General features: G+C 48.5%; 1 protein-coding gene across 1 annotated transcript; it reads left to right on the plus strand.

The window, feature by feature from the left end:
• Positions 1-40,995: 40,995 nt before the first annotated feature.
• On the plus strand, positions 40,996-46,442 carry LOC113425838 (heparan sulfate glucosamine 3-O-sulfotransferase 2). The gene is made up of 2 exons (XM_026688116.2): positions 40,996-41,550; positions 45,432-46,442. The coding sequence occupies exons 1-2, from the start codon at positions 41,081-41,083 to the stop codon at positions 46,048-46,050; spliced, it is 1,089 nt and encodes a 362-aa protein (XP_026543901.2). The 5' UTR covers positions 40,996-41,080; the 3' UTR covers positions 46,051-46,442.
• Positions 46,443-71,040: the final 24,598 nt, after the last annotated feature.

The raw sequence follows: 71,040 nt of genomic DNA on the forward strand, positions 1-71,040 counted from the left end.
TATAAAACACTACAAGAAGCGTTGAACCTTCCATTGCTAGAAGTTATGAATGAAGTTATTAAAGAAGAAGATACCCCAATCATGGTCAGAAGCCTACATCACACTTATTCCAAAAGAAGAGGCTGATCCATTGAATATTAAGAACTACCGTATTTGCCGGCGTATAAGACGACTGGGCGTATAAGACGACCCCAACATTTCCACTCAAAATATAGAGTTTGTTATATACTTGCCGTATAAGACGACCCCCCACTTGGGGCGGTGCGAGCGGAGGCCGGCCTCTTAGGAAGTACTTTTGTTGCATGCCCAGATATGGTGCTGCCTGCGTTGGTGGGGCACTTCATATCGGGAGACCTTCCACCGTTGCTTTCCCTTCTCCCTTGCTGCCGCCCGTCTTCCCTTTGCTTTGAAGGTAAAGCGAATTATTTTACAAAGCCTCCCCTGCCCGAGAGGGCAGCCCAATAACGTGGGAAGCTAATTTCCCGGGGCCTCTTCCATTCCTCCCGACCTCCCTACACTGCGCCTCTGACGCGCCGGTCCCTTCAGCCCAGCGACCTTTTCCACCTCAAAGAAAGGCCAGGCGGGGAGCCGCCGCAGCGGAACAGCCACCACCCTTAGCCCGGACGGGGAGAAGCGGGCGAGGTTAGCGCCCGCCAGCCCGTCCTTCCTGCCTTTGGAGGCACCTGCATGGAGCGCCTCGCGGCTCGGTTTCCCCACCGGCGGGCCCTCCTTTCGTGCGGAGGGCTGCGGGGAAGGCGCTCGCCTGAGAGGATCTCTCCCTCTCTCTCTCCCAAGGTCAACATCTGCGCTGCAGAGGAGGGGCTGCAGCCGGTTCCTCCTGCTTGCTGAGTGGTGGGGAAGCCGCGGCCCGCCCGTGCGAGATTTGGCAACGAGGGGCAGGAGGAGGCACGCACACACCCGCGGCTCACTTTCCCAGCTCTGCCCAACCCTTATGGCTCTGGCGCGGCCCTGGCGGGCAGCGCGAGCACCTCCCGCTGGACCCTCCGCTCATCCTGCCAGGGCCGCGCCAGAGCCATAAGGGTTGGGCAGAGCTGGGAAAGTGAGCGCGGGTGTGTGCGTGCCTCCTCCTGCCCCTCGCGTTGCCAAATCTCGCACGGGCGGGCGCGGCTTCCCCACCACTCAGCAAGCAGGAGAAACTGCTGCAGCCTCTCCTCTGCAGCGCAGATGTTGACCTTGCGGGGAGAGAGGGAGAGATCCTTTCGGGCGAGCGCCTTCCCCGCAGCCCCGCACGAAAGGAGGACCCGCCGGTAGGGGAAACCGAGCCACGGAGGCGCTCCGTGCAGGTGCCTCCAAAGGCAGGAAGGACGGGCTGGCGGCGCTAACCTCGCCCGTTCTCCCGCGTCGGGCTAAGGGTGGTGGCTGTTTCCGCTGGAGCGGCCCCGCCTGGCCTTTCTTTGAGGTGGAAAAGGTCGCTGGGCTGAAGGGACCGGCGCCAGAGGCGCGCAGTGTAGGGAGGTCGGGAGGAATGGAAGAGGCCCCGGGAAATTAGCTTCCCACGTTGGTTGGGCTGCCCTCTCGGGCAGGGGAGGCTTTGTAAAATAATTCGCTTTACCTTCAAAGCAAAGGGAAGACGGAGCGCCTGAAGCCAAGTGTCTCCTCAGGGCTCCGGTTGCAGGGAGGAGCCCTGACTGGCCGCATGCGTGCGACCCGGCGTATAAGACGACCCCCAGTTGGAGGCATGATTTTAGGGCAAAAGTCGTCTTATACGCCGGCAAATCACAATGTATAGACCTATTTCCCTACTAAATGCAGATTATAAAATTTTTGCTTCAATATTGGCAGAAAGACTTAAAAATATCTAAATAACTTTATTCATTCTGATCAAAATGGATTTCTGCCAAAGAGACAAATCAAAGATAATATGAGAGTAATTTTGGATACCTTGAAATACTATGGGGCACAAAGCCATATACTACAAGCAAACGGCGAAGGTAATGATAGAGGGAGAATTGACAGACTCTATCAATATAAGAAAAGGAACAAGACAAGGGTGCCCACTATCACCTTTGCTATTTGTGTTAACTTTGGAAGTGCTAAATAGAAATATTAGAGACGAAAAGAGTATAAAAGGAATGAAAATTAAAAAGGAAGAATTTAAATTGCAAGCCTTTGCGGATGACTTGGTTTTTATCTTAGAAGATCCTTTAGAAACAGCACCAAAATTATTGGAAAAGATAGAGGTATATGGCAAGGTGGATGGTTTGAAAATAAACAAAGATAAGACAAAGATTTTGACACAGAATATGTTATCAAGACAAAAGGAAGAATTGGCAGATCTATTGAAAATTCAAGTTACGAATAAGATTAAGTATCTGGGGATACATCTGACAGCAAGATGTAGTACATTAAAAGAGAACAATTATATTAAACTTAAGCAGCAGATAGCACTAGACTTGGCGAAATGGGAAAATCTACAATTGTCATTAATAGGGAGAATTTCAACAATCAAGATGAATATATTACCCAGAATTTTATATTTGTTCCAAACAATTCCAATTAGGCTTGGAAAAGACTATTTTGAAGATTTAAATAAAATTGTGTTGAAATATATATGGCAAGGTAAGAAAGCGAGAATAAAGTTAAAACTTTTGCAAGACGCTAGAATTAGAGGAGGATTTGGTTTGCCTAATTGGGAGTTGTATTACCAAGCTACAAACTTGATGTGGGCCAAGGAATGGATAACATTAAGAAATACTAGATTGCTGACATTAGAAGGACATGACTTGTTGTTGGGGTGGCACGCTTTTTTATGGTACAAGGAAACTAAAATACAGGGATATTTTAGAAGACATCATATACGGGAGTCTTTGTGGTTAAATTGGGAGAAGACTAAAAGACAATGTTATCTGAAAATTCCAGTCTGGTTATCGACTATTGAAGCATTTTCTTATCCTATAATATACAAGAAGGAACAAACAGTTAGATATGGGGAAATATTGAATGAAAAGGGTGAACTTAAATCGATGCAAAATCTAGAGGAACAAGATATTAAAGATGAATTGGTTTTCATATGCGCAAATACATTCAAGGTATGATAAAGATCTTAAAACAGAAGGATTCTATGATAAATTGACTGATTTAGATAAGATTTTGACAGGTACTGATGAAAAGGTGATTAAAAAACTGTATGGATATTTATTAGAAATTAAACCAGAAGAAGAACAAGTTAAAGAAACTATGATTGCTTGGGGGAAGAATTTTGGATATGGGATCGATTTAGAGAAAGGGCAAAAATTGTGGTCTCAAAATTATAAAATGACAATGTCAACAGCATATAAAGAAAATCTGTATAAGATGTTTTACAGGTGGCATTTCCCCCCAACAAGAATAGCAAGAATGTTAAAGAACAAATCCGAAAAATGTTGGAAATGTCATCAGACACCTGGCTCATATTACCATATGTGGTGGACCTGTGCGGACGCTAGAAAATACTGGACTAAAATCCACATGTGGTTGGAAAAAATGACAAAAAAACATATAGATTTGAAACCAGAGATATTTTTATTGGGAATTTTACCTGATACATATAGCAAAGTTTTGAAATACCTGATTGTAAATGTATTAACAGCGGCTAGGATTGTATTTGCTAAAAACTGGAAAAATGAGAAAATACCATCGCAGGAGGAAATCATTAAGAAAATATTGGAATGTGCTGAAATGAGTAGATTGACATTTGAAATTAGAGAACAAGAGGATAAACAATTTTATAAAATTTGGGACCTTTTCTATCAATGGTTAGATAATAAAGTACAATAATGAAATATGTAGAATTTTAGAAAATAATAAATATATAAGGATGTTTTTTTTCTACAAAATGTTTTTAGGATAGATTTGGGAGGATTATATGAATTGTTACAAAATAATACTAAGTAAATTATAGTTATCTCGCAAAATATGAATGAATAAAATTATTGTCAAATGATTGATTAATAATGATACTAGGGTATTCAACTTCTGATTGATAATATGAGCTATTATGCAATTTAACTGTAATTTAAGACTATGAAATGGATGCACAAAAAAATTTGTAAACCAACTGGCACACTGCTTGTATACTTATGGAAGAAAGGTTGATGTTTTTATGTTTTGTTTGTTTATGTTTGTCTTTAAAAACCAATAAAAATTTACAAAAAAAAAAAGAAATGTGGGGGAGGGAAGAATAATTGGACTTCATGGGGGGGGGAAGAGGGCTGGAAGTTTGAGTTGGTGACATGTAAAAAACTGGGGATCTTTCTTAACTATTCTTACTTGCTTACTGCGCAGATGTAGCCTGTTATCTCTCTAGGCCAAGGCCAACCATCTTGGCGTACCAGATGTGTGAAACGCCGCCTGAAGATGTAACCCACATGACATTATACACACCTCAGATTGGATGGCCAGTTTGAACTACTGGGGATGGGAACATGGGATAACTTTCTGTATGTGATTTTCGCGCCTATTGCCTCAGATCTTGTATTCTTTTGATGCTACCACTTCAATTTTCAGTAAAAGTCCTTTTCTCTATAACCATGGCGTCTGAGGTTTTCTTTCTTGGATTTTGAACGGAGCCCCACCTGACAGGAAGAGATTGGATGGGTTCTGTCCAAGGGCCCTCAGCCCTCGCCGTCTTCTTCCGTGGCTTATTGATCTTGGAGTCTGCGGCTTGTCTTGCAGAGCCTCGAGTGTCAGGAAAGAGCCCAGCAGAGGAAGATGCAGCTCCGCAGGGAACCTGTGTCAAGGCCAGTTCCAAGGGCAGGTGATTGGCTGCGTGCCAATCCCCAGGTCCAACACAGACTTGATATTTGGGGGAAGCCCACACCTCCTGATGAACCACGGACAAAAAGCGTGTTTAGCACTGAGTCCGTTAGGTGAGACGGGAGCCATGAAACACTTCTGCATCTCCCGGGAACTCTCCTGACTGAAAGAAGTCGTCTAGCTTCTTTTCAGACTTGCAAGATGCTTTTTAAAATATGTTTTAAATTTAAAGTAAAAGTATTAAATTTATATTTGGGTTTCACTTTATTTGAAATAGGTCTTTTTCAATGTTCTTTTAATTAAACTACAATTAACAAACATTATCGTGCAAATAAATATAAACCCAAGATGCACAGAGGGGAAAAAGAGAAAATATATAAAAAACCTCCTAAAAAGTAAGTAAAAAGACAGATGCTGTTCCCGTACAAATTTATGGATATGCTAATTATTACCATATTATGGTCTATTGCTACTGCCGTAAACCATAACATCCATCCAGATCTGACAGAATTCTGCTTTCTGCATCTGATGCCTCATTATTTTGTGATCTTTTATTAAATCTTTCCCTGTCTTTCTACAATAATTTCCCCAATATTCTCATAAAACACAAACAAACACAAACAAACATAAAAAAATCTTTTAGTAAAGTACCTTGGCCCCAGTTACCTCTCTTTGCATGGGCTAAATATAATAGCACATATCACTCTTCACAATTCTATCTTATTTAATCCATCTTAATTAAATCATTAAATTTGTATCTTTTGCCCATTCATTATCCCTCTATCTCTTCTTATAATAAAAAGAATTTCTCCTGAAATCACTAATCAGAGTATGATGCCTTTCTATCCTCCCCCTAAGTTAGTAAAATTAAGATTCAACATAACAAATACCCAATTTGGTTCTGCTTGGTACATTCTATCCACCAAAAATGTTTAAATACATTGTATCCTCCTTTCCTTCGATATTTTATTACATTTCAAAAATCAATCATTATTAAATCAATCATTATTAAAAACTTCAACATTTCAATTTTAAACTTCAACATTTTAATTTCTTATTAAATCTTAAACCATTCTAATTTACTATTTCAAATATAAATGTTACAATACCATCTTCTGTACCTTAGCAGAATCTTTCTTACAGAAATTTATATTTCATCCTTTGTCTCTAAAAATCCCTCTTCTCCCATCCAATTTTAAAGCTTTGAGGCTTTTCTCCGCTTTCCCCTTTCTTTCTTCCCCCACCAAATCTTCCTACCCCCTTCTTCTTCTAACCTCTGCCTTGCTGGGATCCCTTCTCTGTTGTGTTCCTTTTTCTCTTGTTTGTTATCATTATATTTACTTTGCATCATATTTTTCTCTTTCTCAAATGTTTTTTTAAATCTTAAGTCCTTCATTTTCCTTGCTCTCTTCCTTCCTTCTTCCTTAGATAAGTTTTGGGATTCAATGAAGATGGCGTCTTCGTCTCTTCCTTGTTGTTCTTCTTCCGTTTCCATCTGTTCCATTGTCTGTTGGTAATTGACCAGCGCCATTTCTAGAAATAGAAAAGCTTTTTCCATGCCATCTTTACAGGCTGCTTTTGTTTGCTCATATTCATCCCTCAGGTCTTCAAAAAGGAAAGCCATTATAAATAAATCTTTTCTTTTCTTTATTCCTCTTCCTTCTTACACCAACCAAATATTCCGAGAGAAAGGCAAAACAATCCCAAAATCCACAATCCTCAATAAATCCAAGCAAGCCAAAATTCCCCCTTCCTCTTCCAGGGGTGGTATCAAACAAATAAAAAAAAGAGTCCAAATCTATATTTTAAAGCCTTATTAAGATTATATTTCTGTCCTCAAGTCTTCAAGGCATCTCCTCCAACAAAATCCAAATTTATATATTTTCTTTATCCTCTCCCTTCCGGCTTAATTCGTCGGAGGAGAGTAAACTTTCCCTTCAGCACCTCAAAATAGCCGCTTTTTTTCTCTTGTGGAAAAAATCATCAAAAAACCATCTTTTCCAGGAATTAAATTAGATAAATCTCAAAGCCCTGGGTCAACCAAGAAGAACTTTCACTTTCAATAACTTTCTCTTCTTCCTCCTGCGCATACTTGCCCGGCTGTCAACTTCTTTGTGGCGGCCATTACGGACCGCCGCTGCACTGGCCCTGGTAAAAGGGGGTTCAGCCGGCCAGGGAGGGGGTCTGCAACACCCCCAAACCCTTCCTCCGGATCCCCTTACCTTCAGCTGCCCCTGCAGGGCAGCCTTGCTCCGCACCCGACCGGATCGGAGCCCCAAAACGGCTAGCGCGGCAGGGATCGCGCAGCTTCGCGAATCCCTACCGCTCGCGAAGCCGACAAACCGGAAACCCGTACAAATTTATGGATATGCTAATTATTACCATATTATGGTCTATTGCTACTGCCGTAAACCATAACATCCATCCAGATCTGACAGAATTCTGCTTTCTGCATCTGATGCCTCATTATTTTGTGATCTTTTTTCTAATGTGGCAATTTAAGAGGCCTTGTTAATTCATACCTCAGTTGTTATGGCATCTAAAGTTATCATCGACCTAGTTATTATGTTATCTATTACCCAATGTGGGGCAATGATTATTTTAGCTTCTAAAACTGAATAGCTAGTTAAGTTCCTTATTTTTAAGCTTGAAGTTCGGTCCTGGAAATAAATGGAGAAAGCCCACCTCTGGGGGCATTTAGTTTTTGTTTAGTAATGCTACTAATCTTCTCCAAAAATGTTTGCCCGAAGGGTACAACACAAAATGGAAGAACGGCTTTTATTCCAAGCTCCACCCCAACATTTAGAAGAATCATTTTGATATGTATGTGCCAGTGGTGGGATTCAAATTTTTTTACTACCGGTTCGGTGGGCATGGCTTGGTGGGCGTGGCGGGGGAAGGAGACTGTAAAATCTCCAGTCAGGGGTGGGATTTGCCGGTTCTGCAAACTAGTCAAAATTTCTGCTACCGGTTCTCCAGAACTGGTCAGAACCTGCTTAATACCCACCTCTGGTATGTGCCAATCTGACAGTGACAGGTGCCGGCAATGGAGAATCGCCCTCTGTGGTTGCACTGGAGCTGAACATACATCAGAGTTGGAAGGGACCTTGGAGGTCTTCTAGTCTAACCTCTGGCTCAAGCAGGAGACCTATACCATTTCAGAGAAATGACTATCCAGTCTCTTCTTGAAAGCTGCCAGTGATGGAGCACCCACAATTTCTGGAGGCAAGTAGTTCCACTGGTTGGTTGTTCTCACTGTCAGGAAACTTATCCTCCTCTCCTTGATTAGTTTCCATCCATTGTTTCTTGTTTTGCTTTGGAGAAGAGGTTGCCCCCGCTTCTTTGTGGCAGCGCCTCAAATACTGGAACAGTGCTGTCATATCTCCCTTTGTCCAGAGGTGGCATTCAGACGGTTCTGACCAGTTCTGGAGAACCGGTAGCAGACATTTTGAGTAATTGGGAGAACTGGCCAATCCCACCTCTGATTGGCCCCGCCCTATCTATTCTCCGCCTCCCATCGAGACCCAGCTGATTGGCTGGGTCTCCTTTGGTTGCCCTGCACAGGAGAAGGGAGCTGGAAAGCAGGTTAGGGGGGTGGGGAAGGAATGGAGAATTTGCAGTATATCCTTCCCCTGCCACACCCACCAAGCCACACCCACAGAACCGGTAGTAAAAAAATTTGAATCCCACTACTACTTTAGTCCTGCTATAGTTGCTATAAACACCTATAAGTTTTGAGAGTGTTCCTTTTGGTTGGTCTCAGTCATTCAATGTTAAATGGTATAATATTCCTTCTGCCCTGAAGAGATTTCATCCCAGAAGAACCCCAGTAACTGATCACCCAGATTTTTTTTACTGAGAGGTTCCCTATTGCTTAAAAAAATATTTTAGATTATAAAGATTGTAGGCGCTCAAAAATTGCAATGTTTTTTTCCACAAAAAAGTATTTTTCTAGAATACAAAGGGTGAAAATAAGTTCATTAAAATGATGTTTCAGGTTTGGAAGAATAAAGATGCACTTTTGCTAAAGGATAATTGAACTCCATTATTAACACACCTATGGGTAATGCTCAACTTACAACTCACAATTGAGCCGCTAATGTAGATAGTTGTGAGTTTTGCCCCATTTTATGACCTTTCTTGGCACTGTTGTTAAGTGAATCACTGTAAGGTGTTAAGATAGTAACACCATCGTAAAGGGAATCCAGCTGCCCCATTGATTCTGTTTGTCAGAAGGTCGCAAAAGGGGATCACGTGACCCCCAGGCCACTGTGACCGTCGTAAATGTGAACCAGTTGCCAAGCGTTTGAATTCTGACCATGTGACTGTTGGGCTGCTGAAAAACAGTCATTAGTCACTTCTTTCAGTGCCATTGTAACTTCGAACAGTCGCTCAATGAAAGGTTGTAGTCAAGGATTATCTGTATATCAGGACCATCCTCACTGTGGTTTGGCTAAAACTTCTAAATCTTTTTACCTTCTTTTTACCTGAGGTGATCTTCAGGAGCAAGTCTAACCCCCACGGCTGGGCTGCATTTTGTACCGGTTGAAGATTCTGGATACTTTTCAAGGGTAGCCCCATGCAGAACATGTGTGATGTCCCTGTTGGAGACTGACTCTGAGGGAGAGGAGGAACAGCCGACAGGGAGTGGAAGTGTTGTGGAGGAGGCTGGGGAAGGGCAGAGGCCGGCTGGGCAGTCAGAGGAAGACCCAGGCCCATCCCCTCTCCGTCCTAGGGCACACAGGGAGGAGAGGATAAGGGAGAGACATGAATGGTGTGGTCTATGGAGGAGGAAAGGGCCTTGATCCTCTTCATGGGCTGCAGCCGTGAGAACTGGTTAAAAGGACGGACATGCGTATGGGCCAGTGCTGGAAACAAAGCATGGAAATATCTCTAGTCTGTCGTTCCTCTCTGAGTTTGGCGTCCTTCCCAGTGTGTGTTCCGATATCTGTGCACATCTTCAAGCCCTTATCTTGCCTGGTTCCCTTAATTGTTTCAGTGTGGTTTGTGTTGTTTTTACTCTTATAATTTATAGGCATTTTTAGTTTAAATAGCATTTCCTCCTTTTTGTAACTGCTTGTGGGGGAGTTTTTTGTCCCCAGTCAAGGATATTTGGAGCTTTGAAGCAAAGTGAAGGAACAGGAGCTTCACCTGTTTTTGTGACTGTGTTTATTTTGTATCCCACCCTGGGTCATCACAACATGTTGCAGGACCCCAAACATTGGGGTCAGTTGGCATCAGCTCTGAAATCTCCTAAATTGCCCAAGTGAGACCTTTGGTGGGTCGGCCACAAGTGAAATGTAGCAGTGACGTAATGAGGATTGTGGCACCTCGAGTGGAAGTGCCTCTGCAGGTGGATTGCTGTGGGATGCTTCCTAGAAATGGCAAATATTTTAGGGAACTCTTTTTGCTTTGCTTTGTAGATTAAGTAATCAGACCCATCAAGGCATCTCCGTTTTTATTCCTCTCAATTCTTTCTTTCCTTTGATGCCTTCAAGCCAGTGTGGATTCTGGCAATTGGCTGTGCTAGTCATTGCAGTTTTGGGTCAATCTCTTCCAGCATCATGTGGAAACAACCCTTGCTTCTTGTGATGACCCGAGGTGTGGCACAAAGGCAACACAGTCAGATAATCAATAGGAGTTTCTTTATTAGCTCCAACTTTGTCCCCAATGTCCAGGTTACCTTCTGGCTGGAGAAAAACTTTCCCAGGAACAGCCTTTGGCTGAAGAGAATCAAGTCCAAAATGAGGTCAACGCAAACTGTAACTGTAAGTCCAATCAAGGCAAAATGAGGTAATTAGTCCAGCAGAGCAGGAGAAGGAATTCCAGGCGTGAAGGAATGATAGTAATTCAACATGGTTGGGAAGATGCCAGAAACACAGATAACTAAAGTCAACACAAGATTAACTCATGTTTGCTCACAGCAGCTGCCGCACTCATCATGCATCACTTTTAAACTCTCATTCCCAGCTGTGGCTAATGAAGGGAATCAGGGCCCTTTTCTTCCCGTAAGCCATGCAACCCACGTTGCTCTCTTCTCTGTTCCTCCCTGCATGCCCTAGGATGAAGAGGGGGTGGGCCTGGGTCTTCCTCTGAACTCCCTCTCCCTTGTTCTACCTCTTCCCTGCTCTGCCCAGCCAGACTTTGCCCTTCCCCAGTTTCTTCCACAGCCAACGAAGCCACACTCCGCTCCCTGTCGTCTTCCTCCTCGGATTCAGACTCTGACAGGGGCATGACACTTCTAGCGTGTATTCTCTGCTCTTGGCTTCCATCTTCCTTCCTGCTCTGAAGTCAACCCAGCAGAGCCAACCAAGAGGCTGTGAAGAGGCTCTTCCTAGAAGGCAAAGGATGAGGATGGATCCGGACACCCCGCAATGCCCAGATCCAGCTTCAACCCTTGTCTTGGTGCAAAGAGGCCCCATCAGTTATTGTATGATCTCCTTCCCAGGTTTAACAGGGGCCTCTGAGTGACATGGATAATCTCCAGATTCCTTCAGGATCATTGTATTGTTGTATTTATTTACCCGAATTTTATGTGACCACTTTAAGGTTTGCACTATTCTGATTGCTGCTCTTAGCCCCTTTCCTCTGCGCATGGGAAGCTGAAGGATCAGAATTCTTTTCCATGTTTCTCCTGGCTATTCTGATATTGCCACTTCAGCTCCAGCTATTTGCCTATTGATTTCCTTCATGCTGGTTAATGAGTGCAATGAAGCCTTTCGCTTCGCCTCTTAAGGCCCAGTCATTGCATCGCATCGCGTCTCTATCTCTAGAGCTGCCCCATCCTTCTGTAGTGGGCTCTCTGGGGCTCTCTCTTGGTCAGGCAGCATGGCCCATCCTGGCCACTTTGAGAAGGACTTCAGGAAGCCAAAATCAGCCCCAAGATGGCCGAACGGAAGTAAGTCCCATGCAGAGGGGAGAACTGGGATATTTGCCTCGAAGAGACTCAGCAGGAGCTGGCAGACCCCGTCCAAACTGCCTCTCTTGGTGGTGAACAGAAGATGGGACTAGACAGTGGTTCCAGGAGGTGCATTTTGGCTGCGTATTAGGGGAATAACTGAAGGGCCGGAGGAGTTTGATAGTGAGTCCACGGATCCAGGCTGGCCTTTAAGCCACTGGAGAATCCAGGACAGGCTCCCTTCTGCCCTGCATTCGCTTTCGGCTCCTGCAGGCCCTGTGCATGTCTGAAAGGGCCCATTCAGTTTGCGTTCCTTGTTGTGCTGCAACTGACCTAGGCTTTGGCTTAGCATTGGCTGAAATATGGGGCAGGGATTGTCTAGAACAAATCCACCCAATTAAACAATTTCATTTAGGTGTGAATTTGGTGCCAATCGACAGACAACGTGAGAAATGCTTTTCATGCCTGTTAAGCAGGATGTTATCACTCCTGCATTGCCCTCCCTTTCTCCTTTCTTTGCCTGAAGCAGGTATCAGCTGCAGCATTAAGCACCCCCTCGTATCACTTGGCGGAGTGACCCAGGGGTCGTCCACAAGGTGCGATCCAAAAATCTGAGATGGCAGCCGTGATGGTGTGGTTGAACCCCCACAATGTACACATTAAAAAAGCCGACAAACCTTTGGTTCCCTCATGAAACTTTGGACCATACGTTGTGCCTCTCTCTCTCTCTCTCTCTCTCCTGGGTGCCCGGCTGCCCCAGACAGGAAGTGGATGCTGAGCGGCAGCAGCCGAAGGAGAGTGCCCAGCTGGCAGGGATGGCCAAGGGAAGAGGAAGCCCACCTATTTCTCCCCTTGAGGCCAACCCGGTGGGGGTGGGGAGTGGGGAATCCTGTGGTCATGTGCTGGAGGCTTCCAAATAAACACAAACAGCTGCAAACAATGTCCTGGGGAAAGTATGTTATTTCTGGATGTAGAGCACGGGGAGGTCTTACTTGCCCTGGGCCAGTGGTGGGATTAAAAAATTTTTTACTATCAATTCTGTGGGAGCGGCTTGGTAGGCGTGGCTTGGTGGGCGTGGCAAAGGAAAGATACTGCAAAATCCCCATTCCCTCCCCACCCCACTAACCTGCTTTCCAGCTCCGTTCTCCTGTGCAGGGCAACCAAAGGAGACCCAGCCGATCAGCTGGGATTCGATGGGAGGCAGAGAAGAGATGAGGTTGGTGGGGCCAGTCAGAGATGAGATTAGCCAGTTCTCCGGAACTACTCAAAATTTCCGCTACTGGTTCTCCAGAACTGGTCAGACCTGCTAAATCCCACCTCTGCCCTGGATGCAGTAACAGGGGTGCCAGGCAGGCTTTCCTTGGTGCAGCCACAGCCAAATGGCAGCTCCTTCCAGCTCTGCCTAAGCTTTCCAGACCATAATAATGGAAAGCCAGCAAGCAAACAGGCCTCCCATCCCAGAGTCAGGCTGCCTGCCAGATACATTTATTGGAATTCAGTTTGTTTCTGGAAAAAAAAGAGCAACTGCTATCTCTTTAGTGTGCTTTTTATTCAGCCTCAAGAAAAATATGTTAATTGATGTTAATCAGAAACTTGCTGCAGTTCCAGGAACTTATTTGGGGATCATTAATGCCCATTTTCCTCTCCTTTTAAGAGCTATTACTGTATAATGGTTCTATACTCTCTCCTTTATTCCCAAAAGGAGCACAAGCCTGGATTCCCAGCTGCTCAGGAAGCCGTTGTGATCCGATCCTCAAGACTAAGGACCAAATTCCTCTGGTTTTGTTGTTGGCAAGTGAATTATTAGCCTGTGATGCTAACTTTTCTTATGCTTTTGCTAAGATGCCCAGGTTTCAGCTCCCCTCAACACCTGTCCCCTGTCCGCAGGGCGGGTCTTCCTTGACAGGTAAGGTTTCCTCTCGAGCCCTCAGAAGCCTCGTGGTGCAGCCGCACTTGAGCATCTCAGCAGGGAGCATGTGTGGTTTACACATGGTTTCCACCACAATTGCAAGTTTTGCTTGTTGCCTTTCTTCTAAAAATAACGTTCATTAAAGATCTGCAGATGTGCTGATCTGTGCTAAATTATTTATTTAATTATTATTTAGCGCTACTTGTGTAAATGTTCACAGTTGTGTGTGCACACTAGAAATAGCTATTTTGAGAAAAATCACAAATTTTCTGTCCATAAATCTTCCCTCCCCCACCCACCCACCCAAAGTGAGCTTGGAAGTAGCACCTTTTCTTTCAGAAATACAGTATTATCGGGCGTATAACACGCACTTTTTTCCCCTGAAAATAGGGGGCAAATGATGTATGTGTGTTATACGCCGATATAATGTTAAGAAGCCAGCGGAGGCCGGGCGGTGCGAGCAGAGGGCATTATTTTGCATTATTTACCTCAGGGGTCCTCAACCACCGGGCCGCGGACCGGTACCGGGCCGTGGAGCACTCTCTACCGGGCCGCAAAGAATTTTTTTAAAAAAAATGGCGGCTTTCTTCACCTTCGTGAATGCTGCTGGGATCGGGATCAAGGACACAAATGAAAGAAGGGGAGGGAGGAAGCAACCGAAGCCTGTCCTTCTCTTTGGGTCAGCTCTCTCAGTCGCTCTCTCGCTCCTCCACCAGCCCAGGAAGAAACTGCTTCAAAGAAGCGGGGGGCTTTTCCTGTCGCCGCAGCTTCCTGAAGCGCCCGTTTCTCCCCACCCCCACCCCGTCCGCCCGCCCGCCCGCCCGCAGTGCTCCGTTCTGCCTGCCTGCCTGCCTTCGTTAATGGTTGAATCGGAACAGCTTCGGCTGAGTAAAAGAGGCGAATAGTTATTATTCTCAGCCGAAGCTGCTCCCAAACAACCAGAAACTAAGGCAGGCAGGCAGGCAGGCAGAACGGGACACTGTGGATTGAAGGCGCGCGCGGGTGGGAGTGGGGGTGAAACGGGCGCTCGGAATAGCTGCGGCGACAGGAAAAGCTCCCCTCGCTTCTTTGAAGCAGTTTCTTCCTTGGATGATGGAGCAGCGAGAGAGCGAAGCCTCCTTCTCTTCTCTTCCCCCCCGGTCCTTGCAAAATTTTCTGCTTGAAACCGGTCCCTGGTACAAAAAGGTTGGGGACCACTGATTTACCTTATAAGTGGTAATAATATTAATAAAAAAAAAAGTTCTGAGCTACCCTTATTTTGCTTCAAAGTTTTTATTTAGAAATTTATTTATTTTTCCTGAAATTTCCTCTTAAAATGAAGATGCGTGTTATACGCCTGTGCGTGTTATACGCCGATAAATACGGTAAACATTTTGCTGGCCCCAATAATGCAGGTTGGTTTGCTTTCGTCCCATCAAATGGCTTTCCTGCTGCCCCTTTCACTCTCACTGTGGCTGCCAGAACTATTCTGGGCTCCCTTCCTCTCTCTTCCACCTCTGGGTGCCTTGAGCCCCTCCCAGAAAATGCAGAATTAGAGCTATCTGCAATTAGCACGGAGAAGCCCCAGCTTCCCAAAAGAACAAGCCTAAAGCAGGTTGGGGAGCTTGGCAGGAGAAGAACCTCTGAAGGGAACGGGCCAGGCGTCCTTGGGTAATTCAGGTGCCAGGGCATCATCTGGCTGGCACAAGCCTTTGCTTCCCTTTGTTGGAGAGTCTTTTTCTACTTGGATCTTGACCTCTTTCTCTGATTCCCAGGAACGTCCTTACTCACCGGTTGGCTGTGATAATTTTCGAGCGTGATTCCAGAATGTTTTTGCAGTTTGGTCTCTTTCTTGCGCACTGTAATTTGCAATTAATTTTCCTCACTTTTCACCGGATAGATATGGCACACAAAATAGGCTAAAATCCAGGTACAGAAAATAACCCAGTCCCAGCCGGAACATCTTGTATGAATCTTGCCAAAGTGTTCAGTGTTTCTCAGCCACAGCAATAGAAGAGGCATGGAGATTGAATTCCCTATCCAGCAGGCCAGGTTAAAGTCGGCGCCTCTTAAGGTTCTGAGGTTGAGAAACACTGTTCTAGTTTACCTGACCATAACAGTTTGGTACACAAGCCACAGCTGTTTCACTAAACTTGGTTAGGGTTAGTGTGCTTTGTGAATACAAGCTTCCTTTTTCTGCTCAGGGGCAGTGGTCATGCAATGGACTTAAACTATGTCAGTGAAAGAGCTGACAACAGCACTGGCATGACATGCTAAACTGGGTTAGTTTTCATCTTGGTTCATTTTTTTATACCTTTGCACTTCATGCAAATCTGCCCTTTTGCTTGTTTATGATTAAATATATTGTGTGACTTCAGGAAGGACACATTCACACAAACATAAAGATGAATCTTGTTATATATACTGTAGGTGTTTCCTCTTGTTGGATCTAAATATCCATCTGGTTCAGTTCCAAGCTGGGAGAAAGACACCAGAAACATGGAGGCTAATTGAAAAGATGGTTTATTGATGAAACAGAATCACAACCACATGTCATTCTGGACAGCTGACAAAATGGAATTGAGAGTGGGTGGGTTTTTATACCTTCCCTTTCCTTTAATATTCTTTTGGCTGTTGTCAGATTCCTATGGGGTCATGTAGGGGTCATAGCTGGCTCTATAGGCAAACGTGGAAATACAAATCCTAGGTGCATGTCTGAGCTAATCTGGTCAACCTCTGGCTAATTGTTTATCTGAGCTCCCAGGTTTCTGTGCCTTTGAAGTTTGGATTGCAATGGGATTGCTTGTGTTCTGAAAGGCTGTTGGGCAATTCCTATTGTGGCTAATGGCTTTCGTCCTGTGTTGGATCTTGGGTTGCTTTCTAATCCTACCCTTCTGCCAAGGAGTTTTGAAATATCCTGTCTTGAATAGATTTCTGCCTGTAGTATTTGCTTTGCTTATGAATAGAGCTATCTAGCTACTTCTTCCTCTTTCAATAATCTCTTTATCTCTTAAGTTCTGGCATCTGCTGTGGGCTATTAAGAAAGACTTGGGGGCTGCTTTCTGTCTTAAAGAGTATTCTGACCAAGGCTTTCTGAGACATCAACAAACACACGTTAAATCCAAAACCCTTTTATTTTAGTTCAACGGCTATGAATTATCATCATTCACAGCCCGTAATGAGTCTCAAGCAGTTATAAATAGTCCCATGGAAGTCTGCCAAAGTTCTTCGGGAGAAGTCTGATAAGAACACACCTTTATCTTTCTTGAAGTGCTACCAACCACTAAAGTACCAATTAGTCTTTCAAAACCAAATGGGACACAAATTAACCACAGAGCTTTCAGGTTCCAAACTGACCAGAGCAAACAATGTTGCTTCCTGCAAAGGTTCCTGTCCCTTTGCACTTCCTTTATACCTTATGGGAGGGGCAATCCCCTCCCAGCCTTACTCCCAAGTCACCCCTTTTGTCTTAGCTGCTTTTGCCTTCCAGCAGCTCTGCGTGCACACACACTGGTAACAGGCTCCCCTTGTTCCTCTGTCTCGCTGCTGCCAGATTCCGGAGGCTCCTAAGTCAGCACCCCACTCCCAGATGGTCCTGGCCCCATCCCTGCATCGGATGCAGGACCCTCGTCCGAGTCCTCCCCAGACTCCCAGACTGGTCCCTGTTCTTTCCCACTGACCGATTCTGCTGCCGTCTGCACAGGCTGCCGCCGAACCACAACAAAGAGTATGTTTCTCCATTTCTCCTTTGGGGAAATATAATATTCTGCCTTTTAAATATTTCCCAAAGTATTTCATTCTTCTAGGAGTAGCGAGGGGGCTTCCCAAATTCTGAGTAAGAAAAATGGACTTCAGCCACGCTCACAACACTTCCCGCTCTGTAGTGATTCTGCAAGAGACACAAAATAAACTGTAAAAGCTCAGACACCCAAAACCTTTTCCTACAGATAATGAAGTGTGGTCTGCATTTTCTAGCCACCGATAGGTAAATCTATGAATACTAAGTCTCTGGATAATGAAGGGAACCGAATATAAATAAACTGGAATGGCAATTTCAACCTTTTTCTTTATCCCAGATCATAAAATTGCTAAATCAAAACCCCCATGACTCAACCGGGCTGGAACCGGTTACTAATTCCCCGTTTTTCAAGTCAAAAGGGAAAGTCACCGAACAGAAGACATTAACGTGTCTTTGCAGCTGAAATAAACTTTGGGTCCCCCCTGTGGGCTTGCGGGGGGGGGGGGGAATTACAGCCTTCCCAGTTCAACACAGCCGTTTTCATGCCCTCGGCCTTTATAAGGACCCAGGCAAGTGGGTACAAAGGGGCACTACAGGTGAGAACCCCCCATTGGCTGGTGGGCACCCACTGACACACGCAGGACGACGGTCTCTGTGGGATCTCAAAGAAAGTGCCCACCCACAGCATATTTCATTTCATACTCATTTGTTTGTGTGTTCGTTTACTTAATTTATATCCTGCCCGTCTTCCTAATAAGCAACTCTGAGCAGCTCACAAAGAGTAAAAGGATAAATATGAAAACAGCTCTAACATTGTACAAGCTATGTCAAATATATTTAGGGGTGATCCCCTTTTTAGAACTGAATGAGCCAGGCCTGCAAGGAAGGAGTCAACGGGTTGCTGGCCCGGCCAACGCCGGGTTCTGCAATTGGAGCCCATGGTCGTGCCGAGAGGGGAAAGGGAGGCTCAGCGCTGTATTTCTGCACCCAACGAAAGAGAGGGGCACTTGTGACCCACATGCAAATCAAGGGTCACTGCTGGTGTTCAACAAGATGGTTTTTTTATGCCATAAAACCACACAGGCACATCGGAATTTCCCGTCATCCCTTCTTCCAGATTTATTGAAGACATGCACAGTTCGGGTTCACATCCAGGGAGGGACGGGGGGTTCGCAGGGGTTTGGGAGAGCCCCAAGCTAAGATTCTAACCCCCAACTCCCATTCCTGGATGGCCCCACCCACCCCATCCTTCCCCTCCCAGGACTCCCACGTGGCCCGTGGGGAGGGCAAAACGGCAGGCCTCCCGGAAGTTCGAGAAGGCCGGAAATGGGCCCATTTCCAGCTTCCACAGAGCCTTCAGAGCCCGTGGAGGGAAATAATGCCCCCCCGCCAGCATGGTGCAGGAAGCCGACTAAGCCACACCCACCATGGCCACGCCCACCCAGTAACCAGGCAGAGAACCCGTTGCTAAAATTTTTGAAGCCCACCCATGTTAACATCCCATAATAGGGGTGCCCTTCTTTAGCTAACCTTCTACCTCTGGGAGTGTTTTCTTGGCATGCTCGTGTTGAGCTTTTCGCCTCCCGACCTTTGCCTGGGCAGTCTTGACCACAGCTTCAGCAAAGGGCCACCTTCCTTTCCTTGTTCCAGGACTTCATCCCAGTCACAAAGCCACAAAGCTGGACTCGAACTCCCTGTCACGGAAGCATTTGGGGTCAGCCTCTTTCAGGGTCCAGGTGTGTCTGCTGATCCCAAACATAAGCATCACCTGAGTGAATCAGGTGGACTAGCTCTGGGCGGAGCAAATTCAAGGCTCCCCTGCCAAAGCCCTTAAGAGTTGGCTAAGGGGCCTTCAAGGTCTTGGCTGCAAGAACAGCGCCCCGACTCCCAGAATTCTCCAACACACACACACACACACACACACACACACACCAGTCAGCTTCCCTGTCCCGGGGAGAGACGTGGCTGTGACTGCACTCTTCCGTGGCCTCCAGTTCTTGGCTGCTCCTGGCAAACCTTCGGTGCCCAGCTGCAGTTCCTATGGGGTGGGGTCTGCCTGGCAGTAGCCACCATTTGCAGGAGAAGCAGCTGCCTTAGCTTTGCCCCGGTGCCACTCTGGGTGCCCTGCAACCATCAACCACTGGCTCTGAAGCAAAGCTGAGGGTCTGTTGTTTTGCTTTTGAGGACTTGCCAGAAGATCAGCCCCCCCCCCCAATCCCCTTCAGGTGACAAAGGGATCAGTGGCCACCACATAAATCTAGAGCTAATCCCCACGATCAATATTTTTCATTAAGAGCCTGCGTGAGTCAGGCCGTCGGAGGAAGAAAATCTGTTTAGGGTGACATCTTGATGAAGTTATTCAGCGCGGGGCATTTAAGTGACTGAACAGTAAACAAGAGGGCTCAGTGGGGAGATTGGAGGTCGCTGGGCTGGGGGGGATTCACACAAGGAGGGGGCTGCCAGCTGGATTTCCCCCAGGTGGGGTGGCCACGATCCCCACAGAAGCTGAACAGATTTCTCTTGGGGACAGAGCCCTCCTGTGCCACGCAGAGCCCCCTCCGGCAGCGCTCCGTGTCTCTGCCCTGGCTGGCATCCCTTTTCCTCAGCGTGGCTCTTAATGTTCAGCCCAGCTCAGGACCTTTCTGGATGCTCTTTCTGTCTTCTGCAAGGCCCTCCCTCCCCCCTCAGTCCCTTCTGACCCCTCTGCCCCCCTTGGGCAGCCCCCTCTGACCCTCCCCACCCTGAACTTCATGAAAGGGCCTGGCCAGAATTGTTTGTGGGAAAAGAAGCTTCCTGGAGGGAATCCTGGCTTTTTTTAATGTCCGGCTACTCTGGAGGTTCTGCAATGGATCGTGTGTCATTGCTCCTCATCATGCTCAGCTGGTCAGACAAGCCCACACAGCTCGGAGTTGTGTGTGCAGCAGGTTGTCCTTCTTCGTCAATTCCTCCTCTGCATTGGGGAGAGGGATGTTCTGACCCAGGATTCCTGAGACCGTAATTAAGCACACGCATGGTCCAAACAACTCTTGTTTTATTTCAACACTGGGAATTATGTTCATTCCCAGCCTGTAATGAGTCCCAAACAGTCCCTCGAGATAAGCACCCACCTTTCTCTCCTTTGAATTCCTGCCAACAACTAAAGTGCCAAATTAACTTGAAAAAACAAAAACAAATGAAGAACAAAGTCCACACAGAGCTTCGATGTTTAATCCGAACAGAGTGAACAACTTTGCTTCCTGCCAAGGTTTTCCTACCTTTGTACTTCCTTTATCCCTTATGGGAGGGGCAATCACCTTCCAGCCTTACTCCTGAGTCGCCCCTTTTGTCTCAGCTGCTCTTGCCTTCTGGCAGCTCTGAGCATGCACGCACTGGGAACAGGCTCCCCTGGTTCCTCTGCCTCGCTGCTGCCAGACTCTGGAGGCTCCGGAGTCAGCACCCCACTCCCAGATGGTCCTGGCCCCGTTTCTGTGTCAGGCGCAGGACCCTCGTCCTCCCCAGACTCCCTGACTGGTCCATGTCCTTCCCCACTGCCTGATTCCGCTGCTGTCTCGGCAGGCCGCCAGCGAGCCACAGGGGAGGCCTTCAGGGCCATGCAGGGAGCGCTCCTTCAGAGAGCCACAGTGATGGGCCCCTGTTCCTTGCAAGGGAGATTGGCTGCCTCCCTCCTCCCCTCTGCTGCAAACCGAGTCATGCCTGGCAGCTCAGGGGAGCCAGCAAACAGCCTTCCCTTCCTCTCTCCCCTCCAGCTTCTCCGGAGAGCCATTAGGACGGATTCCTTTGGGGCAGATAAGCTCCTTCAGGCACTTCACTCTCCCCCCCGTTTCTCCCTGTTGGTGCTGATAGTACGACACCCCAGACAATCAGACCAATCTTCACGAATCTGCGCACAGCCTAACAATCGTGGTGGAAGACAGGCTCCCAAAGACCCACAGATCCTACACAAGTGTGGCAGCCTGGCAGGAAGCAAACTCCCAAGAGGGCAGAGCTCAGCCTGGCTCAGTTTACCTGAATGAAACTGCCGTCCACGCATGATGTGGAAGGAAGGTTCTGGCTTGCAATGGGAAAGCTGCCTGTTGCCCGCTGGCCTGGCTCTCCCCTCGCCTGCTCAGGGAGGCTGAGGCTGGCCTGACCTCGGGGAAGGGGAAGGGCAGGGCTGGCTATTGCCTGCTCTCCACAGTCCTGAAACCTTCCCCGGCTTGCAGCTGAAGCGGATAAATAGAAACCGGCTGCTGTTGGGTCTGCAGCCCCCCCCCTCCCCCCACCCCCTTGCCAAGCCCTGCCAGGGGCAGCTGATGGCTGTCGCTGAAGGCAGCTCCATCAATAATGGATGCTTGCAAACCAAGGAAGTGCGAAAATTCTCTCTCCCCCATGAATTATAAATGCAGCACGGCTCGGCTGGGCTCCATCTCCCTTTCCATTTCTTTGTGTATTAAGAGGGCGGGGGGAGAATCATGTTTCCAATTAACACGTTCCATCCTTAGGTGACACAAGAGCAGTTCTCCAGCGATGTGCAGATGCCATCTCTATCCCTGCCAAGCTGCAGATGAGGGGGGGAGCAGCAGAGCCAGCTGCAGTGGGCACCTGGGTCCCCAGGCCTCTCCGGGGTCCAAACATTCAGAGCCACGAAGGGAGAGGCAACTTCACTTTTGCGTCAATGGCTTTGCACTAAAGGTAAGCCGGGCGTGTGGTTGCAATTGTGTGTCCCCAGACTGTTTTGTAGATGCCCTGCTTTGGGGATGAGGTCCCAGCAAGGCAACGACAGGCTCAGCCCCCGACAAGCAAGGGATGCTCTCTCAGGAGCCCAGGGTGGCAGGCACGGCCAGCTCTGCCCCATCTCCTGGGCCCTAAGATCAGGGCAGCAGCACCTCCTTCCGGTCTCCCTGGGCCGTCCCGTCTCTGCTCAGGTGTGCGGTGGAACCGAGAGAGAGAGAGAGAGAGAGAGAGAGAGAGAGAGAGAGAGACGAGCCTAAAGGATGAAGAAAGGACGAACATGTGGGGAGGGCAAAGTATCTATACTCTCCTACTTAACCTGGTTTGGGCATCAGCTGCCTAAAGTCCCTCCTGCATTCCCACCAGTGGGAGCTTCTGCTGTGGAGGTCCTGCTGGCTTCCTCCTTCCCTCTTGCTCCTGGTCGTCTGGGGGCCCGGGGGCCCAGGGCCACTGCTGCACGTCAGGCGCCAGGGAAAAGTGAGCGGCAGGGATGGCCAGAGAGCCCTTGGGGGTTTCAGATGAAGGGCTCCAATCCTCGCCTTGTCCAGGACAGCAGATAGTGTGGCTTGACCAGGTGCCCTAAACACGTCACATCTCAGGCTTCGGTGTCATTGGCGCGTACCCTGTAATTGCCTTCTCTTGTACTGAATAGCCATTTCCAAGAATATGGTGCAGATCCACAGGGAACCAAAACGGTGGTACATTTCGTAATTAGGCCTAAAGAAAAGATGAAAGGCTTTTGCAAAATTGCCCATAATTGTCGGTGACTTTTGCTTTTTCCTAAGAAAACAGTTCTGGAAACAGCAGGACATGATGGCAGGCAAAGAAAAGGCTTACCCTGAGCTGCCGAGAGGCAGAGGCAGGACTGAAATGGTGGGCCATCCACGGCTTTCCATGGGGAGCTTCCCCAGCTCTGGGTCCCTTTGTGGCAATCCTGAGCCCACTTAGTTCTCCACCCAGCGAGAAGAGCAAAACTCCAGAAAGCCAAGGGGAGGAAGTAAAGGCTCTTGGGACAATCCTGCCTTGGACCCACATCCAAACCCGGGTCCGAAGTACGCAAGGTCCCAGAGATTTCCCTCAATCCCATGCAGCAGAGGAACAAGCCCCACAGTTCCCCCCCCCTCCACCTTCCCAGCTGCACATCCACACTCTTCAAGTGTGGAGGGAGAGCTGGACACGCGGCCATCTGGAGAGCCAAGAATGGTTCAGAAAAGGAGCCAGCAGAACGACTGTGCTGCTGTGCCTGCCTTCTCTTCTTGCCCTTGCCCACTGCCCTGCCCATCTTCCACGGGGACAGAGCCATTTCTTCCGTTATTATTGTAACCTCCTTAGTAGTTCATCCGAAAGTCAGGCCTGGCCCGGTGAGGAGCAACCGCTGTGGGTTTCCCATCTGCCTCCTTCCCTCGCTGCTTATTCTAGTTGCGTTCCTGGCTCGCTACACATCCCGCCCATCAAAAAGGTGCAGCCTGACTGGCAAGATTTGTTTTTTGACAAATTCGAGCTTCTTCTTGTATTGCATCCGTCCTGGAGGGAGCTCGAGGCCTTCCCAGATGGTGACCTCCTCCATATTTCCAGCCACTGGGTGAGGAGAGAAAGCACAATAAGAGGGACAGCAGAACTGCGGTTTAACCGATTAGCAGATTAATAGAGTTGGAAGGGACCTTGTAGGTCATCTAGTCCAACCCCTCCACCCAAGCAGGAGACCCTACACCATTTCTGACAGAAGGGTAGTCCAGCCTCTTCTTGAAAGCCTCCAGGGATGAAGCTCCCACCACTTCCGAAGGCAACTGCTGTTCCACGGGTTGATGGTTCCCACTGTCAGCAAAGTCCTCCTTATTTCTCCTTATTGGTTCTGGATCCAGGGCCCGGGGTGTGTGGATGATGGGCATGTGGGCACAAGATGGCTGACCTCTCAGGAAGACCGCAAAACTATGCTTGGCCAGAGCATGGCAAACAGCATCAGAAGAGCTTTCAGCTGGGAGATAAAAGCCCTGAAGGAAATAGAGACTTGCACGCTATAGAAGGAAATGTGGCTGTAATCGAGACTACTAAATCATTCAGTAAAAAGCAGGAGTAACATTGGCTCATAAAGTTGTGGTTTCCATTGTCTACAAGTTAATGCTCAGATGTGCCTGAACTTCTAATGCAGGAAATGAAATATGATTTGATTGATATAATGGAGACCCAGTGAAATTACCCCACATTTGAGAATTCCATTTATTCAAAAGATATCAAAACAAGAGGGAGAATCCTGTGCTCTGATTAACATCCGTTCAGGAGTCCGAATGAATTAAATGGCCTTTTCCTGCTGCTTGCACAGAAGTGTTCTCTACCTTAACCTTAAGCTGTCATGAAACTTTCTGTCCTCGATCCCTTGGTCCTTTCCTGACTTTATTATCTTCCTTCCAAATCACTCCCAGTTCCTGATCTCCTTTTCAGGTAAACAGGTGACAAATTCTAACAGAACATGAACACCTTTGTGCTGCCCTAGGACAGGGGTCCCCAAACTTGGCAACTTTTAAGACTCAGCCAGCTAGAATTCTGGGAGTTGAAGTCCACAAGTCTTAAAGTGGCCAAGTTTGGAGACCTCTGTCATAGGACAATGTCAGAATAAGGGGGAAGCTTCTTTTAATAGGAGGAGAGTCAAAAAAAATGGGAGGGGCTCATCAAAGCAGCTGCCACTTCATAAAACGTACCTCTCCCGCTACACTCCCTCTGGCTTTTGACTTGAATGCCAGCAGAAACATCTTCTCTTCTCTTGGAATGACTGAAAGAGAACTAGCTAGGGCTTCGTTAGCTTCACTGATGGTAGAAGAAAGTGCCACAAATCCATACGCCAACTGTGCCCTGAAAATGACACAGAAAACATTAACAGGAGAAGGGAAGAACTGTTCAATATTTCTTTGGTCTCATTCTCCTCTGGCCACGTGTGCTCCACCAAGAAATGATGAGTAGTAGAAGGAAGGGGGTGACAGAGGCTTCTGGGTGATGTTTGTGGTGGACTAAGGTGTTTCTGGAGAAACAGAATAGCTGCAGCGATTGGTTGCTAGATGATGACTTCTGGCTGACAGCCTCTCAGAAAAAGGAGAGGCCAAGAGATTGCCCAGCTGCCCTCTGGACAGCTGCTCCTCATCAAAGGTTCTTGCCGTCAACTCGTGAGTCCAGTGGTGGGGAGTCGAGGAAGAGCCAGCATGTTCACAACTGCAATGCAGCCTTTGAGTCGCTCAAAGCCTCCTTTTCTTAATCACATTTGGATATAATCTATTTACTGTTAAAAAGAGATCATCAGTTCAGCAGGAGAAAGAAAGCAAAAACAGCCATGAGTCAGCCTTCATTCCAAATTAAAAAAGAAGAAAGCAAAATAATAATTTCAAGCAGCTTAAATTAACAACAAAACACTTCATAAGATTCTAACCTAAGAAAATTAGAAAAGATAAAGGGGGACAATTTAAATTTGAAATATTTATACCTTAGCAAATGTGCTTTTTGGACAAAGAAGCCAAACTTTCATAAAAATGCTGATTTAATATCACAGGGAAAAGACAATTGGTGGATTTTACCAAACAAAGAGATAAATGTAGTATGAGATAGACTTTTTGACTGTGTAATCAGAATTATAAAGTTCCAAAGTAGAAAAGTGGGTGAAAGGAAGGAGAGGATCATTAGAGCAACTGACAGAAAAGGATATTAGTGCAGAGATATTCGAAAAAAGTTTGAAGAGATGGGGAAGAAGATATCTGATTCTATTAAATATGTTAAAAGTGATCTGGCTGCATTTGAAGGGAGAATGGAAGAAACGTTTGTAAAGATGAAAGAGGAAATGAAAGAAGTTTTAAAAAGCTGAAGACTCTGTATGACAACTGATGGGAAATGCAAAACAAATTAAAGACAAAGTGGAAATTTTAGAAAGTAAGACAGAAATAATAAAGAGAGAGATGGAAGAGGAGTTAGGCAATCTTTGCTAACTTTGGTGAAGACACCAGAGAAAAGGTTGTTTAATCTTTAACAAAGTCTTTGGATTGGGATAAATATGATATGGAGGCAGACATCGACAGGGTCTACAGAATTAATGCACAATTTGCAAAATTAGGAAATGTTCCAAGGGATTTTGTCAGGAAGAGCATTAGAGACCTGCAAGTTTTGCAGTAATATTCTAATATTAGATTGAAGGTTAAGAATGCAGATCTGATTGCACTTAAGGAAATTCTGATTAAAATACTGTGATTTTGGAAATGACCAGGCTGAGCCCGAGGGCAGGGTCAAACACATCATCAGTCTGGAGTCTCCAAAGACCTAAGTCCAGCCCCCAGCCGCCTGAAGTCCATTGACTCTTGTGCCAATTTGCCTTGGCCATTAGTAGATCATGTCAGAGTATATTCATGAACTGAAAAAGAGCTTGGTAACAAGGTCAGCCAATGAATAGGCATAGCAACCAAATCAGCCAATGAGGATAGTTTGGAAACTGAAACTAGAAATAGCCTAGGCTGGAAACTGAAACTAAAAGTAGCCTAGGCGTGGCTCTATATTAAGCTCTGTAACTCAGCAGCTATATGTTGAGCTCTGAGTCTGTCTATTGAGATGAAACTGCTTCTCTCCTCTTGCTTGCCTGCTGATCTATTGAAGATGAAACTAACCTGCTTGCTTGCTGAAGACTGGAGCTCTGCTCTGAACTTGCAACATGTTTCTGTTTGAGTTGCTCCATGTTGGAGAAATCTACAACTGGTTTGTAAAATCTACTTATGTTTATAAAGATGTTAAATGAAGCATCAGCCATCTGTGTTTATTTTTCTGGTGCTGAATTATCACTGCAAAACTCTCAATAGATCAGATTCTTGTGTATAGGTTGCATGGAATAAACTTCCAATGCTGCTGAACTCTATCGTGTCTCCTGGTTGCCTGCACCTGACATGTGTAAAATAAAACAGGTCCTTTTTATTTTGTTTTTTACTGACAAGTTTAAGCAAAAAAAAAAAAAGATATCTGTCAGGCCCAAAGATGACTCAGTGAGATGCAATCAAGTCCAGTTCTTTATTTGCTTACATTTAATAGAATCTTACAAGTCTGAAGCTCCTTCCAACCTCATGAATGTATCCTGGGAGATTTTAAGATGTTGAATTTTTCCCTCCCCTCCCTATCCAGTGCAGGACCAGGCCAGTCTCTTGTCCTGGGACCCTTTCTGGAATGTGCTGCCTGGGAAGCTGTGAGGCTAGGGTTGACATCCCCCCCCCACCCGGCGCGTGCACGCCCACCTCCTCTGGCTGCACATTCCAACACAATACGATTCCATTAAGATAAATTGGGAGGTGTGGTTTTTACTTTGAAACAGCAGAGCTTTTGACCTGGTGCGGTTCCAAACCCAGAAATTTCTTAGGGGAAAAAAAAATCAAAGAAAAAAAAATTATACAACAGAGTTAACAAGAAACTGAAAAAAAGGGGCACATTAGGCACTACAGAAATTGACTTTTCTAAAATTTTGCATAAATATGGATCTTAAATGCTTGACATGAAATATGAATGAAGCAAATGCTCTCCCAAAAAGAAAAAAAAACATTTTGAATGCCTCTGGGTGAGTTTCATGACAGACTTGATGCCTCCAAAGATGCGGAGATGATCAGAATCCAGACCGCGATTTCTGGCTGGCGGAGCATCTCCAGATGAGGAGCAATTGCTGTCTGCACCCCCGATGGCGGCTCCTTGTGTGGAAACCATGGGGCTCGAAGGCTCTCGTGTTCCCCTCATGAGAAGACCGGCCAGGGGAGGAAGGGAAAGGCAGCCTGCTTGCAATCACTAGTCAGCCTTTGCAAGGTTACTCGGTTCATTCACAGCCTCCCTTTCTTAAACCCTTTTGAATATAACCAATTTACTGTTAAAGAGATCATCACGCTAGCAGAATAAATAAAACAGCCGCTCAGTGAGTCAGCCTTTCTTCTGTGTTACAGAAAGAAAAGAGGAAAATAATATTTGAAAGACTTCAACAGTAAAAACAACAACAACTTAATAGGATGTTGACTTAAGAAAGCCATAACTCTGGGGAAAGGGGGGACTGTATAAATTTGAAATGTTTTGATGAAAGCTCTTGCAGTTTTATTTGGAACTAGTTAGACAAGCAGTCCTGGCCTTCATGGAAATGTTGACTGTTGTTCAACTAACATCAAAGGGGAAAGACAATCTTGGATGTTACAAAATAAGACGATAACTGTAATTAGAGATGGACTGTGTGGCTGAAGTTATGGAGAGTCAGATTGAAGCATCTGCCTACTTTTGTCTGACTGAAGAAAGGAGCAGCACAATATCACATTCAAGACAGTCCTGCCCCCTTTGGGCCTGGATGCAGTGTGGTGATGCCTATGCACGCAAGGAGCAAGGTACTGTATGTATCGGACCCAACTGCACAACTTCAGAGTGATCTTCCCTCTCCGGATCAAGTTCTAGTAAACACACTGAAAACAGACTATTCTGTAATAGTAACAAGAGGAAACCATCCACAAAGAGAGAAGCTTCAAGCCATTGTATTGTGTGGGTGGGAGAAAGTAACACAAGAATTTAAGCTTTGATTTCACTATAAATAGGGCTCGTACTCAGACCTCCAAGGTCCCTTTCAGCTATTCCTTGTCTAAGGACTAGAATGAGCTGGGAGGGACCTTGGAGGTCTTCTAGTCCAGCCCCTGCTCAAGCAGAAGAATCTATACCATTTCAATAAGTGACTGTCTAGACTCTTTTTAAAAACATCCAGTGATGGAGCATCCACAACTTCTGAAGGGAAGTTGTCCTCACTGTTAGGGGAAGTTTCTCCCTAGTTCCATGTTGCTTCTCTCCTTGTTCAGTTTCCAACCGTTGTTTCTTGTCCTTCCCTCTATTGCTTTGGAGAATAATTTGACCCCATCTTCTTTGTGGCAGTCTCTCAAATATTGGAACACTGCTATTGTCAACTCCTAAAACATTCTTATGCCTGTTTTAGGAGTTGCCATAAAAAAGGGGGGGAGGGAGGGAGGAAATCTAGAGGGGCAGTGCAGCAGTTTGAAAGCGAAAGTACATTCCAACTCTTCTCTTTAAAACGTTGTAACTAAACCACCAGAGATTTTGCCCGCGAATATATTTAGTTGGAGAACATGAATGACGACACCCAGCCCGTGAAGGTGCTCAATGGGAGAATCTGGTTTAGGAGACCCCCGGGGGGACAGGGGAAACAGAGTCACAGGGGACTGTAAGTTACATATGCCAGAGTTGGCTTCATACAGGGCAGGGCCAGTATGTCACCTCTAATGAATTCTTTGAAGTTTTTTGAAGTTTAGCTCGAGAATCATGATTTAATTAGGGTGATTGCTGGAATCCTGACAGCTATCATGTCACCCCTAATTCTTCTTTTCTTTAGCCAGACCCAAACTTGATACATGGCAGTTGATGGGATTCTTTCATTATGACTTTGCTTCTTCTAACTTACGTATAAGAGATCAGCATCCATTTGTCTCTGTCTAGGCTACTTCCAGGACTACTATCTACCATGAGATGGCTTGTATATTTGGAGAACCAGAGAAGTTCCAGACAGCTGAAGGAGGCCAGCCATCGTCCCAGGCAGCAGACCCATGAGGGGAAAAGAACTACAGATCAGCATGACTTCAATGGCTGGGAAGTTTCTGAAGCAAAACATAAAGAAATCAGCAGGGGCTTGTTAAGAACAACCATGCCAAGCTAGACTTCCCACATTGTTTAACTGAGTAATTTCCTCAGTAGATTGTGGGAATGCTGGAGATATGGTACATTAGATGCAAGCAGAGGATTTGACAAAGCACATCATGCATTCTGACCCTCAAGGTCAGAATGTATGATAATTAAATGAAGATAAAGTTGGATTGAAAATTATATTTCAAATGTGATCTATCAGTATAAAGAAGAAGTGTCATAAAGTTCACTTCTGGATCTTACACTTTAAAAATGTTAATTACTAAGATAAAGTGGTAGAGGAAATGTTCATCTTATTTGCCAATGATTCCAAATTAGAAGTCACACATATGTAAACATACTCATACTCATCACCCTATTGCCTTTTGGGATAAATAACATTATGCGAAGTGCAAGTAAAACATGAGAAGTAGCAAACAAACTAAAAAATAGCATAGCAACACCATTATGCCTCTTCAAATGTTCCTGTCCTTGCAAACTATCTTAACATTTGCTGCAAATAATTTAGTTTTCCAATTAGCAACATAGCATCTTATGGCAGAAGTTGTTCAGACCAGGCTTTTTATGGTTTAGAAATGTATGAAAGTGAGAAAGTAGATTGTATGTTTGTTGTTTTAGAAAAAGCACGTGACAAGACGCAAGTTATGGATCATTTTGCAAAAATATATAATTGAGGGTTAGTTGCTGAGTACCATAAGAGCAACGAAGGATGGAAATCAAGCATGCAAGAGAATGAACGGAATCCTAAGCAAATTGTTCAGCAAGAAGCAGGGAGGAAGACACGAATGTGTGAAGATTTGGGGATAAACCTATCAGAGGATGGAGGAGAGGCTTCCTTGGAGCATGATAATACTCCCAAGAGCTGTTATCCAGGTGGTCAAGCCAGGAGCACATCTGGAATGGGACAGCTTGAGCATGCCCCAGCATTCCCAGTTTTGGCTTGGCAACATTACTGACCCGTGTGAACCTTAGAGCATAGCAAGATGGCCCTGCTCTATGGGTAGGACTTGCGCACAGTGCTGCTAGAAATCTTGGTGCTTCAGCTCTCTAGATGTGTGCTTGTGGCAATGAACATTTAAACATGTGCCTGTGGCTTCTGGTGCATTTCTGGGTAGGCTTCCAAATGCTGCTTTTGACTCACATGGCTGCATGCACAAAGTCTTCCCTTCTTCTGGAAGAGCCAGCTTCGTTCCTTGAGAGGTTGGATACTCCAGGCCCCAGTCCTGGCTCTGGGGAGACCACCTGGCTATGCACAAGAGTCAGCCCTTCGCTGCGCCTGCATGCATTTCAGAGGGTGGATGTTAGTCAGTGAGGCTGTCTCTGCTAGACAGGGAAGACCTGTGGTAGAGAAACAAGGCATGAATATTTCAGGAGCACACACTCACAGGGTCATTTGCAAGCTAGTGAAAAGCAATTTTCCCTGGTTTCTTTGTATTGGATATTTTTCAGTACTTGGCGCTGCAATTTTAAGCACTTGACTGAACACACTTGAAGGAGTCTTCCAGCATTGTTAGTCTGAGCATGAACCTGAATGCCAGCAAAAAAAAAAAAAAAAGCTTGCCAATCAAAAACACGTAACGGTGAATATCTTGGGCATCTCTCCAGTTGGCAGCTTCTGCCAGTTCAGGAGAAGAAACAACCCAGGTAGAACTATTCATTCATCCCAAACAGCAATGAACTGGGTTGCTTCTTCTCTTGACCTGGCTCATCTACAGGTGGCCCCTTCCAAGCACTCAGCCACCACCCAGGTATAATTGTCCACGTGGGCTTTGCAAGCCCTGAGGGCGGAATGGGCTCGCTCAAATCCAGCTGTTGGCTGCTGCTGAAGGCCAACCAGCCTTCCTGCCATTCAGAGCCACTTAGCATTCACCACCCACAAGTTGGTGCTGGGTGCAGAAATGATGCTGAGCTGAACCATTTCTTGGCCAGCTGATGGCAAGGAAGATTTCCCCATTTTCCTTTCACTATCTTGAGCCACAGAAGTCCTGAAGGAGATTATGTATTTCGGTCTGTTTAATCTGCTGTCATAAAACATGTCAGTATTATATGGAATATTCACTTTTATAATTTAGGGCATCACTAGTTAAGCAAGTAGGTTTTGAAATGAACAAAAATTTTCAGCCGAGCTTATCCATTAAGTAAAGAGAGAGAGCAAACAAAAGGGCCCAATTGCATTGGGTTGAGCAATAAATTTCTACCTTATTGACTTCAGCTGCCTGCAGAATTTTACAAGAGGGAAGCCCGGAAACAGGAACATTTCTGGAAGAGCAAATCTGTGGTTTGAAGGAACCCTCCTCTTCACACACCTTTGACCCTCCCTCCCCCCTCCATGCGACTTCATTGTGCTCCCGTCCCACCTTCAGCCTAGGATAAGCATAGCTGGGGCTCACCATGCGCATGTCCACAAGTCCCATTCCTGAATGGGGGGCTTGGGGGCAAGGTGGGCTGCTGGGAGTTAGCGGGGGTTCGGGAGAGCCCCTCAGCTAAGATTCTGTGCAGTTCAGGGAACCCCCAAATCCCACTCCTGGCTGGCCCTGCCCACCCCTCCCCTCCCAGGAGTCTCCATGTGGTCCATTTTGGATGCAGGTAAGGGCAGGGTGCGCTCGGAGGCTCAGGGAGGGCAAAAAACGGGTCTCCCAGAGGCTCCAGAAGGCCGGAAATGGGCCCGTTTCTGGCTTCCAGAGAGCCTCAGGAGCCCGGGGAGGGCAAAAATGCTCCCCCCCCCCACCATGTCACAGGAGGCCAATTAGGCCACACCCACCCAGCAACCAGGCAGAGAACCCGTTGCTAAGCTTCCTGAAGCCCACCCCTGGTGGGGTGCCCTTACTTCATAGCTCTGCAAGAGGCACTCAGAGAGCAGAGGGAGGAACCCAGCAGGGCCACCGGAAGTCCTCCTTGCCTTGGGCAGAGAAGGGGCCTGAAATGCTGCTCTGGCTCTCCGTGTGCAGGAGGGGATGGTGCCTCCAAAGTTTTGAAGGATGTGCCAGCAAAAGTCCTTTTGTGTTTTCAGATGAGAGTTGCCAGTTGCAGGGAGCTAAGCTACACGGAGCCTCCAAGGGAGGCCATTGGCTGCCGTGCCTGAGAGCCCTCCCCTTCGTTCCTGGCCAAGGCGCGCAGGCCGGGATCCAGTCTTTCACACGGTAGATCACCTTCCTTTGTTTTTCCCATCTCCTGGCCTGCTGCCAGGTTGCCCCCGAGAGCAGCCAGAGCACCTGTGCCAGAAGGCGAGCGAAGGAAAGGAAGGCTGAGCACAAAATGGACCAGGCCCAAGCAAATGAACCATCTCATGCTTTTGTGCAACATTTGTCTGAAATTATAAGCCTGCCCAACTCAGACAGTACGATTTTGGAATTCAGCAGACAAACAAACAATGAAGTGAAAGAACATAAAACATACACAACAAATAAATGTAAAATGGGGGGGGGGGCGGGGGAATGAAATGATGACCAAACACAATAATAGAAACCACCAAAAAGGAACTCTGTTCAACTGCAGCCCAACACCTGGGGAGAAAGGCAAATCTTTGGGGGTTCCCTAAAAGTGGGCAGGGTTGGGGCCTGTCCTTCTGGAGCACAGAGAGCCACCGAAAGGCCAACTCCCTCCCGGCCATCAAGGAGCAAAGTTTAAAAGAAGGTCAACAGCCTGACTGCCATGTATGCCAAACCAGGTTCCAAACTCCCTTCCAGGCTCCTGTGTTTATTGGAAGCGTCTATACAGCCTTCGCTAGACTGTGTGGTGGGAATGTCAGTCCTCTGCGCCAGTTGTGTGCTATCTTCTCTGCACCCAGAAACCTCTACCCAGAGCACCTAGGGACCTTGGGGGTAACTACTTGGGTTTGGAGTAGTCACCCTACAATTCAACCCCGCTCCCCAGAATCCAGGAGGCTCAGCATCTGAAACCAGGCTTAATAGCAATAACTGTGAGGGGGATCTTGGAGTCTTAGTGGACAACCAGCTAAACAGGAGCCAGCCGTGTGCAGCAGCAGCCAAAAAAGCCAATGCAATCCCAAGTCGCATCAACAGAGGGATACAATCAAGATCAAGTAATGTACTAATACCACTCTGTAAAGCCTTAGTAAGACCACACCTAGAGTCCTGCATCCAGTTTTGGTCACCACACTATAAAAAGAGACTCTGGAGACTCTAGAAAAAGTGCAGAGAAGAGCAACCAGGATGATGAGGGGACTGGAGACTAAAACACATGAAGAACGGTTACAGGAAGTGGGCCTGGCTAGTCTAGGGAAGAAGAGAAGGACCAGGGGAGGCATGATAGAGGTCTTCCAATATTTGAGGGGCTGCCACTGGAGGAGGGGGTCAAGCTATTTTCCAAGGCACCCAAAGGCCAGATGAGGAATAATGGATGGAAAATCAACAAGGGGAAATTCAACCTGGAAATAAGGAGAAATTTTCTGACAGTGAGAACAATCAACCCATGGAACCAAAGTTGCCTTCAGAGGTTGTGGGAGCTTCATCCCTGGAAGCTTTCAAGAAGAGACTGGACTGCCATCTGTCAGAAATGGTGTAGGGTCTCCTGCTTGGGGGGTTGGACTAGATGATCTACAAGGTCCCTTCCAACTCTGTTAATCTGTAAATCTGTAAATTTTGTCTTGAAATAAAAGCTACCAATTCCCCCCCTACCCCCCACCCCAGGCTCTTCTATCTCACAGTTCATGCCAGCTTCTCACCTTTATCAATCTCTTTACATCAGGAATATAATTTGTTTGTGAACCAACCTGTTTAAGTATTTGTATTTGTTTATTGAATATATATAGGTTCTGGGCAGTTCACTCTCTCCTCAAATTAAAAAAAATACCACAGAGTTTAACAACAAGAATCATTAAACAATAAAAACTATTAAATCCCTAAAAATCATAATCTGCAGGAAAGCACCATTCATTTTCTAACAGGCCAACCATTTTACAGGCTCTGCACCAATGTCACCAGATCCCCAAGCCCCATCTTAAGGCCTTTTGGGAGGCCATCAAGGTTGGGAGCAATCTGACTTGTGTGTGTGTGTGTGTGTGTGTGTGTGAGAGAGAGAGAGAGAGAGAGAGAGAGAGATCTTCCAAAGGATCACAGCAGAAGAGTCTCTATTCCTGAATCCCATCAGGTGCCATTACTTAATTAACAGAATAATAAATTAGAAGGGACCTTAGAGGTCTTCTAGTCCAACCCCCTGCTCAGGCAGGAGATCCTATACCATTCTGGACAAATGGCTGTCCAGTCTCTTCTTGAAAACCTCCAGGGATGGAGCCCCCACAACTTCTGAAGGGAAGCCGTTCCACTGGTTGGTTGCTCTCACCCTTAGGAAGTTTCTCCTCAATTCCAGGTTGCTTCTGTCCTTGATTATTTGCATCCATTGCCTCCTTGTCCTGCCTTCAGGGGCTTTGGAGAAGAGGTGGACCCCCTCCTCTTCTTTGGGGCAGCCCCTCAAATCCTGGAAGGCTGCTACCCTGTCCCGCCAGCCCTTCTTTTCTCTAGAGAAGCCAAATTCAGTTCCTGCAACCGGTCTTCGTGTGTTTTAGCCTCCAGGCCCCCAGTCCTCTTGGCTGCTCTTCTCTGCCCTCTTTCCAGAGTCTCAGTGTCTTTTTTGTACTGTGGTGAGCAAAACTGGATGCCGTAGCCTTCTAAGCCTGCCCTTACCAAGGCTTTATAGCGTTGCCGTGCTAACATTGATAGGATCCGCAGTCTGTCTTTCTGCCAGACCTGGCGGGATGACTAGAGGTGACCAGGGAGAGCCAGTCCCTCAAGTAACCCAGTGGGTAAGGCACCAGGCCAGAAACCAGGAGACCATGAGGTCATCAAGTCCTCCCTAGCTATGAAAGCCAACCGGGTGACTTTGGGCCAGTCCTTCTCTGTCTCAGCCCAACCCACCTCACAGGGTTGTTGTTGTTGTGGGGAAAAGAGGGGGAGGAGGAAGATATGTTGGAGATAAAGGTGAGATACAAACCAACAAACCAACAATTGGTAGAAGCAGAGAAAAGTTGGGGAGAAAGTGAACATTAGCGTCTTGGGAGTCAACATTACAGAAGAAGAAATTAGGCCATAGTTACAGGATCACAGGGTTGGAAGGGGCTTCAGGGATCATACCTTTTAATCCCCTGCTCAGTGCACGTTCTGCTAAAGCGTTTCAGACAAGTGGTTATCTGAGGGGAGCCGGTCCCAGCTCTTATCCTCAGGACAATTCTAATATCTAACACTAGCTCGATACCCATGTTTTCCTATGAAACTATGTGGTTAGGCTTAGTTTTTGGGGAGGAAAATAAGGTAAAAAAAATTCTGCCTCTGCCTACCAGCATTCATCAGTATTGAACTGGCTAGTGTCCTGTCAGAGTGTGAGAGAGTTGAGGGCTGTTTGGAAACTGAAAGAGTATTTGCTGTGTGAGCAAGAAGGAGACAGCAAGGAGCCTGGATGTGGCTTAACTGTTCTGGACTAAAGCCGCTTGGTGCTCTGAAACTGAAACTGAAACGGAAACTCCTCTCCTCTGCTTGTGTTTTGCCTTTGGAAGAGATTTCTTTTCAGGTGGAGAGGGGGAGTAGAGCTCCTTAGCATCAGAGAGTGTTAACAACAACAATAATAATAAACAAATAAACAACAATAATAATAATAATAATAATAATAATAATAATAATAATAATAATAATAATAATAATAATAATAATATGGAAATACTCTAAATGCTGTGATGGTCATTTTGAAAAATCCTTTCTTAGTGAGCACCTAGAAGCCAAGAGGAACATACATGGCAATTTTCAAGTTTGTAGGCTTTACGGTTCTGGAGATTTTGGGATGATGCGTGAGGGGCCTTTCGCTTTTATATTATATAGATAAATCTAAATGTCTCAATGTCTCAAAGGTGCTTTATTTGAAGAAGAAGCTTCTTGGATGAGATGTGAAATGTCTTCAAAGAAAAAGTCCAGTTGCCTCTTGAAAAAGAGGGGGAACAACATAGAGGTCAGGGCTCTCTCTTGGCTGTCATTCCCACCTTTCCTGCCATCTGTGAGTGGCAGGAAATGTGGGGAATGCAGGAAGGGATGTGGCCCCCCCCCCCGGGGGGGGTTCCTTTCCCCATGGAAGGCTGGGAAGGAGCTTTTCCTCCATCTGCACTGGGTGTTACGGAAGAAGGTTCTGAGCACAGCCTGGATTGTAGGGACCCCAAGCCTCTCTCTCTCTCTCTCTCTCTCTCTCTCTCTCTCTCTCTCTCTCTTTCTCTCTCTCTCTCTCGTGTGTGTTGTGTGTGTGTACACTTCATCCTTCACTCAAGCATCCATAGACACGGACAACATTCTTCCACACGTGCTACTCAGTGCCTTTCTCCATGTCCTTCCTGGAGCTCCATTCAAGGAGGTTGCCAGGCAGAGGCTAAGGGCTCTTCTGCCTGGATTCCTGCCATGAGCCCCCACCCCCAACTCTAGGATTCTCCGACACCACCACCCCGGCCTCTGCTGGGCTTGGTGGCCTCTTCCCTGATCTATTTTTGAATAATCTCCCAATGCCCTGGAAAGGTGTCATTCTTCCAATGGCTTCTTCCCACTTATTCTTTTACCAGTCCCTTGGATTATTTTTTGGTAATTTGGGGAAATGTGAGATTTTCGGCGCCTGTGGCATTGGGACAACTTCCTGTCCTCTCCCTCTTTCCTGGCTGACCCCAAATATTCTCCTGGCGGCGAGAGGGACAGGACGTTAACCATGTACGACAGTATCTAGTCCCTAGAGGCTGGGGTCCCTCTCCCTTGAGGGGGGACGCTGGAGGGGGTGAGAGCCCTTCCAAGCCAGGCAGAAAGATTTGCTCAGGAAACCTTCAGCGTAGGCAGCTGCGGGAAAGGCCTCCAGAGGAAGAGTCTGAAGAAGGCACCGCAAGGTGTGCTCCAGACAACCACAGGGTCTCCGCAGCCATGATCTCAGGTGAGCTGGATCAGACAAGGGCGCTCCACAGACAGGCCTGGGTGGGGCAGGAGATGTGCCAAATGCCCCTCACCAGGTGGGGTTGGGTGTACACGCCAGTCCCAGGGCCTTGTCCAAGTTCCCATTCATGTTTGGGGGAAAGAAATGGAGGGATTGTCTTTCGGATCTGCAGAAGACATAAAATTGGGTGGGACAAGAGGACCCAAGAAAGCCGAAATGATCCAAGATTAGATAAATTAGCTAAGGAAGTCAGTGAAGACAAGTGCAAAGGTTTTCCTTAGGATCCTCCTCCTCCCTGGCTCTGGATACTTGGGACGTTTAAGGACACGTTTCTTCAGATCCCTGGCTCCGTCTCCCCTCCCCTCCTCCAATGCTCCACTGCCCTGCCTGCCTCCTTCCCCCTCCCCTCCCATCTCGCCTTCAGAACAGGTGGCATTTCCAGAAGAGGGCCTTCTGGGACAGGACAGGAGCCCCCAGCTACCATCCCATAGAGCCCAAACTTGGCAACTTTAAGACTTGTGGACTTCAACTCCCAGAATTCTCCAGCCAGCCAGCCAGCCAGTGAAGTCCACAAGTCTTAAAGTTGCCAAGTTTGGAGACCCTGCCATTGAGCCTCGGTGGCACAGTGGTCAGAGTGCTGTACTGCAGGCCACTTCTGCTGACTGCCGGCTGCCTGCAATTTGGCAATTCGAATCTCACCAGGCTCCAGGTTGACTCAGCCTTCCGTCCTTCCGATGTGGAGAAAACGAGGACCCAAAATTGTTAGGGGCAATAGGATGACTCTGTAAACCGTTTAGAGAGGGCTGGAAAGCCCTGTGAAGCGGCATAGTAGTCTATGGCTAGTGCTGTTGCTATCCCCGCAGCCCAGCAGGACGCCGACTGGCTCCCTCCGCCTTCTGGCCCAGTTCAGCAGCCCTGCATTACCAAAGCAGGAATTCTCCCATTTCCTCCCAGTTCAGAGCGTGGTGGCTGTGATCTTCCCCAGCAGCCCCCTTTATTTTCCTACTGGTGTCACTGAGTACAAGTGGGTGCAAAGGGCCGGAGGGGCAGCAGGAGCCCTTCCCAGGATGGAGATGAGCCACTGGCCAGCCACCTGCTCCAGCCCCTAGGCAGCAGCTGGAGTTGGGGATTAGGAACCAAATTAACGATCAAGGCGGGGTGTTTCTGCCAGGCCTCTGCAGGGCACTGGGTCTTCGCAGAGGGCAGCTGAGGACAATGGAGGGGGGGCAGATCTTCCCAATAATGCTACCCACCTGCCCCACAACTGCTCCTCAGCCATGACCAGCCTTGAAAAGCCCCACCCGCCAGCCCTTGCGCTCTCTCACTTGCTCTCCATTCCGGCACAGCCCCTCCTTCCTCTCCCATCCCACCTGCCTGAGCCAGAGCCTTCAGGATTCGAACACACAACCTCTACTGGCCCTGCCGGAAGTTTCAGAGCTTTGGTTTCATTTTCCCTTCTTTTGCAGATGAACCGCTTGCCTTCGGAAAGGCTTGGAATCTGTTTTCAGTCTCCTCCTCCTGAAGGCCAGGCAAGGAGGAGGGAGGGAGGCTGGTCCCCTGCAAGGCCAGCCCCACCTCCGCCTGTGCATCTCCCTTCCTTTCAGAAGAACCCTCAAACTTTCCTGGTGGGGGATTCAAGCCCCCAACCCACGTTACTTCTGGGAGGGAGGGAGGGAGGAGGGAACACTCCCCCCAGAGCAGCCCCCTTCATACCACCGCACCCCCTGCTAAGACTTTTGCCCCACCCCCAAGCTCCCCCTCCTCTGGATTTGCCATTTGGCCCCGCTCTACGCAGAGATTTACTAGATGTGGCAGCCAGTAAATTCAAAGTGCCCGTGAGCCCCTCCTGGGGATATCCAGTTTCTGCATCGCATTAGCTCTTTAATTTGTTTTTCAAAGATTGGTTTATTTAGAAAATGAACCACAGAGGAAACTAGCAGGCTGGGAGGCTGCACCCCTGCTTTCCCCTCCAAGGAGCAACCAGAAAATCCCTACAACTTGGTGCTTAGCTTGAAAACGGGCTCATTCCCTCGAAAAAGGTGAAAGGGGATAACCTCTGGGAGAAGGGGGGGAGGTTAAGGAGACTGACAAGTTTTTTTTCCATATTGGGGGGGGGGACGGATGGGGGCTAGGAATGGCTGTCTCCCTTATGGCATCCACCCCACCCCACCCCCCACCTTCCAGATCCCAGTCATCCTCTCAAAGCTGCACAAGGCTAATAATGGTTGCAAGCTGGGTCACTAATGAGTGGATCTATTAAACTCTGCCCAGCGTAGTGATGCAATTAAAACTTTGCCCCAATTAAACCTAGGTAATTAACAGGATTGACATTTATGGAGCGGTGGTGTCAGCGCAGCAGAGGCAGGAATGAGACCAGCCCTGGACAGCCAGCAGGGAGGGGGGGATGCAGCAGCTCCGCCCATCCTGAGAGGATTAATCCCAAACCACCTCAGTAATCAACTGGTAGGATTACAACTCTTCCTTCCCTCTTGCTGCCCCACCCAGCCACAACCGCCCCCTTCCCTGTCTGGGCTCTGCTTTGTGCCAGGGGAGCCTGCTCAGAACTGACCTTCCACAAGGGACCCTTTGCACAACCAGGGCAGATTGAGACCCACCCACTTTGCTTCGGGGGTGGGGGGAGGCTGTCAGGGGAGTCCCCCTCCGCCCTTTCTGGCAAGGTAGTCCTCCTCCGTTGGGCACAGCGACGCCCCCCCAGCTGGATCCTTCGGGGCAGCGAAGAGTCCCTCCGCCTGGGGTCACCTCCCTGCAGAGGGCACCGCTTGGGGAAAAGCCCACCCGGGGAGCCCCTCCCTGGGTGCCGGGTTAAATGGGGGTGGGGCTGCCTTAGAGGGACCGGCGGCTCTCGGTCCAGAGGGGGCCTGGCGAGCTCCTGGCCCGGCCGTGGCTGCTCTCCCAGCCCTGCTCCGCTGCCCCCGCAGAAAGCAGCTTGAGCGCTCCCACTCCGGGCCTTGGGGCGCCAGCGTCGGGCAGCCCCTCCTCGCCTCTAGGCCGGGCTCGGAAGCGGAGCCGTCGGAGGAGCTCAGCAGCCCGACGATTTGGGCGACTCGAGACCCAGCGGCGCAGGGACGAAGGAGCCGGGATTGCGGCCACCCCCGACCCGGAGCTGCCCCAGGCAGCGCCCGGTTAAGCGGGGCCGCCCCCGCCGACAGCCGCGAAGAAGAGGCTCCTCGCTCGCTCGTTCCCGGGCGGGTCGCCCTCCGCTCCGAGGCTCCCTGCAGCCCCCGGCTGGCAGCCCTCGGGCAGGCGGGCAGCACCGCCCCGCGGGAACCCGCGCTCTGCCCCCGCGGCCACTCGGGGCGGGGGCTCAGCCTGCCAGCAGCGGCGGAGGCGGCTCCGGCTCGGCTGACGTCAGGCGGCCCCTTAAAGAGGCGCCGCAGCGGGAGCGGGTCGGTAGTGGCGGGCCGCCGAGCTCGTCGGCCCCGCGCGCCCCGACCCCGCCGCTGGTGCCGGCCGGAGAGCCGTGGCCGCCGCCGGCGATGGAGCCATGGCGCTCGGCCGGCGGAGGCGGCGGCGGCTGCGGCGCTGCCGGGCGCTGCTGCTGGGCGCACTGCTCTCGCTCTCGGGCACCTGCCTCTGCTACAGCCTGCTGCTCCTCTGCTGCGCCCCCGAGCCGCCCCCCGCCGCCGCCGCCGCCGCCCGCTGCCCGCCCGCCCTGCCCGCCGCCGCCCGCAAGAAACTTCTGCAGAAGTGGCGCGCCTGCCCCGCCGCCGCCGCCGCCGCGCCGCCCTCGGCCCGGGACCCGCCCGCCCCCTCGGCCCGGCCGGCGGGAGACGGGAGCAGCCGGGCCAAGGCGGCCGTGGCCAAGCGGCTCCCGCACGCGCTGATCGTGGGCGTCAAGAAGGGCGGCACCCGCGCCGTGCTGGAGTTCATTCGCGGCCACCCGGGCGTGCGCGCCCTCGGCACCGAGCCCCACTTCTTCGACCGGCACTACGAGCGGGGCCTGGAGTGGTACAGGTGAGGCGGCTGGGCGAAGCGCGGGGACCGGGGGTGGAGAGCCGCCCAGCAGCCCCTTCCCGTCGCGCCGGTCCGTCCGTGCGCGGCGCTTTGCTCCCTGTCGGGGCCGGAGCGTCAGATGCTCGCAGCGCTGCTCCGCGCCTCGGGCTCGACCGCGACCCGACTGCTTGACCGGCGGCCGCCGCGCGTTTTCCGAGGCGCCCCGCCGACCCTCCGCGCGCGGGCTGAGGCGGCGGCGGAGGAGAGCGGCGCTTCTGTTCCCCGTCCGCCCCACGTTTCGCGCCCGAGAGCTCCGCTGGCAGGCTGGGAGCCCCTGCAGGGGCCTCGACGGCTCCGCTCGGCTGAGAAAGGGAGCCGAAGGGCCGGCGGGCTCTGGGCCGGCTTCCCCGGGAATCCTCGTCTAAGCAGGCGGGGAGAATCTGCTTTTCCGACTGGTGCCACTCCGCCCCCTTCCCCCCCGAAAGCCCACTTACCTTCTTCCCACCTGAACCCCCAGAGTTGCCCGGGAACCCGCCTTCCTCCGGGGTAGGTAGGAGTGAGATTCCCAGCCCGGGCGGCCCAGGCGCGGCGGTTGGCCAAGGAGGTCTCCAAATCCCGGACGTGGATTCCGCCCCCACCCAGTTCGAGCTCGGCTGCCTCACTCCGGGCGCTTCCACGCCTGCATTACGCCCTCCGCCAAAGCCCTCCGAGGGCGCGTGCAGCCTTCGCCTGTCTTGGCTCAAAATGCTGAGAACGCGGCTCCAAGCCGGCTGCGGCTCTGACGGCACCAAGATCCTCTCCGCCTCCGTTTGGCACCAAAGGGAAGGCAGCGAGAGGAGAGGCAGCCTGCACTCCAGCTGGTCTGATCTTGAAGAGGAAACCTTTCCTCTGCTAGGACAGGGGGGGGTGGGGGGTGGACTGGTTGATCTCTAATGTTCTCGTGGGTTCTGATCGTAAGCTGAGATTTCCCTTCAGGGGTCATGGGAGCCCAAAGGAGGCATGAGGTGAGGGGTTGGGCGACCAGCCTTGCCCTGGAAGGGGCTCAGTAGAATGAGGGGCATTTTTATTGCAAGGGCTCCAGCTGGTGGGCCTTGGTTGTGGGAAGCGAGTTCAGGAGCCAACCTTGAAAGCATCTTCTGTGGAGGTTCCCGTGGTCTTCTAGATTGGCTCCTTCAAAAGCCACGGATGGAACTGCCTGCTGCTGCTGCTGAAGTTCCCCACTCAGCCATTCCATTGGACTAATATTTCTTTCAAGGGAAAACCTCCTCTAGTCTTGTTTAGCCCATTGCTCTTTCTACAGGGCCAGGATCTCCCGTGGGACCCATACACCCACCGGCTTTTGCCTTGAAACAGAGAGCAAACTGTGGGATGATGGGAGGGGCCTCTGGGCCTCTCCAGCCCCTTCCCCAGGTGGGGCCTGAGCCATCGTAGGGAGAATCTCTTTCACCCCAGGCAAGGGGCTTTCTGCTCAGAAACTTTGGGCCTCAGGGCAGGAGGCAAAGCTGCTTCAAAGTCCATAAGCCACGCTCATCTTGCCTTCAGTGTTCATTGCCCACATTCCCCCCCCCCAATGGGGCCAGCTTCCTCGTGCCTTCAATCAGAGCATGAAGGGACCTTCCATGCTGCTCGTTGTGCCTGAGTAAAAGTAGCATTTTCCTTCTTAAAGTAGTCCCAGCCAACCACAGTGGTCGGGCATGTACATTTGTTATGTAGTCGCCTGTCCCCTTGGAGGCAAAATCACCTGCTCTCCCCCCTCCCCCCCCCACCAGAGTCACTAAGAAGTGCAAGGCCCCTCCCCTCTGAAATCAGCATTAGCTGCCTCCCACCAGTCATTGGTCTCCTGGCATTGGCACTTGGCATTAGCCTCGGTTCTCTAACCAGGCAGAGCAGGAGGGCAGAGGGATCCATTTGAATTGGAAAAGGAGAAGCCGTATTTCTGTGCTGTTCCACTTCAACAGCATTCTGAAATGAGCCTTTCCTTTAGATTAGCCTTTTCCCCTGATTGCCTCATTCAGAAAATAAGGAGCTGGTTGGGCTTCCTTTGCCAGTTTCCTTGCATTGTCAGTTTCAAGCACTCCCAACTGCCTCCCCGAACAGGCAGGAGCAGGGGGGGGGGGGGCATTTCCCTACTGGTTGCAAAAGGGAAGGAGGAAGCCGCCCCAGACTGGTTCCCCCCAGCAGAGTCCCCAGCCAGGAGCACCGAGAAGAGAGGCAGTGCAGGGCCCCGGGGCCCCGTTGTGGTTTCCTAACAGATTGGGAACAGGGATTTGGTTCTTCCAAACAAGAGGGGGCTGAAATGGCCCAGCATTTGAAAGCCCAGGCGGAGTCTGCGTTGGCTCTCCGGTTCAGGAGCAGCATTTTAATGGTGGCTGCTACCCGCAGCATCTGGTGGGTCTCTATGGGCCAGACCAGTGCAGGGGAATCCTAGAAGCCATCCAGTCCAAACCCCCCACTTGATGCAGAATCACCTGCGTGAGAAACATCTCTCACAGATATTCAGCCTCTCTTTGAAGTCTTCTGGCAGAGAAATCCCTGGGTCCCAAAGTTCCACCGGCTGTCAGTTGGTACAATTGGGAGGCTCCTCCCCTCGCCCTCAGCAGAACCAACCTGATATCCTTTCTTGACAGAGTGACCATCCTCGTTGGAATAGTGTGCCTTGCATGAAATTCTAGCAGATTTTATGCCAAAGTGTGGTTTGCACTCTAGTTGGTAGATCACAAGCCGTACTTGTGCCAAATGCCAGTTCTAGGTGGCACCACCGAATAATGTCAGCATCAAGAGAGGATTATTATTCTATTCTGAGCTGAACAAACCACCCTGGAATAATTGTGCCCACACAGAATTTTAGGAAGGATATTAGCAAACTGGGTCATATCCAAAGAGAAAACAAGATGACCAGAGGCTAGAAGGAAATTTTTATGCAGGACTGTTTAAAGATCTGGATATGTTTAGCCTGGAGAAGAGAAGAGTGTGGAGCAGTCTTGAAGCAGCTGCCTTCAAGTATCTGACAGATACTTGATGGAGAAGATGGGCCAACTTTTTCAGGGAAGTTCCAGAGGACGGGGCAAAAAAAAAAACAGCTTTAAAATAAGCAGATCCTGGTTGGGTAACAGAAAAGTTTTCTTCGTGGTTAGAGCTATTCAGCAGTGGAACAGGCTTCCGTTGAGGGAGATATTTAAAGACAAGTTAGATGGTCATCATGGATGGAACGTTTACTGGTCAAGGAATCCAATGAGAACGGGGGTGTCAAACTCAAGGCCCAGGGGCTGGATCTGGCCCACGGGCCCACCCTGGAAACAGCCAAGGACTGTGGTGCCTCTGCCAATGAAAAGGGAGCTCGGGAGGGCCAGAGGGCTGCAGGAGGCCGTCACAGCCGAAAACGGAGCCTCAATGAGTGACATCGACTTGGCCGTGCCCCCTGCCCTCCTCCCCCCCTCCCGAAGTCAAACACAATCCTGATGCGGCCCTCAATGAAATCGAGTTTGACACCCCTGAATTAGAAGATCCCAGATTCCTTGGTTGTGTTTTGAAAGATGCTAGAGAGGGTTTGATTCATAATGGGCCGTCTCTGCTTTGAAGTTATTTATTTTACTTTTGCAAGTGATGGTTTGATTGTTGTTTAGTTTTTATGGCTACTATGGATTTTTAAAATTGTTTTCCATTTGTGTGCTAACTACTGTGCCATTGATCGCGGCAGAATACAAACAATATAGTGACCTGGTTATGCAGAATTGTCTCTTCGAGGAGATGCTCAGCTGGAGGGAATCACCTCCGCAAGAGCAAAGAGGCAAAAGGGGTTTCTCACAGAGATCCTTGGGAGGCCGAGGTGGCGGTGGAGGAATTCCTCCTGTCCTGTCACTCCTCCCCCTTGTTCCTCACCTCTTTGGGCCCTTCCTTTGCAGGCACCTGATGCCCCGCACCCTGGACAGCCAGATTACCATGGAGAAGACCCCCAGCTACTACATCACCCGGGAAGCTCCCCAGCGGATCTTCAACATGTCCCGGAACACGAAGCTGATTGTGGTGGTGAGGAATCCGGTCACCAGAGCCATCTCGGACTACACCCAGACCCTCTCCAAGAGGCCGGACATCCCCACCTTCGAGGGGCTCTCCTTCCGCAACCGCAGCCTCGGCCTGGTGGACACTTCCTGGAGCGCCATCCGCATCGGCCTCTATGCGCTGCACCTGGAGAGCTGGCTCCAGTACTTCCCGCTCTCCCAGATCCACTTCGTCAGTGGGGAGCGGCTCATCACGGACCCCGCGGAGGAGATGGCCAAAGTGCAGGACTTCCTGGGCCTGAAGCGGCTCATCACCGAGAGCCACTTCTTCTTCAACAAGACCAAGGGCTTCCCCTGCTTGAAGAAGGCCGGGAGAGGCACTCCACCCCGCTGCCTGGGGAAATCCAAAGGCAGGCCTCACGTCCAGATTGACCCAGATGTGCTGGAGCAGCTACAGGACTTCTACCGCCCCTACAACATCCGCTTCTACGAGGCCGTGGGGCGAGACTTCCGGTGGGAGTGAGAGAGGCCTTGGGGGCAGGGCGGACAGGCTGAGCAGCCGCTTCAGCTCTCCAGCCGTCTGCCTTCGTTCTGGCTGTGGGTGACCATCCAGCGGGCCAAAGTCCAGCCCTCGAGCCGGGGCCACTGCAGTACACGGCCATCCTGCTGGCTTGGTGGGGCCTTCAGGAACTTTTCAATGGTGCAATCAGGGTATGGGAGGCCCAAGGATGGATTTTATTTTTCATAATGGTATAGAAAGAGAGTTTATAAAGGCCACTATGTAAGCACTAAGGGCACATGCTTCCTAGCTCTGCGGTCCTTCCATGAAACCTCAGAGATGCCCCCTTGTATGAGGGCCCCCATCCCTCACCCCCCGGCTGTTTTGCCCCCTGAATAAAGCACAGATTTCTGCTATTACGGGTACTTGAGGCCCAGCCTATGGCTTCTCCCAGAGTCTCTCTTGTCTCCTCTTCCTGTGAAATAAGTCCCACCCAAAGGACACCTGGCAGACACCAGCATTGCTGGGAGAAGAGGGCAGGGGTTCAATGGGCTGCTTTCGTTCCTCCCACAGGTACGGGGGAGGGTGGGCATGTATTTCAGCCTTAGCTGAGAGAAACTGTCTTTCTCAGCTCCCGAGGAGCACTGTGTGTGGCCCAGCCAGTTGCTGGAGCACCTTCTCCAGTTGCCTAGTATGCCAAATTCTGCCACCACCTGCCACGGCCAGGAGTGCTGAGCTGCGTTTCCAGTCCTTCTGTGCATCTGCTGCCCTCAGCAGCCTTGCCACCTCCATCTCAGAAGGCTGTGGCTTCTCATTGGCACACAGTAGCCGGCAGCTCCTTCCCAAAGCAGAAGGTCCCTGGCAGCCAGTCGCTTGTTCTGCTCATTCTCCTTTGCTTGCCTCCGCAGCCAGAGACAGACCAAGTGTCAGGGTTCCGGCGATTGCCCTAATTAAATCCTGATCCTAGAACCAGGCTTCAAAAGAATCCAAAAGATTTATTAGGAGCAACATGTTGACATTGACCCGTATGAAGCCAACTCTGCCACATGTAATTTACGGTCACCCGTGATCCTGTTTCCCCCCTACCCCCTGGGTGTGTCATAAATCAGATTCTCCAACAAAGCATGTTCAAGGCCTGGGTGTCATCAATCACAGTCTCCAATGAAGGATTTTCCACGGGTAGTAGATCCTACCCGGTAGCTTAAGCTACAATCTTTGTAAGATAAGCGTGGAATGTACATCTGGTTTTAATTGCTGTAGGTTCCCCCCCCCTCCTGCTTATGGCAACTTGAAAACAGACATAGGGATGCTTTATGAGTTGACACCAAGTCATTCAAGGGGTTTCCAGACTGGCCATCTGGACCCTCTGCCGGGGGAGAGCAGCAGTCACGGGGAGGCATGTCTCAGCTGCCACCAGCCAAGAGCCAGGGATGGTCTCCCTCCAAAGAGCTCCCATTTCCACCTGCATTCCAGGCTTCCTGTTTTAAGGCTGATTGGAGCAATGCAAGTGAGGGGGTCCCGGTGCAGCTGCTTACAACATCTCAAAGATTTACTGCTCTGTGTGTGTGTGTGTGGTGTAAAGAAGAGGGACCAATCCCCCTTGCAGAATATCAGAAACAGCACCCACAACCCCTTGGAATGAAGGACTGTCAGAGGTCTCCTCTGATGGATATTCAAGATTTGTGCCTCTCTCTCTCTCTCTCTCTCTCTCTCTCTCTCTCTCTCTCACACACACACACACACACACACACTTGTTTCCAACAGGCTGCCGAGCTGCTTCCAGGGCCTTCCTTCTGGGGCCTCTGTTTCTCCACCAGCTTTATAGAGTTCACATTGTTACAGATTGGGAGACTCTCCTTAGGCTGCAGACTCCGAGGCTGACCAGGTCCTGCCTCAGCCCCAGATCCATCTGCCAGGAGGTGGGCCTCTCCCTGCCCGGCTCAGGGGGTTGCTTACAAGGCTCCCCCGTCAGCTCAGTGGCGCCTGCCTCCCCTGCCCTCCCTCGGGGCTGCTACTGCCTTGGTGGTGGGCTGGGCTGCCCAGCATGCAGCTCTGGAGGCACCCTAAACCCCCTTGGCTCCAGCCTCTCCACTTCATGCCTTCCTCCAGCTCCATTGGTTGGATGCAAAGCAGACAGAGCAGAGCCTTTGGCAGTCCAGAGCGGGGCTTCTTCTGGGGCAGTAGCCCCAGTTCTCTCCGTCAGGCCTGAGGCTTGGCAAAACTTTTGCTTTGGGGAGATGGGCAGGTTTGGCCGCCCCTCCCAACCTCAGGGAGCATCTTTTAGCTCCGAGGAAGAAGTTACACCGGCTGGGCTGCCCTTCCCAGTGGGGCCCAGGGAGAGGAGAGCCCCACGGCTGGGCAGGAGGGCCCCCTGCTCGACCTCAGGGGTTGCCAAGGCTGCCCCGGTGCAAAAGATCCCGAATCCATCTTTTCTGGCCAGCCCCTCCTCTTGTACGATTTCAATCTTACCTTTTTCAATCTTCCTTGCTGTTTGCTGCAATCATGTCTTGATTTTTTTTAAAATCAGCTATTATATTTTGCCAGTTTAGTGGATCCCTGTGACACGGTAAGCTCTGAAAATCAGGCCCCAAAGCTTAATCCTTCGGTTCCTGTTTTCCCTTTATAATGGCCAAAGGCTGGGTTGGTGGCCTGTGACGTCGTCGCCTTCTCTACTCCAGGAAGAGACCCGGAGAGCCTTGACTGGGCATTTCAAAGCCTGGCTGTATGGTGGTAGGGCATCCACAGGGCAAGGCTTTCCTATGGCATGCTGGGCATCGGTTGATTTGAGAGACTTGGGGCATCCCCTCCATGGAATGAAGGCAGGTAAGAGTTGACTTCCTCTTGGGGCAGCTTTTTCCTGCAGGCATGTTATCTGCCCTAGTGCAGAATTATTTCCCTATTTCTAGCTTAAAAACAGAACAATTCCGTGGACCTCAGGCACCACTTGATAAGGTAGATAATGAACTCTGCTTCCTGGAGTTTGGGCACCACTTTATTCAAATGCCTCAAATCCCACCCACCCCAGTTAGTGCTACAGATCGTGAAGTCAAGCTAAACTTCATCTTCTACCCCCCCTACCCCCCGCCCCCGAGCAATGCCTGTCCTGCCTGATCCCCTGGAAAGTGGCAAAATGTCATATAAGGGCACCGTGGCAAAGTGGGAAAAGGACTTGGCACAATCAGCTTTCTCTGTTACTTTCCTTCCCAATAATAGTTGCTAATGGCCTTTGGTCAAACCTAAGAATGTTAAGCTTGTTAAGCTTCTACTTAATTTGTCTGGGAGATTTTCAGTCCTTGGTACAGAGTAACTATTAAGTTTAGCAACGAGGCTGCTTTTTTCCTTTTAGGATCAGCTATAAAACTTGATTTTTTTCCCCCTCTTGGCTTGAATGTGAAAAAATCGGAAGCCTCCTTTTAATAATTTTATTAAGTTTATGAAGATATCAAATACAAGAGAAAATGAAAATAGTTGGGAAATGGGGGAAGAGAAAGGGAAGAGAAAGAAGGGTAGGGTAAAGGGGGGAAAGAAAGAAAAATGTTGACTTCAGTCTCTTTTTAGTGCAGTAGGGTAGGATAGTAACAATAGTGCCTTAACGTTTTTGCCTTTACATACTAATATATACTAGCCCAGGGGTCTCCAACTTTGGTAACTTTAAGACTTGTGGACTTCAACTCCCAGAGTTCCTCAGCCAGGGCTGGGATGGGGAGGGGTCATTAAAAGGAGACAGATAAAAACTCCCCAATGGCTAAGAAATCATTAGGGACCTGCTTTCCTTCGTGGGCTGATAAGCTTCCATTTGAGCAGACAGCTGTGAGTGTTCCTTCTTGCCAGCCCCTTTTCTCTCTCTCTCTCTTTCCAATTTTAGAAGCCTCTTTCTCTGTAACCTCTCTATAACTTCTGCTTGTGTCTCCAAAGAATTCCTGCGGGTGAGGGAGGCTGGTCTCTTTATGCAAGAGCTGGGATTGCACCAGCCCTGCTGCTTCCCACGTTTGCCCTGGTTTTCTCTTGCTTAGAAAAACCCCACCTGCCTGGCCAGCCCATTTGCCCAGCGGCCCTGCTGTTGACTTGTGCCAGCCACAAAGCAAGGCATGTTGCTTGGTGCACAGCCAGAGAGAATTTATGGCCAAATTTAATGGTCCGTTTTATGGGAGCCAGCAGCCCTAATTGAATGTCAAGGGCTGCGTGGAATGGCCATCGGAGGAAGCAGCCGCCTCGCGGCTCTCCTGCAACGGGGCTTCCTTGCTCAGATGGCTTCGTGGTTTTAACAGCACCCCCTCCTCTCCGCGTCCTGGGTAAGGTCCTCAGGTTGGTGCGCCCAATTAAACTAATTGACTAGAGGCAGAGAGACGCTGCGGGCTCTGATCAGAGTTTTGAAGCACCCGCAGAATGAAAAATGCACGCTGGCGGGGGACACATCTGGCCATTGAGGCTGAGAGGAGAAGCTCCTCTTGGGTTCCTCCTCCACCTACACACACACACGCACACACACAGAGTGTCCAGGCTCTCCCCCTGCATCTGGTGATTTAACATTTTGTGGCATCTTTTCCAAACATGTTAAAGGAAAACCAAGTCCTACTTTCTGATCAGAGTAGATTGCTGAGGAAGGAACAGGGACTCAATCTCCCAGGGAAGAAGTTTGAGGAACCATGAAGCCCCTTCTTGGCCAACTAATCACGGGAGAAGAAGGCATCTCCTGAGGTCCCAGCTGAATGGGATCTGTCCAGACAGGCAGGCAGCCCTGCCCTTCCCACTAGGCCTGGGAGAGCAAAGCGTTTCGGAGTGGGGCAGGAAGAAAGGCAGAGAAACCGGAGCAGAGCAGGTCCAGGCAGGCAGCTGAGCACTGCGGGGAGATTTCTTCCCAACGGAAGGCCACTCTTTGCATCACCCGGAGGGCCTTGGCTTGCAGCCCCGTCGGGCAACTGGAAGGTGCAGCTGTGGCCGTGGGAGACCCCAGAGACCTCCTCTGAATGTGCTTCTGGCAAAGGAGCTTCACTGGGAAAAGCCAAGTAACAGGAGGCCTGCACAGATTGCTCCACTGATGGGCTCCTGGCCTGAGAGTTGGCTGGAGGGAAAAGCAGAGTTGCAGCCCAAGCTGTCTTGAGGAAGGAGGGTGTGTGGGTGGGTGTGCGCGTGCATGAGCATTAACATGTACATGCTGAGCCCCATGTAGCTTGCAAATAAGAAGGCAAGTCAGACTCTATGCAAGTGTCATTAATCTCTGGGGTAAAAACAGAATCTTGAAAATGGTACAGATACATTTCCTTTTGGCTGATAGTGACTTAATGAAGGCAGAATGGCTTCCTCGCCATGTCTCCCTCCTCTGAATCAGGTGGCCTCTTTTCTCTCAGAAGCCCCCCTCCTCCGGCTCTGCTCTCTTCCTACAGCACATGTGTCTGATGGAGCTGCCACCAGCCTCCCATTCGGTTCGGTCCCAGGACAGTCGCTAGCCTAATTCTGGGGGTGTTGTTGAAGCTGCAGCCATCTTGTGCCAATTCTGAGTCCCTGCAACGGGGTGCATTCCAAAGAAGTCCCTCCTTTCCTGGAAAGCAGCCAGCAGCATCCCTGCCTCAACTGAAGGGCAACCCGAGCTCTGGCAAAAGCACCAGGAAGTTTCTGAGTATCTCAGCCATGGAGCCTCCTCCAGATGTTGTGCGGGGGGTGGTGGTGGAGGACAAGATGTTCCAGAAAAACCAACTCTAACACCAAAACACCAAGTCAAGCATTTTCTCACAGTTCCATTTTGTTAGAGTTGTCATGCTGGCACACCTGGGAAAACCCAAATCTGAGAGTTGCAGGTTTTCCCTCAATAATTGAAAATCAAAGACCCCTCCCCTGCACCCCTCAGTCCATCACATGGCCCAATCACCACCCATCCCAACTTGAGACATCCTCTAGCCACTCCTTGTCCAGGTGCAGGATGACATGACCTCAACTCTAAAGAGGAATGCTATCATGTCTAACTATATACACTCTAAGAAATCCCCCCCTTCCAATTTCCCAGGCACAGGAATGTGGCAGTTGGAAGCTTCTGGTGCTAATATGGCTTCCAAAGCTGACACGAGACATGCCTGGCTAGAAAAGATTTTGCCTTCCTGAACTCAGACACTCTTGCAAACAAATTGCACCTCTTAGCAAGGGGAGAAATAAAGGGATGCACTCGGTCAAGGATTGCAAAAATGTACCTGCAGTAGTTAAGCACTGACGAATAATGAATTTGTCATCCAACTGATAAATAGCCTACAGAACTACCAGAGGGAAAGTGGTTTGTCTTCATCCAGAGCTCCAGGAGGAACAGAATGGTGGTTCACAATTTTGTGTAGCCTTTTCCCTGCCCACCTTAGCCATGAAAAGTTAGCTGGGTGATTTTGGGACAGCCTGAGCCCAACTCAACTCACGGGGTTGTTCTTGTGGAGAAAATAGGAAGAAGGCGTGTTGGAGATGTTCACTGCCTTGAGTTATTTGTAAAAATAATAAAGACAGAAAATGAATGAATGAATGAAATAAACCTTCACCCTTGTCCCATTCAGACATGTCTAAAACCAAGTCTAGCTGGCCAGATCCATGTGAATTCCAGAAGAATCGAAGCAAGACAGACCATGCCCAGCACTTTATGTGACATGATGGCTGCAGGTTGGCAGCTGGTCCTGTTCTTCTACCACCTGGTTCTTTCCCACTTGAGGTCCTCCGGGTCACAGGGAAGCCATTGCTCATTCTGAGAATATTTCCTGTCATGAGAATCGGGCTTGGCCCAGAAGCTGACATCCACACAGCCAGTTACAACTTTGAAGAAAAATAAACAACTAGCTACGCAGGGTGGGAGATCCAGATTCAAGGCTATTGACCTCATGACCTGCTGACCCTCAAGGGACCTGGGATGTAAGCAGGAGGGCTAAGGATTTGCCTTCTCTCTCTCTCTCTCTCTCTCTCTCTCTCTCGTCTGTCCTTCTGCTGCCCTTTGTCTAAACTTAGGATTACTGATCTTGAGTGGCTTCTTTCTACCTTCCTTCCCAGGCACACATTGGACTCGCCTCCTGGTGGGATGTTTTTAGCCAGGTGCCAGGCTTTGCCTATTCCGATCATAGGGTTCCTGCAAATAAACCCTCTTTCTAATAGAATTATGAACAGGGATGGGATTCAGCCGGTTCGGGCTGGTTCGGACAAACCGGATGGTAAATTTACATCTGATTCGCCGAACAGGTAGTTGAACTGACTGGCTCGCCACGCCCACCCTGCCCTCCCAGGAGTCTCCACACAGCCCGTTTTGGATGCAGGTAAGTGCAGGGTCTATGCGGAGGTTCTGGGAGGGCAAAAAATGGCCCTCCCGAGAGTTTTGGAAGTTCGGAAACGGGCCTGTTTCCAGCTTCCGGACAGCATCCAGAGCCAGGGGGAGGCTGTTTTCACCTTCCCAGAGGCCCAAGGCAAGCCTCCGGACTCTGGGGAAGGTGAAAAATGGTCAAACCGGAAGTTCTGGCAGGCCCCGCCCACCATGGCCACGCCCACCCAGCAACCAGGCAGAGAACTGGTTATTGGGATTTTTGAATCCCACCCCTGGTTATGAAGCTGCTCCATTAATCATGGCTCAGGTTAGATCCTTGCTCTCAGGAAAGCTCACACCACATCCAGAATGCTTCCCCCTCCTCCACACGGGTGGGATCCAGCAGCTGTGCAAAAGGTGCCCGGGGGGAGGGCCAGGCTCCTGGGAAGTAAAGCAAACCTTAAGAAAGAAATCAATGTTCAGAAACAGTCAGGAACGTCACCATTTATGGAGATAAGCTTGAAGGCTCATTCAAGATCATTCAAAATGAAAACGTTCCTGAAATCTTGAGGACAAAGGAAGACACGAGGGGCCAGGTGGGGCAAAGAGGCTGCGAAGGCCCAAATAGCCCCCAAAGCACAGCTTTTCAGACAGGCTCTGGGGAAGGGGCTTCTCAATCCCCCTAGAGAAGGTGTGGAACACACAGACCTGCCTACAGGGGAAATGTTGGCTCTCTTCTTTTTACCTTGATCACTTGGAAGTGAGTAAGCCGGAGCAGACACAATAGAAAGGAAAGAGAAGGCAAATATTAATGTTGTGATGAATTGCTTACGAGTTTAATTTATGTAATTCTGAGGGGGGTGGCGTAGTTCTCGCTCAAGAATCTGCTGGTAAGGTGGCCTGGGTCATTTGAAAACCAACCGTCTTAAATAAGGGAGAAAGTGAAACTGTCAGGCTGCATTTCAAAGGTGATCCCTCACCTCAGCTCAGGATAATGAAACCCTAGATAGGAGACCGAGCCAAGAGTAAGAGAGCAAATGAGCCCCCACCAGTGATACTATACCAACTTCTCACTTCGTTAAAGGAAAAGCGAGCGGGGTTTAATTTAATGAGTAGAACTGAACTGACTCTACCATTTCCTGGACAAAAGGCAAAGAGGCACCTGAGTGGGAGAAGCGCTACAGGTTTCTGGCGTGTATTACACAAAGAAGAGCTGCTTAACATCACAATCAGAAACGTCCCGGATTGTGAGTCAAGTCACATGCCCACTCAGAACGTTTCAACCTCCAACAGGGAAATGATGCCAATGGGAGCCGTTTGGATTACGTGAGAATGGGGAACATTTAGGGATGGGCAGGTGGATTCAAAGGGAGGGGACGGGAATGTGTCTGGCCAAGCTGATCTTGAAGCATAAACTGAAGCCTGTGAGGAATGGAGAGGATGGGTCCTGCGGGCAGGACTAGCAGCAGGATGCAGGGTGAAGAAGCCTCCATCCAGGGGTGGGAGTCAAATTTTCTAACAACCAGTTCCATGAGTGTGGCTAGGTGGGCATGGCCATGTGACTGGGTGGGCATGGCTTCTCTTTTTTTGCAGCACCCCCCCAGTTTTTTTGCCTCCTGGGCCTCAAGGAAGCCTCCTGCGTGAAGCAGTAAGACAGCGAGGGGGATCCTGGCACAGCTGATCATTGGAACAGCTGATCGTTGGGAGGAAAAAATACCTTAAGGAGTGACTGGGCAGGGAAGAGCGCAGTCAGTGATGTCGGGGATATGCTGATGTTGCGCATGCGCGATAAGGACTGACTTGGCAGAGAGGGGCGGGGCTGGCCAGGGGCATGATTTGCTGGTTCTCCGAACTGCGCAGAATCCTAACAACCGGTTCTATAGAACCAGTCCGAACCGATAGAATCCCACCCCTGCCTCCATCATGAGCACATACATACAAGAAGGAAGACGTGGTTACTGGACCCAAATAGTCCATTGTCTTAATATAAAGGCATAGAGCCTGGCGAATAGGCAGGAAGGACTGTGGAGAAGGGCACAGATGTCCTCCATTTCCTTTTTGCTTCCCTCTTCTTCCCAGAGGGAAATTATGTTCAAATGCCCAGAACAAAACAATTGACAAAAGGAAGAAGGGCAATCTAGGCAAAAGAGAAAGACACAAATGGACTTAAGCTCTAGGACCAGACCGATTGCGCTGAGAGTCTTCAAGAAGCTTATGGTTGTAATCTCAGAGCCCTTTTCTGTAATCTTTGAGAAATCAGGGAGGAAAGGCAAAATGCCAGGGGATTGGAGGAGATTAAAAATTGTTCCTCTCTTCTAATGGGAGAAAAGAGGACCCGGATAATTACAGATTGACGCAGCATCACCAGGCAGGAATGAAGAGCTTTTAAGAATCTGGAGAGCTTTCAAGTGGGGCAGAATTGTTCCCGAAACAGGACAAGAAATCATAACTTTAAACTACGAGGAATTTCACTCCTAAGTCTCCCAAATCCCTTTCCAGCTATTACTTCCTCTGCTTCCGCGGTGCTATGGCTGGGAATGGATCTTGGATAGCCAAAGTAATTCTCTCCGTGACACACAAAGGCTCTCAGAACTAGGCAAGGCCCAGCCAGCCAGAAGGTTTTTCTTCTGATGTCAACTCACCTGGCGATTCAGCAATATGTACAATAGTGGCAGGAAGCAGAGCAAATGGGGGAGGGGGGACCCTGTCTTCCCATCCTTAGCTCCATAAATTGAGAAGACAGCTGGGGCTTTTCCCCCTCCAGAGCCGAGTCATTGCTTGCTTGCTCTCCTCTGTATGTTCCTCCTGAGTGAGACGCCTTTGCAAAGTCTTGCTTTTCTTTTTCTTTCCAATATCTATTTCTTTTGCTTTATCAATGAGAATAAAATACAAAATGGAAAACAGAAAGATGTGCATCCAACACTAACAACTAAAAAGAAGAAAAAACATGTACATACACACACAAAAAAGCGGGGGGCGGGATGACCCAAATCAAAGCCTTGCTTTTCACAGGGTTGGATCCATCCTTCTCTTGGTGCTCCTAACAAATACCTACAAATCTCGGCTGCATTCCTGCTCTCTTGGTGGATTTCTTGCAGATGTTTCACGACCCAACTAGGGTGCTGTTACGTAGGGTGCTCCATCCCTGGAGTCTTCAAGAAGAGATTGGACAGCCACTTGCGTGAAATGGTCTAGTCCAGTGGTTGCCAACTGGTGGGCCGGGGACCACTGGTGGTCCACGAGAAAATGTTGGTGGTCTGCAGAGAAATGTCTCCCCCCAAAGCAATTAATCCAGGCTGCGCAGGAACACAAGGCTGCGTCACCCACATGGCCGCCTACCCACTGGCCCCCACCCTTCAGCCGAGCGCAAATCTTACCTTGAGTAGAGCCACGTGAGCTGGAACTGGAAGGTAAGACCAACAGCGGGGGAGGAAATCCGCCTCTGGGTGGCTTGCTGACATTGGTGGGAAAGTTGGTCCCCTATTCCAGAGCTGCAGGAGTCACAGGGCTTTGGTCATCCTGGAGCAGCTGCTCCTCCACCCGGAGTGCATCGGCCTGCCATGGACTGGAGGAGCTGCTCGGGATGACCAAAGCCCTGTGATGTCATTGCAGCTCTGGAATAGGGGACCAACTTTCCCACCGACGCATCAGCAAGCCACCGTCAGTCAAAATTCATATCAGTGATCCGCAGGATTTTAAATTATGAGTTTGGTGGTCCCTGAGGTCCAAAGAGTTGGCAACCCCTGGGCTACGGTCTCCTGCTTGAGCACCGGGTGGGACTAGATGATCTCCAAGGTCCCTTCCAACTCTGTCACTCTATCATTCCAGATCAATTAATCAGTGCAAAAATTTGCCTCCAGAAGTTGGAAGGTTTTATAAGAACCGATTGGAGAAACATTACACCAGGATGGTATAAGGACTCTTCCCTTTAGCGGGGGTGGGGGGGAAGACTAGATGACCTCTAAGGTCCCTTCCATCTCTGTTGTTCTGTAATTCTTCCACACTGCTCCATTTATCTTAACTCTTTCTGTATTTCCTCCTTTGGGTTTCCTGAAAATTCTCGTTCAGCCAAATTGGTTGCTTTCCCATTTTTTAAAAGCTCAGTATAAAAGGATGGGTTTTGTACTCTGCACGGGACACGTTAAATAAATAAATACATATAAACATTTCAAAACATGTGGAAATGTTTGCCAGTGTTAAAATTACTGGGCATGTGCTAAGCATAGAGACATTAAAATTTCATTAAGTTGGTATGGTTAAAAAAAATATTTAAGAAATATTTCCCCCCCGCAACACACACACACTTGATTTACACCATGAAGGGCATTCTAATATGAATACTGAATAGATATTTTATTCAGACAAATAGGCCATTGAGGAAATTTGTCTTGGAAGAAAAGCTACTGAGGATTCCATCAGCTAAACTGAGACTATCTCATGATTATGGAGGCTTTAATTTACCAGACTGTCCAAAGTATTATTGAGCCTTTATTTCTTCATAGAGAGAGGGAAGGCGAAAGAGAGGCGGAGAGAGAGAAAGGGTTTAACAGCTGAACATCAACTTTTATGGGCTTTATTGGAAGGTTATTACTTATTTCGGTTAAGTTTTTAGCAATTACCTGGATCAACATATAGCAAAAAGGATCTTTCATTTCCTGGTCTGGGAGCAGCCAGACAGATCTGGACCCAACTGGGACACAGATTAAACTTTCTTGCTCCTCTCATGAATATTTAACTTTGTGAAATAATTTTACTTTAAAAAGAGGTGGGAAGACGTTTCATTGAAAGGTATGGATGAAATCTGAAACAGGGACTTTAAATCAATTACTTTGTAATTATTATTTTAATGATTGTGTATATGCAGGTGTGGGTGCGTATTAGGCGCATGCACACACACAGTCACACACACACAGAGTCACACACAGCCTAATAAACTATAACAGTAACTCAAAGATCTTTTGATAGCTCAATATAAGCTTAATGTTTTAGTTGCTTCAGAGAAACTCAAATGACTTATTTTTATGGAGTCTGCTTTTGAAATCAAACTGATTTCATACCTGTGGTGGAAACTTTAAAATTGAACCACTTGAGATTTATGATGTGGATCTTGTGGTTGAAATTAATTCATGAAGGATTTTTTAAATTTTATTTTGAATACCCATTAGAAAAACCATAGTTTTTCTTTGTTGGCAATGCATGAAATTTGGGAGTTTATTAATCTATATGATTTGGCCTTTCCTATTAATTAATCTTTTTAAAAAATAATATTATAGCATATAAAAGTAGATTAATGAGTAAATCATATTTCAAAATGGTAGGAATGGACCGTTTTTAGGAACTTTGTTATGGGGAGTATCTATGAGAATTATATTGAGAGACTGAAAAAGTATTACTACTCCAGACATCAAGGACTGGTTTCAAGAAACTGTAATTTATCTACTTTTGAAAACACTATTTTCCCCCACAAATCAAAAATAATACATGATGTTTTCCTTTGACAATTTTTTACAAGAATACATAATTTAATGGATAATTTGAGCTTTTGCTAATAATTCTTAGGTTATTTTGTTTTTATTTCATTTATTTTGGTAATAGAATATAATAATTAGATTAACTATTAGATAGTTGTACGTTATTTTTTAAATTTGTTAAATTGTTTGCTGTTAATCTTTTTCTTGGTTGTAAGTTGTTTTTTCTGTTTTTTCTTAAAAATTGCACAAAATTTTTTTTTCTAAACAAAAATAGTCAAGGATGGAGGCCCCCTTATCATAATTTGATAGGCCAGGAGGTTGTTAAAGTTTTAAAAAGTCAAGTTTAGATTATATCCACAGTAAAAAAAAAACTGTCCACACTCCTCCTTAACCCTTCATCCAGGAAAGTATGGATTTCTTCTAATTAAAGTTCCTGAGATATTTCCATTAATTCAGAATAATAAATTGCATAGATTTGGAGTTTATGTATTTTTTATCAAGTAACTCTAGCTGTCCACCCCACTCAAGGCAACTCTGGCAGCACACAAATTGTTCCAACTCAGCCTTTCAGAGACATGACTATTAATCCTTTGATCAGTAGCAGAAACTTTCAATCTACATTCAGGTACAGTGTTCATTCTCATAACTCAGGGCTTAGGCTTTTCCAAAATCCTCACCAGAACAAAATCGTCCTCATCCTTTGTAAATACTCTCTATGTTCTTCTTCTATAGAATAAATCGTCTCATCATAGTTTAACCAACAATGAAGAAAGCCAACCTAACTTCCTTAACTTTTTCCCAGCAAAAGAGTTGAGTGAATGGTCAGAGTTTGGGGAATTTATAAAATAAATGGACTGAAACACATGATTTAAAAAGTACTCTTCTTCTACAGCCATGATCAACAGAAAGTAACATTGTTCTACTTAATTCTGCTTTCGTCAGATTATTTCTCAATGCTGTCCAACTTTTTTCTCTGGCACGTTCTTAAAGAGGGGTGCCTAGAACGGATCCACGCTTGTATCAGTATTGGCAACAGACAACTCAGGCCATCTATTTGGGCAGAAGCCCCCCATTTAGGAGAGTCCCATTTAGTCAAGACCAGAATTATCTAATGCAGCATTTCTCAATCTTGGCAACCTCAAGATGTGTGAACTTCAGCTCCCCAAATCCCCAGCCAGTATGTCTTTAAAGTTGGCAAGGCTGAGAAACGCCGATCTAATCCTTCAGCACCAAGGATAGCGCCTTGTCTGAAGCAAGTGGAGGCGTCTGTTTTCCAAATTTCTAATCCACACCAGGAAGAACCAGATCAGAAAATCCATGTAGCAACAGCACTTAGACTTAGATATATATATCACTTCACGGAGCTTTTCATCCCTCTCTAAGAGGTTTACAGAGTCAGCATATTGGCCCCAACAATCTGGGTCCCTCATTTTACCGACCTCGGAAGGATGGAAGGTTGAGTCAACCTTGAAGCTCCAGAAACTCAAACAAACCAAGAAAACAGAGTTTCCTCATTCCCCTTTCAGCTCTCGGACAGATTTTACCTGGACCATATGGGTGGGGAAGAGCCTTAAGGTCAGAATTCTAAGATGGTTATATGCATCTGGTGTAGGGTCTGCTTGGGCTGGGGTCCAAATCTGTTAATCTGTATCTGTATCTACAAAATGGCTTGGCTTATGGCCCTGGCCTCTTCCCCACAAACCACCATTAGCTTGGAGTTATAAAGTCAGAGTTAGGAGGAAACATGGGTTACAAGGGGCCAAGAGAATCCTTGAATTATTTCTCTGTTTGGGGAACTGCCTGATTGATCCAGGCAAATGTTTCCACATCCGCTGGGATTCAAAAAACAATCTATCTGGATTTTTATCTATCTTTCTACTGTGGCAGGAAAGCAGAATCATTTGCTGAAGTTCTTTGCCCTAAGAAAGCCTTCTTGGGTTTCAGTAAAGAGGAATCTAGGAAGCTTATATTTGCAGAAGCTTAGAAATAATTGATGCTTAAGTCCTTTTTAGTGAGAAATTATGAAAGCTGCTAATGTTTGACACAGTGCTATGATCTATAATTTATTACTGACTGAAGGTCTTTGAAGAACTCCTGCGGGTTTGGCTAGAATTTTGTCTAATTTATAAATGTTTGGGAGGTAGAAGTGAAAAAGACTCTCCATTTTATTTCACCTATAGGAAACACCAACAATTGTCACCATTTCAAGAGAATCAGTTCTGCATTGGAAATCTACAAAAGCATTCATGCCAGCAAAGGCTGTGCTAGAACTCTCGCCTCTTGAACCCGGGATGAACAAATGTGGGGGGGACAAGTACAGTCTCTCTCTCTCCAAGGAAAGTTATAAAAGCAGAGTCTGTCTAGATGTTTGCATTATGCTTCAGCCCCAAAATACTCAACAGTTTTTTTTCAGTTTATTTCTAGCTATGCTAATAATGAATAATAACCTGAACCTTTTTCAAGCTGCCATTAAAAATACAATTTGCCATAAAAATAAGGAGGGGCAAATTTAAGCAATAATAAGAGAACGATTTGTCTACAGCAGTGCTTCTCAACCTTGGCAGTTTCTTTGACTCCCAGAATTCCTTTGCTGGCTGAGGAATTCTGGGAATTGAAGTCCACACGTCTCCAAATTGCCAAGGGTAAGAGCTCTTCCTTCCTTCCTTTCTCCTCCAATGTCCAGTCCTTCAGCATGGGGACAGGTTGTGCTACCCCTCGGAGATCAAGCTGCAGCTGCCTGGGATTGTTGCTGTCTTTGGGGATCCAGAAGAAGCACCTTCTATGTGTGCTACAAGACCCTTGGACTCAGATCCTGGGGGTGCTCTGCGCACGCTCATCCCAGCAATCACCTTCCTACTGTGACCCCTTGTCAATCAGTTGATTGAATCTTTGCATACATTATGTTTACAGCCTCCCAAATAGCTTTGGTCCGTCTGCAATCTGCTGGCACGTGCTTAAATTGTGATCGACAAACATGCCCACAAGCCTTTCACATGCACCACTGATAAACCGGAATTTCACTATCTGATACTCTGTCTTACATTTTTCCTGTCTGGATGCAGCATTTTGCATCTGTTTTTGTTAACCTTTACCCGATTCATTTCAACCCACTGCTCAGGCCGGTCTAGATTTTTCTCCAACATCCAGTCTTTCGTCTGAAATATTAGCCACACCTCCTGGTCTTTCCTGACACCTGCCAACCCACTAAGGGTCTCCTCAATTCAATCATCAAAGACATTGTGATGACCCAAAGGGGCGTGGCACAAAGACAACACAGTCACATAAGTAAGAAAAGTCCCTTTAATACCTCCAACTTTGCCTCCAATATCCAGTTACCTTCGGCTGGGGAAAAAACTCTTCCAATAACAGTCTTTAAGTGGAGGAAATTCAGTCTGACAAAGTACATACAAACTGTAACTAAAAATCCACACAAGCCAAGCTGCAGTAATTAACTGGACAGGGCAGGAGAAGGAATTCCAGACTTCAAAGGCCAACAAAACACACACAGGTGGGAAGACGCCAGGAACCCAGATAAACCTCGACAAAACAAGATAATACATGATTTGTTTCCAACAAGTTGCTGTGCATAAACTCCCTTTTTAAACACTGTGTTCCCAGCTGCAGCTAATGAAATGAATCAGGGCCCTTTCCTCCCCCGTAAGCCATGCAACTCACGTTGCTTCCTTCTCTGTTCCTCCCTGCATGCCCTAGGATGAATAGGAGGGTGGGCCTGGGTCTTCCTCTGAATTTCCTCTGCCTCACTCTACCTCTTCCCTGCTCTGCCCAGCCAGACTTTGCCCTTCCCCAGTTTCTTCCACAGCCAATGGAGCCACACTCCCACTCCCTGTCAGCTGCTCAGCCTCCTCCTCAGAATCAGATTCCAACAGGGGCATGACAGACATTGATCAAAATACAGCCTAGAGCCCAGGACCATCCAGGTTAAATCGAGCCACTTCTGTTGTTGTTCAGCCAACTGTGAGTCCATCCAATCATAGCATTCTCTAGCCCAGGGGTCCTCAACCTCTTGGCCACAGCCTGCTGTTGGGGCCATGAGCTGTTTTGCAACCGGGCTGCAGAAATGGCAGGCACACTTGTGCACATGCAGATCCCCACTTGCATGAGTGCGTGCATGTGTGCTCCATTTGCATGAGCAGAGGGCATGCATGCACACTGTTCGTGCAAATGGAGCTGTGCATGTGCACGCACTTGTCAGCCAGTTCGCACAGAACCCTCCCCCACCCATTGGTTCTCAATGCCAGAAAGGCTGGGGAACTCTGCTCTGGCCCATATTTGACTAGTTTGTGATTAAGGAGGGTGTCATGAGAACCTGTCAAATTCTTTATCAGGCCAAGTTATCCTGTGGCCGCATCTTTCCCCCAAGCTATTAAGCCAGGAACTCAGTCAAAAATGGAGATGTGGCACAATTTGTTTGCTGACTCAGGTTGCTCCATTTCATCCCATTTTCACTGCATGCTGTTTAATAACCTGATTGACGGCCCTGTCAAGAATAAGTGTCAAGCTGACAAGTCTGTCGTTTCCTGGGATCTCCTTCTATTTTTTTGAGACTAGGAACAGTAGAGGTAGTCCTCGACTTACGACCACAACTGAGCCCAAAATTTACATTGCTAAGTGAAACATTTGTTAAGTGAGTTTTGCCCCATTTTACGACTTTTCTTGCAAATTACTGCAGTTGTTAAATTAATAGAGCCAAGGTGGCGCAGTGGTCAGAGTGCAGTACTGCAAGCTTCTTCTGCTGACTACCAGCTGCCTGAAATCTGGTAGTTTGAAACTCACCAGGCTCACGGTTGACTCAGCCCTCCATCCTTCCAAGGTGGGTCAAATGAAGACCCAGATTGTTGGGGGCAGGAGGCTGACTCTGTAAACCTTTTAGAGAGGGCTGGAAAGCCCTGGGAAGCGGTATAGAAGTCTAAGGCCTAGTGCTGGTGTTAACAGCATGGTTGTTAAGTGAATCTGGATTCCTCACTGGCTTTGCTTGTCAGAAGATCGCAAAAGGGGATCATATGGTCCTGAGACGCTGCAACCATCATAAATGTGAACCAGTTGTCAAGCATCTGTCAAGCCTTGTGACCGTGGGGATGTTGCCTGCAACTGTCACAAGTGTGAAAAATGGTCATCAGTCACTTTTTTCAGTGCTGTTGTATCTTTGACTGGTCACTAATGAACTGTTGTAAGTTGATGCCTACCCATTTTCCCTGGTCCCCTGATCCTCAGCTGTTCTGGGAACTCTCAAAGGTTACACTTGTGCAATGACCTCTGCTGAGTATTTCAAAGCCCTGTGATACCGTCCATTTCCTTCTGAAGATTTTACAGAGGAGGTAATGTTGTAGTAACTCTCTGGAAAAGCTGCTCATACCCACAGGAATCAGTAGGAAGAGGTCATCATGGCTGGATTTGAAGAAGTTGTCAAGAAATGGGTGCCTGGAATACAACATTCTTTCTCAACTGTCGCATGAGGTCTTCCCACCAGAATCTCAGTGTTCGCTAGGCACTTCGTTGATTTCTAAGTGACCCTGGGCAGCTTTCAAAGATTAAAACACAGGAAACTCACCACATATAATCCAGAGGTGGGTATTCAGAAGGTTCTGACCAGTTCTGGAGAACCGGTAGTGGAAATTTCAAGCAGTTTGGAATGCCGCCCCTGACTGTACCCGCCAACCCCATCTCTTCTCTGCCTCCCATTGAGTCCCAGCTGATCGTCTGGGTCTCCTTTGGTTGCCCTGCACAGGAGAATGGAGCTGGAAAGCAGGTTAATGGGGTAGGGAGGGAAGGGGGATTTTACAGTATATCCATCCCCTGCCATGCCCACCAAGCCATGCCCACAGAACTGGAAGCAAAAATGTTTGAATCCCACCCCTGATATAATCCCATGGTACAAACAATGATTCCACCTGCCAAAAAGCACATGAACCGCAGCAGGGGTCATCTGCCCACCTGGCCCCAAAGGCTGGGGAAACCGCCAGGTCTTCAATGCCAGGCAACAGCTAATGGGGCCATTCAAATCTCTGGAGGAGGTAGGGAGTCTGTTCCACAAGGGAGCTGCTGCCACAGGGAAGGCACTACTCCGGCTCCAACAAGGTGGCCTTGTTGGGTGCAAGGGGCCTGGAGCAGACCCTCTTTACTAGACTTGGCAGGGTTAGGGTCATCCATTCCCCACCCATCATTGAAGAACATGGATTTGTTCTTCCAAGTGGGTCTCTTTGCTCCTTGGAGTCTGAGGGCCCATCATGTCCTGGGAAGCTGGGATTGGTGGCGTTTGCTCCGGTGGGTGCGGATGGTCTTCTAGACTCTGAGAGCTGGAGAGTCATTGCTTGGGTCCGCTGGCACCGTCTCTCCACACTGCCTTGCTTCTTCCTCTGCATGCGGCCCATCCAGTGGTCTTCCTGTTCATGATCCTTAGTCTTCATCCCCTTCCTGAGAGGCTCCCAAACCTGTCTGGGAACTTCTCTTGTCCCCTGAGGTGTTGCAACTTTCTCCTCAAACATCCTCAGTGACATGCCTGCATTTTTGATAGCACACACGAAGGACAGAAGTCTGCATTTCTGGTAGATCTAATTTGGGTTCTTTTCAGGCAGAAAAGCCAGCTTTCCTTCCAGAATATCATAAAACTTCCTTTGGAATCGACTGCGGTCTCCAGCACACTTCTCTGGAAAATATCTCTCTTTGATCTCCCTGCTCTTGTGCTCCCTAAGCCCTGGAAATGTCTCAACTAGGTCAGCAAGATCTAGGCCAGGGGTGTCCAACCTTGGCAACTTTAAGACTTGTGGACTTCAACTCCCAGAATTCCTCAGCCAGCTGGCTGAGGAATTCTGGGAGTTGAAGTCCACAAGTCTTAAAGTTGCCAAGGTTGGACACCCCTGATCTAGGCAAAATGCACCCGGAGCTCTTTCTAATACATTTTCCCCTTTGTTTTTTATTTTTAAAAAAAGATGTCACCTTTGTCTAATCTTTCTTCTTTGTCTGTCTTTCTTACCTCTAATGGAGCTATGCATTATTCACACCCATCTTACATTTTATAGCAAGCTATAAAGGGTAGTTTTATTTCACGGTGTTACAGAATAATCTGGAGATCTTTTGCATTCGGGGATTGGCTGGGGTGAGGTACGAAGAAAGGAAGCAAAGGAAGATTCCCAGCAAATCCCTCCACCTCATTTGTTGACAAAAGTTAAAGGACAGTTAAAGGTTGGGAAGGGGAGCCTGGATGATGAGGTTGCCAGTGAGGGGATTCCAGGCTGCCCTGAAAACCACCCAGCTGGAGGTCCCATATTTACCATTGCCTGACCCGAGGATGGGGCTCTGCCAGTGGTGGGATTCAATTTTTTTTACTACCGGTTCTGTGGGCGTGGCTCGGTGGGCGTGGCAGGGGAAGGATATTGCAAAATCCCCCTTCCCTCCCCACCCCACTATCCTGGTTTCCAGCTCCCTTCTCCTGTGCAGAGCAACCAAAGAAGATCAAGCCGATCATCTGGGACTCGATGGGAGGCAGAGAATAGGTGGGGGTGGGATTGGCTGGTTCTCCAAAATTTCTCTCAAAATTTCCTCTATTTCATCTCCAGAACTGAATCCCACCCCTGGGCTCTGCTGAGCCAGAAGCTCCTCCTTGTCCCTTACTGACTCCCGCATGCTGACCAACATGAAAGTCAGGAGAAGCAATTGGAAAAAACAAACTCCCTTGGATGTGAGAAGGGGTGCAAGGTCACAGCTCTGGGCCCTCACCACTGGAGAAGGAGCTGGGCCACCAGGCTGAGGGCAGGCAGGATGAGCCGGGCTATCTTTCTCCTGTGCCCCTCCCAGAGTATCCACATCTGATGGCTGGAGCGGAAGGAGCACCGAGGCAGAAGGACGGATGCTCCCCATGCACGACTCTGATTTGGTCCAGGACTCCAAGGGACCAGGAGCTGCTCTTCCATTTCTCCCTCCCACCAGGCAAGGAGGAAGAGGAGTGAAAACTTCCTTCCAACAAAATGGCAGCCCCTGCTGCATTGCTTAGACCCCCTTCAAGCACAGGGACCAAATTATATTGATCTGTGTGAGTCATAAAAATATCAGCACATTAAAACTTCAGATCTAATTCTCTCCCCCGCCCCCAAAAGCCACATAAGTTCAGAGGCTGCACAAATTCAGTTCTGCTGCTGGGCTGGATTTAGCAGCAACCACAAAAAGCTGCTTATAGCACAAAATTCTTTGGGAAAAAACACTTTAATGGGTTCTGAAATCGATTGGAAGCTGAGCCCCCAGGGCTGTAAAGAAGCACAGGGCCAGCAAAAGCATCTTTCAAGAGGAGGCCTTCTTCTCTGAGCTCTGGGGGAAGAGCCCCCAACCGAGGCAGAGCGGGACCTGAGCTTCAGCCCCTCTTTTCCCACTAGCAGCCGAACGCAACACAGGAGGGCAAATCCTTCCTTCTACCTCACCCCGCACTACCCAGCCCCGCGGCCGGTCCAGAAGGGCAGTGAGAGGAGTTCCTTCAACCAACAGACTTGCCAGCGGGTGGGATTAAAACCCAGTGCACAGATGAGAGGAGAGCAGATGCTGGTTTTGTCCTTTCGATCCATAGGCCTTCCTAAGGCAGCCATGTTGCCGGCTGAAATAGCAATAGCCCTTAGACTTGTATACCGCTTCACAGTGCTTTACAGCCCCCTCAGAGCGGTTTACAGAATCAGCCTCTTGCCCCCAACAATCTGGGTCTTCATTTGACCCACCTCAGAAGGACGGAGGGCTGAGTCAACCGTGAGCCTGGTGAGATTCAAACTACCAGATTTCAGGCAGCTGGCAGTCAGCAGAAGCAGCCTGCAGTACTGCACTCTAACCACTGCACCACGATGGCTCATTGGGACTATTAAGTCCCAATCCTGAGACTAACCGCACTGGTTTGAGCAAAAGGGTTGGGCTAGAAGACCTCCAAGATCCCTTCCAACTCTGTTATTGTGTTGTGTTATGTGTTATGTGATGTTATGTGGCTAATTCTGCTCATGCGTTTATGTGGGCTCAAGAGATAGCTGGCACACACTTACACACAAACAGTGCCACACTTTCTGTCTCATGTTTTTGTTTCTTTGTACGTGTAATTGTTTTTACTGACTTTTGAAGAACACATAATTGTTGGTTTGACTGCATGCCTCCCAGAGTTACATCTATGCGATGGGCAGCCGTGTAAATTTGATTGATGACTAAATAAACAAATACATTTCAAACCATGCAATTTGATGCTCAGAGCAGGTGGGGGGAGATAGGAACAAAGTTTCTGTTCCGAGCTATTCTCTACAGGGGCTCAAAAGCAGATTCTCCAAGTGAGTCGCCTTCCCTGTATCTAGATTTCTTTTCTTCTGCTGTTTTATTTTTCGATGCCAGTATTGGCTTCTGGACTAAGCCCAGCAGTTTTCTTGGCAAGATTTCAGAAAGTGGTTTGCCATCACCTCCTCCTTCTTCCTGGGGTGGAAAGTGGGCAACTGGCCCAAGATCACCCAGCTGGTTTCGTGCCTAAAGTGGGATTAGAACTCACCATCTCCTGGTTTCTAGCTTGATGCCTTCACCACTACACCAAGCTGGCTCTCTTCTACTTCTTATCTTCTATATATATGAAAGCGAAATGCCCCTCATGCATCATCACAAAATCTCCAGAACCGTAAAGCCTACAAACTTGCAATTTGGCCATAGGTTCCTCTTGGCTTCTAGGGGCTCACTAAGAAAGGATTTTTCAAAATGACCGTCAGAGCATTTAGAGTATTTCCTATATTATTATTATTATTAACACACTCTGATGCTAAGGAGTTCTACTCCCCCTCCCCACTGAAAATCTGTTCCCAATGGAAAACACAAGCAGAGGAGAGGAGTTTCAGTTTCACAGCACCAAGCAACTTTAGTACGGAACAGTTGAGCTAAGCCACACCCAGGCTCCTTACTGTCTCCTTCTTGCTCACACAGCAAATATGATTTCAGTTTCCAAACAGCCCTCAACTCTTACACACTGACAGGATGCTAGCCAGATGAATACTGATGGATTTTCCTCCCCAAAAACTAAGCCCGACCGCATAGTTTTGTAGCAAAGCATGGGTATAGAGCTCGTGTAAATAAATGAACACTCCTAAGGAGGCAGATTGGTGCTCCGTCTGCAGATGAGGATACGGGCGGTGGGACGTCCTGCACTCACACAGTGAGGTCCCCTGATAGCCTCTTTTTCTGATGATCACAAGCCTTCAGGCTCCCTTTCTTGTGTTTCTTGTGTGCCCAGATATGATTAGGACAATCTCAGAAATGAAGTGAAGTGATGCGAACACTGAGCGAGTGAATAACAAAATAAGAGAGTTGGAAGGTACTTTGGAGGTCTTCTAGTCCAAACAGAAGACCTTAAAAACCGCCAGTGATGGAGCCCCCACAACTTCAGAAGGCAAGCCATTCCATGGGTTAACTGTTCTCATTGCCAGGAAATTTCTCCTCGTGTCCTGCTTTGGAGAATTGGTTGACCCCTTCCTCCTCTTCTTCTTCTTCCTCTTCTTCTTCCTCTTCCTCTTCCTCTTCTTCTTCTTCTTCTTCTTCTTCTTCTTCTTCTTCCTCTTCCTCTTCCTCTTCCTCTTCCTCTTCCTCTTCCTCTCCTCTTCCTCTTCTTCTTCTTCTTCTTCTTCTTCTTCTTCTTCTTCTTCTTCTTCTTCTTCTTCTTCTTCTTCTTCTTCTTCTTCTTCTTCTTCATCGCAATGGTTCCCATTAGGTTGTGAGTTCCATGCTGATGTGTGAATAGCTTATTCTTCCAAGGATCTGCTCAGAACCCCCGCTCACGCTGGCCTTCTGGCCTTTTTAGAGCGAAGCACACACAACTTGCATCCAACCTGTTTCAAGCAGCTCTTATCGGCACAGGGAGTTGTCTGGCCTTCTCCAATGAACAGGAATGCAAGCCTGCAACATTCCCTGCGGTGCAAATGTTGGAACTCGTGTAACGCGACTGTCTTTGGAGGAGGACAGATGCTGAAGTTGGAGAGAAGTGGGTGGGAAGGAGGAAAGGAGGATGCAAAGACAAGTAGGATTCCTGGAACAGAGGTGGCATTCAGCAGGTTCTGACCAGTTCTGGAGAACCTGGAGAGGAAATTTTGAGACCTCTGACTGGCCCCGCCCACCCCGTCTCTTCTCTGCCTCCCATCGAGTCCCAGCTGATCGGCTGGATCTCCTTTGGTTGCCCTGCCCAGGAGAACGGAGCTGGAAAGCAGGTTAGTGGGGTGGGGAGGGAAGGGGGACTTTGCAGTATATCCTTCCCCTGCCATGCCCACCAGGCCACACCCACCAAGCCACGCCCACAGAACCGGTAGTAAAAAAAATTTGAATCCCACCACTGTCCTGGAAGGTCCCAGGATGAGGAAAGTAGGCAGCCTCCCAGTGGTGGGATTCAAATTTTTTTTTACTCCCGGTTCTGTGGGTGTGGCTTGGTGGGCGTGGCAGGGGAAGGATATACTGCAAATTCTCCATTCCCTCCCCACCCCACTAACCTGCTTTCCAGCTCCCTTCTCCTGGGCAGGGCAACCAAAGGAGACCCAGCCGATCAGCTGGGACTGGATGGGAGAAAGAGAAGAGATGGGGTTGGTGGGGCCAGTCAGAGGCGGGATTGGCAGGTTCTCTGAACTACTCAATATTTCCACTCCCGGATCTCCAGAACTGATCAGAACCGCCTCTGCAGCCCCCGGCCCAGATCGAACACCTTTCCCTTATCCATTCATTTCCCCTCCCGCTCCTGCCCGGCACATCCTGAGTCCATCACAGTCAGCACTGTGGTGGCTGCTCTCCCCCCACTGCCCAAGAAGAGGGTCAAAAGAAAGCCCCCCCCCCAGTTCCCTTCCCTTCCCCTCACCTCACCCACAGAGGAGAGAAGCTCCTTTCTGCACAAGCAGGCAGGTGGGGCTCTTCCTAAGAGGCACTGATGGGATCCCCTCCATTCAGAATGGGGACTGGAGGGAAATGGCTCCAGCTCAACACGCCTGCTTTTCACAATCATTGCAACAACTAGCTCTTCTCCTTTCCCCAATTGCCGTGGCTTTAAAGACTCAGCTTCTGAAATGAGATGGTAGTGTGGGTGTGGACCAATGAAAGCAGAGCAGTGATTACTCCCTGAAATTTGGGGAATTACATCTCTTGATTCAGCCTAAGACTGCATTTGCCTTCTCTGAAACCATATCACGTTGCTGGTTCATATTCCATTTGCAGTCATTTATTGTTGAAAGATCTGTTTCATAAGCACTGCATATTATCGTGTAGGTATCCCTGCTACTAAATTTACGCATTTGATGTTTG

Source organism: Notechis scutatus, chromosome 12 (assembly GCF_049901735.1).
Source record: "Notechis scutatus isolate UNSWTSFEM ecotype Mainland chromosome 12, rNotScu1.2, whole genome shotgun sequence".
Taxonomy (NCBI): domain Eukaryota; kingdom Metazoa; phylum Chordata; class Lepidosauria; order Squamata; family Elapidae; genus Notechis; species Notechis scutatus.

Bases quoted from the DNA above. Each gene is read 5' to 3' on its own strand.
- LOC113425838 (XM_026688116.2), top strand. From the start codon at position 41,081: ATGGCGCTCGGCCGGCGGAGGCGGCGGCGGCTGCGGCGCTGCCGGGCG. The intron at 41,551-45,431 runs GTGAGGCGGCTG...CTTCCTTTGCAG, and splicing joins CGGGGCCTGGAGTGGTACAG to GCACCTGATGCCCCGCACCC.